Source organism: Phoenix dactylifera, chromosome 1 (assembly GCF_051530095.1).
Source record: "Phoenix dactylifera cultivar Ajwa chromosome 1, Ajwa_hap1_PhDact_Kaust_v1.1, whole genome shotgun sequence".
Lineage (NCBI taxonomy): Eukaryota > Viridiplantae > Streptophyta > Magnoliopsida > Arecales > Arecaceae > Phoenix > Phoenix dactylifera.
The window spans coordinates 30,814,151-30,883,128 of NC_143190.1; the positions used below are offsets into that span (position 1 = coordinate 30,814,151).

The 68,978-nt window shown below is 38.7% G+C and overlaps 3 protein-coding genes across 10 annotated transcripts in view; 1 reads left to right on the top strand and 2 right to left on the bottom strand.

Moving 5' to 3' along the window:
* The first annotated feature begins 32,980 nt into the window (after positions 1-32,980).
* LOC148715145 (pre-mRNA-splicing factor ATP-dependent RNA helicase DEAH1-like) lies at positions 32,981-51,347 on the top strand. 5 transcript variants are annotated; one of them, XM_088721155.2, is made up of 28 exons: positions 32,981-33,139; positions 33,954-34,083; positions 34,182-34,312; positions 34,964-35,158; positions 35,267-35,344; positions 38,032-38,118; positions 38,706-38,739; positions 38,821-38,875; positions 39,559-39,618; positions 39,761-39,832; positions 41,541-41,604; positions 43,801-43,880; positions 44,047-44,114; positions 44,259-44,313; positions 44,755-44,812; positions 44,917-44,982; positions 45,248-45,316; positions 45,681-45,770; positions 47,357-47,443; positions 47,613-47,728; positions 47,829-47,895; positions 48,038-49,078; positions 49,211-49,273; positions 49,963-50,086; positions 50,169-50,269; positions 50,569-50,631; positions 50,723-50,795; positions 50,873-51,347. In XM_088721155.2, the coding sequence occupies exons 2-28, from the start codon at positions 33,984-33,986 to the stop codon at positions 50,917-50,919; spliced, it is 3,144 nt and encodes a 1,047-aa protein (XP_088577281.2). In that variant the 5' UTR covers positions 32,981-33,139; positions 33,954-33,983; the 3' UTR covers positions 50,920-51,347. The 5 variants fall into 5 exon arrangements, 4 of the variants coding, with proteins under 4 accessions (XP_088577281.2, XP_088577278.2, XP_088577279.2 ...); XM_088721152.2 differs by having other exon boundaries at positions 32,994-33,139; positions 33,958-34,083; XR_015986707.2 differs by having other exon boundaries at positions 33,000-33,139; positions 50,413-50,631.
* A 4,593-nt stretch (positions 51,348-55,940) lies between these two features.
* LOC103695952 (UDP-glucose 6-dehydrogenase 5) lies at positions 55,941-60,289 on the bottom strand. Of its 2 annotated transcripts, none has more exons than XM_026800718.4 (2): positions 59,985-60,289; positions 55,941-57,737 (listed from the first exon to the last, which is right to left on the bottom strand). In XM_026800718.4, exon 2 carries the CDS (start codon positions 57,713-57,715, stop codon positions 56,273-56,275), a length of 1,443 nt encoding a protein of 480 aa, XP_026656519.2. In that variant the 5' UTR covers positions 57,716-57,737; positions 59,985-60,289; the 3' UTR covers positions 55,941-56,272. The 2 variants fall into 2 exon arrangements, with proteins under 2 accessions (XP_026656519.2, XP_008775633.2); XM_008777411.5 differs by lacking the exon at positions 59,985-60,289 and adding an exon at positions 58,934-59,372.
* A 3,101-nt stretch (positions 60,290-63,390) lies between these two features.
* LOC103695656 (diacylglycerol kinase 1-like) overlaps positions 63,391-68,978 on the bottom strand; it is a 16,874-nt gene continuing 11,286 nt past the window's right edge. For 2 of the 3 annotated variants that reach the window (XM_039121130.3, XM_039121131.3), the window contains exons 5-8: positions 64,754-64,873; positions 64,220-64,384; positions 63,907-64,044; positions 63,391-63,748 (exon numbers count right to left, since the gene is read on the bottom strand). In XM_039121130.3, the coding sequence (XP_038977058.2) occupies positions 63,599-63,748; positions 63,907-64,044; positions 64,220-64,384; positions 64,754-64,873 (573 nt within the window). In that variant the 3' untranslated portion in view covers positions 63,391-63,598. Of the gene's footprint in view, positions 63,749-63,906; positions 64,092-64,219; positions 64,385-64,753; positions 64,874-68,978 lie in introns of all 3 variants that reach the window. The other variant, XM_088721156.2, reaches the window with a different exon arrangement.

The following is a 68,978-nucleotide window of genomic DNA, read 5'->3' on the forward strand; positions in this document are numbered from 1 at the left end:
CCATTTAATTTAATTAAATCCTAACAATTAGAATGATCCAATTACCATGGGTTGAACCTAATCCAATTAGGTCAATCCCTAATTAAGCACAAATTTAATCTAATTTAATTTGGTCAACCTAAGTCCTCTTGATTCAGACCTAATCCAATCAGGTCAAAAACCCTGATTGAGCCCAGAATTGAATCTAATTCAATTTGGCTCATCCTTAGTCTAATTACTCAATCCAATTGAGTTCATTAGCAATCTAATTACTAATTAATCCTTCGATAATTACTTTAATTATTTTATAAGATATTTGCCAATCGAATTGACCAAATTACCCCTGAATGATTCTTAATCATTCATCAGCCTTCTTGATCAATCAGGAATCTTCTATGCGTGTGACCTCATAGGTTCGAACCTAAGCCGGTAGTATAGGAACGACTTCCTACACTAATCGATGTGACCATCTAGCAATGGTACCCGACGTCCGAATAGGCCGAATATATGCGAAGCAAATATTCTGGAACCCTGAACTATGGTTACTGTATAATTCAATCCCTTTGACTTTTAATGCCAGGATGACTTAGAGCTCACTGTCAATCCTATAATTAGTACATCCATTATGTGATTAACTTTAGATATCCCGTGACTCCTCACTGGGATTACCCTGGCCAAGGTTTTGCTAAATTAATCACAAGACATTATTCCTGTTTCCAGGAGGGGTCAATTCCATCTTGACTCACAACTGACTACGCAAGTACTTGACTGCACCCAGTGACCTTCCGTCACTGAATTAGAAATTCAGATAGTCCGGTACCAAAGTACAGTGAGTTGCTTGCTAGTCACAGGTTGCGGTCTCAGGTCAGAGGGCCAAACTTATACCCATATCCACTCGGAACATCTCTCGACAGTAGAGCGTTCCGGAATTGGTCACGTTCAGTGAAATGTACTCCTACACTTCACCTGTATGGCATACCAGTGTCTCCACACTCCTTGGTTAAGAGGACAACCAACGTATATGTCACACAACGACCTAATCTCGATAATGTTGTCGTCCTAGTAACAACATATTATTTGGTCGCGAACAAGTTTAAGGACTCAAAGATAAATCCTTCTTTATCATAACATAAGTCCTAAGGACTTCATCATATAAGAGTTCATTTGAAGATGAAATGATGAATAATGCCAAATAATACTTTATTAATTTGTCAATTTATTTACAAAATTTAATCATCAATATGCTGACGATTGACATTTAGGATACAATTCCCAACAACTCCCACTTAGCCTAAAGCCAATCGGCACAGTATCTAATACCCATCTTCGACTTGTGTTCGTTGAACTCTTTGATGCCGAGGACTTTGGTAAATGGGTCAGCCAGATTTTCTTTTGTGTCAATCTTCTGAAGATCAATATCACCTCGTTCTATAATCTCTCGAACCAGGTGATAGCGTCGCAGAATATGCTTGGTCCGCTGATGTGCTTTAGGTTCCTTTGCCTGAGCTATGGCTCCAGTGTTATAACAAAATATAGGAACTGGACCATCAATGGAAGGTGCCACTCCCAGCTCGGTGATGAACTTGCGCAACCATACGGCTTCCTTGGCTGCATCAGATGCTGTAATGTATTCTGCTTCACATGTAGAATCTGCCACTGTATGCTGCTTGGAACTCTTCCAGCAGATGGCCCCACCCTTAAGAGTGAAGATATATCCCGACACACTCTTGCTATCATCTTGATCTGACTGAAAATTTGAATCGGTATATCCCTCAAGTTTTAAGTCAGAATCACCGTAGACAAGCCACTGATCTTTAGTATTTCTCAAATACTTAAGGATGGTTTTTACAACCTTCCAGTGGTTGCTACCTGGATCAGACTGGTATCTACTCACTACTCCTAGTGAGTATGCCACGTCTGGTCTAGTACATGTCATGGCATATATTATAGATCTCACTGCCGAAGCATATGGAATTCTATCCATACTTTCTCTTTCTTGAGAGGTTGTCGGACAATCCCTTTTAGAGAGGTTAATTCCATGGCCCATTGGAAGATAGCCTTTCTTGGAATTAATCATACTGAACCTTTTCAGTATAGTATCAATGTATGTGGATTGGGATAATCCAAGCAATCTTCTAGATCTATCTCTATAGATCTTCATCCCTAGGATGTAAGATGCTTCTCCCAAATCCTTCATGGCAAATTAAGATGATAGCCAAATCTTTATTCCTTGTAATGCAGGAATGTCATTCTCGATTAAAAGAATGTCATCCACATACAAAACAAGAAATATAATAACTGAACCATTAGCCCATTTATAAATGCAAGGTTCCTCTTCATTCTTAATGAAGCCATATGATTTGATCACCTTATCAAATCGTATGTTCCAACTCCGTGAAGCTTGCTTTAATCCATAAATGGATTTTTGAAGCTTGCACACCTTAGACTCATCTGCAGATATAAAACCTTCAAGTTGCATCATATACACCTCCTCTTCTAAATCTTCATTTAGAAAAGCGGTTTTAACATTCATCTGCCAGATCTCATAATCTAAGTGTGCTGCTATCGCAAGCATAATCCGAATGGATTTGAGCATTGCCACAGGAGAAAACGTCTCGTCATAGTCAATACCATAACGTTGACGATATCCCTTGGCAACCAGACGGGCTTTATAGGTCTCTACTTTTCCGTCTGCGCCCCGTTTTCTTTTGAAAATCCACTTACACCCTATGGGTTTAATTCTTTCGGGTGGGTCAACTAATGTCCAAACATCATTGACCTTCATGGATTCCATTTCGGATTGCATGGCTCCAAGCCATTTATCAGAGTCATACCTCTGCATTGCATCCATATATGTGATCGGATCCTCATCGTTTTCATCAAGTTCGATAGGATCCCCATCCCGGACCAAGAAACCGTAGTATCTGTCCGGCTGACGTGGTACTCTACCCGATCGCCTTAATGGTGCATCTAATATGGGTTCTGGATCTGATCTAATCAAATCCGACTCAACTGGTTCAGTAGATGGTGTCGGATCTTCTACATGTTGAACTTCTCTAAGCTCAACATTAGAGCTATTTGTTCCTTCACCAAGGAATTCCTTTTCTAAGAAAATTGCTCTATTGCTTACGAACAATTTTTGTTCTTCAGCAAAGTAGAAGTAATATCCTTTAGTTTCTTTAGGGTAACCAATAAAGAAACATTTGTCAGACTTGGGTTCAAGTTTGTCTGTCTTCAAACGTTTGACGTACGCCGGACACCCCCAAATCCTAAAGTGAGAGAGCATCGGCTTGCGTCCAGTCCACATCTCATGTGGTGTTTTATTTACAGACTTACTTAGAACCTTATTTAGAATATAGCAGGCTGACTCAAGAGCATATCTCCAAAAGGATATGGGCAGATTAGCAAACCCCATCATGGATCGAACCATGTCTAACAGAGTTCGATTTCTCCTTTCTGACACGCCATTATATTGTGGTGTACCAGGAGGAGTCCATTGAGAGAGAATTCCATTTTCTCCTAGATATGTCAAAAATTCACTGGAGAGGTATTCACCTCCTCGATCTGATCGAAGAGTTTTAATACTCTTTCCAGTTTGTTTTTCTACTTCATTACGATATAATTTGAACATTTCAAATGATTCAGATTTATGTCTCATTAAATAGATATAACCATACCTTGAAAGGTCGTCTGTAAACGTAATGAAATATGAATACCCACCTCTAGCATCTGTGCTCATTGGCCCACATACATCAGAATGTACAAGGGTCAATAAATCACTGGCTCGTTCACCTTTTCCGGTAAAAGGTGATTTGGTCATTTTACCAAGAAGACATGATTCACAGGTTGTCAATGATTCACAATCATTAACATCAAGGATTCCTTCTTTACTTAACCTGTTCATCCTGTTCTTGTTAATATGACCTAGCCTATGATGCCAAAGGTAGACATCCGTGACATTATCTATTCTAGGGCGCTTATTGGATTTATACATTACATGAACAGGCTGTGACAAAATGTAAATGTCATTACTCAGAATTCCATTCATTACAACAACACCATTCCAAATGACATTGCAATAATCCTTTTTTATTGATATTTCATAACTATTTTTGGCCAAAAGGCCTACAGAAATGATATTCAATAGAAAACTTGGACAATAGTGACAATCACTAAGGACATTTACATGAGAGCTGAATTTAAGTTTAAGAATTCCTAAAGCTAGAACTGGAACTGGTCTTCCATCTCCAACATTCAGGAACCTTTCTCCTTCTTCAAATCTCTTACTGACTTGTAGCCCCTGCAACAAATTGCAAATATTAAAAGGACTACCGGTATCCAATACCCAGGTCGAATTATCACAAATAGAAAAAATGCAAGGTGTTATCATATAAGTACCTTGATTGGCAACTGATTGCCCACTTTTCTTAGGCCGGTTCGGATCGAGAGATGCAATGTAAAGAGGACAGTTCCTCTTCCAATATCCTTGCTTCTTGTAGAAGAAGCACTCCGCCTTGCTCTGATCAGCCTTTTTATTCTTTTTCTGACTAGGCTGAGCATGGTGCACTTGTTTCTTTTGGATTTTATTTTTCTTTTTCCCTTTCTTAAAGGGGCGACCCTTGGATGAACCTCCCATAAAGTTCACCGTCTTCTTAAGAAGTTGGTGATCATTCTCAAACATCTGTAGTAACCCCAACAATTGATGATAATTCACTACAGGTTTCGTCATACGAAAATGAGTGAGAAAAGGACGGTATGATCCAGGCAATGAGTTTAGTATGGCATCCTTCCCCAATTGATCATGAAGGGGAAAACCAAGAGAGCTTAGACGCTCGATCAACTCAATCATGTACAGTACATGATCAGTTACCGAGGTCCCATCTTTCATTCGGGCGCTGAAGATGACACAACTAGTTTTGTGCCTCTCAACGTCGTCAGGAACACCAAATGATTCATTCAACACTTGAATAATATCTTTTGGCTGCGTATTCTCAAAATACCTACTAAACTCATCACTCATTGCTGCCAACATGATGCATCGAACAGTGATCCGGTCACTAAGCCACTTCTGATAAGTGTCTCTGGCCGATCTTGATGCATTAGCAGCGGGCTGCTCAGGTGCTGGATCCGTTATCACATAAAAGATCCTTTTATGCTCTAGCACTATTTTCAGTTTCCTATGCCAATTATTAAAATTGGGACCAGTCAACTTGTCATTGTCCAACAATGAGCGAAGTGACAAATTAGTGGCCATTTCTGCATAAAAAAAAAAAAAATTGGCTATTAGTATATGAATTGACTAAACATATTAGACTTGGACTTTAGTCTAAAGGTACTCCCACTATTTTATACAAATTGGTAGCCTCTACCTCCAATTCGAAAAATTACTCCTAATTCTTTAGTGGGCACTAGAATCCAATAGATCGCATATAGGCCCGAGTGTGGCTCGGCTAACCCATATGCACCTATTGGTAGGTTCTAAACCAGTTGCTTCACCAAGCAACTTATAGTGATAATTTTGCCCTAGGTTCTTCGGCAGGCGTGTGGCGCCTCCACCGAATTCCCTAGTCAGGTCCAACCATTAAATGATAGGGTTAAGTCTAATCAACTAATAGACGACCAAGCCCGAGTGTGGCTCAGCTCACCTGACCGCCTATTGAAGGTACACTTAACTCATCATATATTGAATGACAATTCCAATGCTTGATAAGTACCAGGCGTGTGGCGCCTCCAATAATTATCAAAACATTGGACCCATTATCACCCAACTTAATGGGAGGCTATGACCTAGTTATCACCATAACCATTTCATTTTAAGGACCTAATAATTTTAGAGAATTTCATAATTAGGATAGATGAGAAGATCCAGTTAGTCTAATTTCTCCCACTGACTTCACCAAATCAGATTAGACTCAAACCGGTTAAGGAGGCACCTAAATCAGTCAAACTGATTTTCCTTATAGGCATGGGCTAACTCGAATCATTAAGTGATCCAATCAAAATGTGATTGACCATGTCGGCCAGGTAAGTGAGATCGGTGGAAGGGATATGCCATTAACTCGGCAAAGACGAATCAGTGCGAGTAGCTCCCAATTAAAAACCACCGGTCAAAACTGCCAAACTTACCTTAGACACCGACTTGTTAATCAATTTCGATTTGATTACTCAAATGACTCGGGCTACACCTCTGAGCCTAAATCAAGTTCCATCTTGGTCTAATCAAAGACACGAACTTGATCCATCTACAACTATTGTAAATTGACCTAGAATTTCCTTGACCTAATCTAGTTACTACTTAATTAGATTTGATCAATTAATTCTATTTGTCCATGTATGATTCTAACCTTAGGTCTAACCCAGTCCTAAGAACTTGATTCAAGCTAACCCATATGCCCAAATAATTATGCAATGTCAATTAATTGTGTTACAATTCTATTTCATAACACTTAATTCTCAATTAAGTTTAGACTTATGAAAGTTTTGATCATTGCATATTTCTTTTTAATTACATATTAATTATAATCTTTCAGTTCTTAAAACATATTTTCAGATCTGAGTTTTTGTAATTAATTACATGTAATCAGATTTAATTCATGTTTAAGTCATTATGTTTTATGTTCATGCATCACATATACACAACAACATGAATCAATTCAAACAACATACATCTTATGTATTTATTTTTTCACTTTTATTTTCAGATCTGATTTGTTCATTAAAATTAGAGATCATATAAATCATAAACTTTATTTAGATCTAATCTAAATAATATTATAATTTCAGATTTATTCATGTTACTAATCCTAACACAAACATGCATCATATGCATCCAAAATTTCAGATCTACTTAATCATGCATAATCAGCAATTAAATCAATCATAAAAAATACTTTAGATCTAATCTAAATATGTTAATGATTTTAGATTTAATTACAGAATTAAAACATAAAAGTTTAAACATGAACCTGGCTCTGATACCACTGAAAGTGAATCCTAGGTTCTTCGGTGTTAAGCATGCTGATTTTTTTTTTTTTTAAAAACCATGGCTGAACCTGATCGGGTTGCCTACGTACCCCTTCATAAGGGGGATCAAGCCATACGTAGTTCTTTTTAAGTTTTAAAACGCAGTGGAAAAATCGAATCAAACAATTTAATTCATGCATGCTTACAAGATCAAATCTAGAAATCAGCACCTTAAGAACACATAGGATTATGCCGGAATCGTTTAAACAATTATGCTAAAACTTTCATGCATGATTAACTATCAGATCTGAAACTTAAGAACTCTATTCCGATTAATCTCCGAATATCCATTAAATGGATTTTGGAGATATCTCCGTGAGGAGCCCCAAAAGAGGGTAAAACCTCGGGGAATCAGACCTAGATCTTGACACCATAATAAAAGATTAATGTAGGATTAATACCTTTTATGATGGATGAAACTTGTGGATCTGATCCTCGACTTTGCAGCCACGCACACGAATGGCCTCTACGAGAAGTCCACGCGAAGTTCCTGAAGAGATCCAATCCTACGGAAGTGCTAGCTTGCGCAGAATTTCTTGAGGCTGAAATTTGATCTTCCAAACTCTACCAACTTTTGATCCGCCTTCTTGGAAGAACTTGGAAGAAAGGTTTAAAGGGATTGAAGAGGACTTAGATCTGATCTAAAGACTCTTATCAGGGACCCCTAACACTAATGGCGCGATGGACTTAGAGGAGGAAGAAGTCAGCTAGATTGAATGCAGAATTTTTCCATGCATGAACTAGGGTTCCTCTCTTTTCTTTTCCCTTTTTTCTTCTTCTTTTTCTCTCTTTTTTCCTTGAATTCGACCACCAGATGATGGAGGTCCTTTTAATGTTGCTCTCCTACCTAACTTCATGCCAACCATCCCATATTTGTGGAGGATTTTGTGGGGTTTTGAATTTTGAATTCAAAATTCAAGTTCATGTGCCATTACATGATGAAGCTTGATCTAATCTAAACCATTCATCATGTTGCCACTTTCCTCTTTCAATTTCGAAATTTTCATGCCCCCAAATAGATTAGAGGGTCACGTGGTGATTTTGTGATGATTAAATTCAAAATTCAACCTTAATTAGAAGTGAGATAAAGATAAGGATGACATATGTCATGAAGAGAGAGAATTTGATCTTATCCAATTCTTTTCATGAAATTATCTCTTCATTTCGACCCATCTAATGATGAAAGAGGTCCCTGATGTTGCCAAGTATCCTATGGAACCATTAAATAAATTAAATTAATTTTTAATCATATTAAAAATCAATTTATGGCGCCATGTATGGATATGTGACAAGTGGATTTCAAGATTCGAACAGTTTCAGATCAAACCCATTTAATTTAATTAAATCCTAACAATTAGAATGATCCAATTACCATGGGTTGAACCTAATCCAATTAGGTCAATCCCTAATTAAGCAAAAATTTAATCTAATTTAAATTGTTCAACCTAAGTCCTCTTGATTCAGACCTAATCCAATCAGGTCAAAAACCCTGATTGAGCCCAGAATTGAATCTAATTCAATTTGGCTCATCCTTAGTCTAATTACTCAATCCAATTGAGTTCATTAGCAATCTAATTACTAATTAATCCTTCGATAATTACTTTAATTATTTTATAAGATATTTGCCAATCGAATTGACCAAATTACCCCTGAATGATTCTTAATCATTCATCAGCCTTCTTGATCAATCAGGAATCTTTTATGCGTGTGACCTCATAGGTTCGAACCTAAGCCGGTAGTATAGGAACGACTTCCTACACTAATCGATGTGACCATCTAGCAATGGTACCCGACGTCCGAATAGGCCGAATATATGCGAAGCAAATATTCTGGAACCCTGAACTATGGTTACTGTATAATTCAATCCCTTTGACTTTTAATGCTAGGATGACTTAGAGCTCACTGTCAATCCTATAATTAGTACATCCATTATGTGATTAACTTTAGATATCCCGTGACTCCTCACTGGGATTACCCTGGCCAAGGTTTTGCTAAATTAATCACAAGACATTATTCCTGTTTCCAGGAGGGGTCAATTCCATCTTGACTCACAACTGACTACGCAAGTACTTGACTGCACCCAGTGACCTTCCGTCACTGAATTAGAAATTCAGATAGTCCGGTACCAAAGTACAGTGAGTTGCTTGCTAGTCACAGGTTGCGGTCTCAGGTCAGAGGGCCAAACTTATACCCATATCCACTCGGAACATCTCTCGACAGTAGAGCGTTCCGGAATTGGTCACGTTCAGTGAAATGTACTCCTACACTTCACCTGTATGGCATACCAGTGTCTCCACACTCCTTGGTTAAGAGGACAACCAACGTATATGTCACACAACGACCTAATCTCGATAATGTTGTCGTCCTAGTAGCAACATATTATTTGGTCGCGAACAAGTTTAAGGACTCAAAGATAAATCCTTCTTTATCATAACATAAGTCCTAAGGACTTCATCATATAAGAGTTCATTTGAAGATGAAATGATGAATAATGCCAAATAATACTTTATTAATTTGTCAATTTATTTACAAAATTTAATCATCAATATGCTGACAATTGACATTTAGGATACAATTCCCAACATAACCAATATTAAGTCAATAGGTCTTCCACTGTAGTAGAGCTGCTAAGGCCTTTCTGATGTTGATTTGTCTCGGCTGGACACAGTGGTCAAGTTGCATCGGGGGGCTGGACCTCTCTATAGACATGAGATGTTGTAGGGTAAAGGTGGGGTTGGGCACCAATAACTGTTAGGTGAGGACCCAATGACGACTTTATTCCTACGGTTATACGGTGGGTCTGACTTAACTAAGAAATAGAACCAATAACTGTTAGGTGAGGTCTTCATGGCTTAGAGACCAAGTTACACTGCAACATGCTTGAGAAGCATTGTACAAGAGTTGTACATTCATCAATCTATGTGTCACCAATAACTGTTAGGTGAGGTGGCATGTAAATTGGTGGGACCGCAGTACCTACTAGAAACCCTAGTCGTGTGGGATTTTCGTTTCCCTACCAGAGGAGTGTGAGGGATTCGAGAAAATAGTGGGAGTTACATTTGTTCTAAAAGACCTTAGAACAGATTAGGATCAAGTACAAAAGTCTAACTAGAATCTTTACTTTCTGCAGATACAATGTCAGCTTCAAACCCTTTGACCCGTATTCTTGAGACCAACCGACTGACCGGGACCAATTACAAAGACTGGCTTAGAAACCTCAAAATTATTTTGGACTGTGAGAAAATAGGCTACATACTCGATTCAGATATCTCCACACTACCAACACGTCCTACCGATGTTCAGCGTGAGATGCATAAAAAGTGGCTGGATGATGACATTAGAGTCAAGTGCTATATGATGGCATCCATGTCCAATGAACTCCAATGCCAGCATGAGAATCTCAAGACTGCTAGGGACATACTAGCACACCTGCAAGAGTTGTATGGTGAGCAGAGTCGCACAGCTCGTTTTGAAGTGTCCAAGAGGCTCTTCAAGACAAAGATGCGCGAAGGGCAGTCTGTCCATGATCACGGTCTGACCATGATCAAGGACCTTGAGGAGCTTGAGAAGCTCGGGATGAACATGCACAAGGAATTACAAGTGGATTTGATCCTACAGTCACTTCCTGATTCATTTGGTCAGTTTATAGTAAACTACCACATTGTGGAGTGATTGATTAAAACCCTATTTGATTTTGATGAGATCAAAGCAATTGAGTATATTTCTTGTTTACTAATGAATTCAATTAAGTGTTTCAGTGAAAATCTTGTCTAAGTGTCTCAAGACTTGGTTCATAATTTTTGGATAAGTTAAGAAGACAGCTTGAACCAAAGTCTGAGACTCGAGTCGACTCCAGAGTATCACGAGTCGACTCCAAGCGTATCAAGTTCACTGGCACGGGCTCGAGTCGACTCCAGATCTGTACGAGTCGACTCCGACTGAGAACAGACAGAAGAACAGAAAGCTTCAACTCAGAACCTGTCAACGAGTCGACTCCCAAAGTGCGCGAGTTGACTCCGATGTTCACCGAGTCGACTCCAGGATAGTAAGAGTCGACTCCAAGAGGAACACAAAGAAAAAGTCAGAGAGCAGTTTTCGGGTCTGAGATTCGAGTCGACTCCAGTGAAACGCGAGTCGACTCCGATGGATGGCAAGTCGACTCCAAAGAAGGTGAGAATCGACTCTCAGAGGAACACAAGAAAAAGTCTGAGAGCAATTTTCGGACTCTGAGATTCGAGTCGACTCCCGCAATATGCGAGTCGACTCCAAGACTCCGCGACCATCAACAGACAGAAGACCAAGTTACTGCCTCTGAGATTCGAGTCGACTCCCAGACAGCTCGAGTCGACTCCAAGACAGCTTCACATCAAAAAGGCAGAAGACCAAGTTTCGGAAACTGAGAGCCGAGTCGACTCCGAGGAAGTTCGAGTCGACTCCAAGACTGGACGAGCCAAAAGACAGAGAATCGGGAGTTCGGGCTCTGAGATTCGAGTCGACTCCCAGGACAGTCGAGTCGACTCGAGTGGATCAAATTCAAAATTGGATCCACGGACTTCAGTGGATGAGCCGACTCCGAAATTGCTAAGTCAGCTCCAGAAGTTGGCGAGTCGACTCCAGGTCAAGACGAGTCAACTCCCAGTCGTGAAGGCAACTTTAATTCAAATCTGGAACAGTTGCCGAGTCGACTCCGGAAAAGCTTGAGTCGACTCCCGCTACAGCCGAGTCGACTCCTGATCGCGCGAGTCGACTCTAACCCACCAACGGACACATTGTCAGGCTGCGCAGAGTGTGTAGAACGGGCAGAAAAAGCTCTCTAACGGCTAGTTTCCGTGGAGGTTGGTTTAAATAGCCACAGAAGACTGTAGCAAGGCAGAGAAGAACCATTCCACTCCAACTAATCAAGCATTCAAGCTCTGCAACGTGTTCTTCAACGAAAAAGAGGAAGATCTGCATTTACTGCATCCACCTACATCTTCCCAGCAATTAAAGCCTTCTCCTCCTGCATTCAAGTCGACTACTCACTCAAGAGGAGACCAGAAGTTTAAGAAGCCATTCCTCTTCTCCAACCTAAAAGCATTTGAGGCTTCTTAACTTCATTTATTGTTCATATTGTCTTTTATCTGCTTTTGAGAAGCTGTATTTTTCTGTTTCTTCTTTTTATTTACACATTGTATTTGCTTGGTTCAATCGGAGGATTGAATCAAGGGGATTGAGGTTGGTTGGTGAGCCGAGTGTAAAACCAACGTGTGTAAGGGTTCGATTGTGATCCCGAGAAAACAATCGGGGTGGTTCTAGTCGGTGAGCCTGGGAAAACCGACCGAGTTCGTTGTGAGCTCGTAAAACAACAAGTTTGGTTGTGAGCTTGGAAAACAACCGGCTGTAATCCAAGGGGGTTATAGTGAATTCCCAAGTGAGACTTGGGGAGTGGACGTAGGAGCAAGGGTTAGCTCCGAACCACTATAAAACTTGGTGTTTGTGATTGCGTGTCTCTATTCTTCTTCCTTCCATATCACTCACAGCACATAGTAATTAATTAAATAACTTACACTAGTTTTAATTACTTATCCACATCATTTTAAATACCCAAATTATTTTAAAACCCAATTCACCCCCCCCCCCTCTTGGGTTGTCTATCTGGGCAACAAGTGGTATCAGAGCCTAAACTCTTCCACCCAAGAGTTAAAAGATCAAAATGACAACCCCATTTGGATCTTCCCACATTGAGGGTCAGTCCACCCAAAGACCCCCTTTCTTTAATGGATCCGACTACTCATACTGGAAGGCTAGGATGAGAATATTCATCCAAGCCCAAGACTATGAGATGTGGACCATTGTAGTAAATGGCCCATACATCCCATCCACATATGTAGAGGGTATCTCGGTACCCAAATTAGAAAAGGATTGGGATGAACATGACATGAGAAAGGCACAACTAAATTCTAAAGCTATGAATGTGTTTTACTGTGCCTTAGACATAAATGAATTCAATAGGGTCTCTACTTGCAACTCTGCAAAAGAGATCTGGGATAGACTTGAAGTGACCCATGAGGGCACAAATCAAGTTAAAGAATCCAAAATTAATATATTGGTTCATAAGTATGAACTATTTAAAATGAATTCTAATGAGACAATCACTAGCATGTTCACTAGGTTTACTGACATTGTCAATGGCCTAAAAAGCCTTGGCAAGAACTATACTAACAGTGAGCTTGTCAGGAAAATCCTTCGGTGTCTACCAAGGTCGTGGGAAGCTAAAGTGACGGCAATCCAAGAAGCCAAGGACTTGAACAAATTACCACTCGAGGAGCTTCTTGGATTCTTAATGACGCACGAGCTAACCATGAAGCAACACAACGAGGAAGAGTCCTCCCACAAGAAAAAGGTAATAGCTCTGAAATCTACTTCATCTAACAAGGAATTATCTTGCAGTAGCAGCAGTGAAGGAGAAGAACATGAGGAAGATGATGGTGAGGCACTTCTTGTGCACAAGTTCAAAAAATTTATCAACCACAAGAAGACTTATCATCAAAGGAGAGGCCCCTCAAATTCCTACCGCAAGGACAAAGGTAAGGAAAGGGAAAATGAGGGGATTGGGTGCTATGAGTGCAAAAAGCCGGGACACATCAGAGCTGAGTGTCCCTTACTAAAGAAGGGCAGCAAGTACAAGAAGAAGAAAGCCCTTGTCACCACCCTATCGGACTCCGACACATCATCTTCATCATCGGATGAAGAACAAGAAGAGAAGGCCAATTTCTGCTTCATGGCCAATGAAAATGAGGTAACTTCCGAAACACAGCTTGATTTTACATTTGATGAACTTTATGATGCTTTTAATGAATTAATGATAGAATATAAGGCAATAAATCTTAAGAATAAAGAACTAAAAATAACTAATCAATCATACCTACATAAATACGATAAATTAGTTAAGGATAAGGATTTAATCACCAAAGAAAATATAGAACTTAAGACAAGCAACCAGCTTTTAACTCAAAAGACTAATACCTTAACTAAAGATAATGAAAAACTAACTAAGGAATTTTCAGAATTTAAAAACCATAAATAAATCTTAAACAAGGATCTAACAAACAAACTAAATGATCTAAAAACAGAAAATCAAACACTAACTAAAGAACTTAACAAATATAAACCCTTAGTTGAAAAATTTACATATAGTTCTGAAAAGTTAAATATGATACTCAATAGTCAACGAGCAGTATTTAATAAAGCGGGTTTAGGATATAAACCAAGAAATAAACAAAAACTTCTTAGTAACTTCTTTGTTAAAGCTGGGAAAACTAAAACTAAGAAAATAACCTGCTTTTGTTGTGGAACTATAGGTCATAAAGCAAATGTGTGTAATTTTAGGAAAGGTAAATCAAGAAGAAAAATTAAAAGGGTATGGGTTCCAAAAGGAACCAACTTGACTAACCATGAAGGACCCAAGAAAACTTGGATACCTAAGTTGACATGATTTGCTTGTGTAGGAGTGTCCTGCAGCCAAGGTCAACAAAAACTGCTGGTATTTGGATAGTGGCTGCTCAAGGCACATGACGGGTGATAAGGATCAATTTTTCACCCTTGAAGCTAAGAAGGGAGGTGCTGTGACTTTTGGAGACAACAACCAAGGTCACATCATTGGTATTGGTAAAGTTCAAATCACCCCTTCAACTTTTATAGATAATGTTAGATATGTTGATGGTCTTAAGCATAACTTGTTAAGCATTAGTCAATTATGTGATAAAGGATATGATGTTATGTTTAAACCATCACTATGCATTATAACAAACCCTAATGACAATAGTTTAGTTTTTAAAGGGATTAGACGTGGAAATGTATATGTTGTTGACCTAGAAGATCTTGCAAAACATAACCAATGTTTAGTTGTTAATGAAACTAAAGATAATGATGCCAGTTGGTTATGGCACCGTAAGTTAGGTCATGCAAGCATGGACACAATAACTAAACTAGTTAAAAGAGATTCCGTGATAGGTTTGCCAAAATTAAAATTTGAAAAGAACAAAATATGTGAAGCATGTCAATTTAGCAAACAATCTAGGAACTCATTTAAATCCATAAAATGTGTCTCTACCTCTAGGCCTCTAGAATTATTACACATGGACCTATTCGGACCAACTAGAACAACAAGCCTAGATGGAAATAAATATGGTCTAGTTATTGTAGATGATTACTCTAGGTACACATGGGTCATGTTCCTAGCACATAAGGATCAAGCATTTTCTGTTTTTAAGAAGTTCCATAAGGAAGTAACAAATGCTAGAGAATCTTCAGTCATAGCCATTAGAAGTGACCATGGAACTGAATTCGAAAATCAGTCATTTGAGAAATTTTGTAGTAAAAAGGGGATAACCCATAATTTTTCTGCACCTAGGACACCACAACAAAATGGAGTTGTGGAAAGGAAAAATAGGACTCTAGAGGAAATGGCTAGAACTATGTTATGTGAAAGTAACCTCCCTAGGTACTTTTGGGGAGAAGCCATTAATACTTCTTGCCATATATTAAATAGAGTTTTATTAAGACCCATCATAAAGAAAACACCTTATGAACTTTGGAAAAACAGAAAACCAAAGGTTAATTACTTTCATATTTTTGGATGTAGGTGTTTTGTTCATAATAATGAGAAAGATAATCTAGGTAAATTTGACTCTAAATCGGATGAAGGAATATTCTTAGGTTACTCTACAACTAGTAAAGCCTATAGAGTCTTTAATAAAAGAACCTTAGTTATAGAAGAATCTATACATGTTGTATTTGATGACTCTAGTGACATCTCCTCTAGTAAGAAAGTTAATTTTGATGATGATGTTGAAATTCTTGAAGAAAAGATAGATGAGATGGCATTACAAGATGATAATCAAAAGTTGAGTGAAGGAGTATCATCAAGCCAAGAGGCTATTGTGGATCATGGGCTAACTAAAGCTTGGAGGTATGCTCACGGGCATCCTAAGGAACTAATTCTAGATGATCCATCTCAACCGGTTAGGACTAGAGCATCCCTTAGAAATTTAAATAACCATCTAGCTTTTGTCTCACACTTTGAGCCCAAACACATAGAAGAGGCCGAAAATGATGTAAATTGGATAAATGCAATGCAAGAAGAATTAAACCAATTTACTAGAAATAAGGTATGGAATCTAATAGAGAGACCTTCTGAATATCCTATTATAGGCACGAAATGGATTTATAAAAATAAACTTGATGAAAATGGAATTGTTATAAGGAATAAGGCTAGACTAGTAGCAAAGGGTTATAATCAAGAAGAAGGTATAGATTTTGATGAAACCTTTGCTTCTGTAGCTAGACTTGAGGCTATTAGACTATTATTAGCATATGCATGCTCTAAGGACTTCAAACTTTTTCAAATAGATGTAAAAAGTGCATTTTTAAATGGGTATATTAATGAGGAGGTATATGTAGAACAACCTCCTGGTTTTGAAAATCATCAATATCCTAATCATGTATATAAACTGAACAAAGCACTTTATGGTTTAAAACAAGCACCTAGAGCATGGTATGAGAGACTTAGCAAATTCCTATTAGAACATGAATTCTCTAGGGGAAATGTAGATAAAACCCTATTTCTGAAAAAGCAAAACAAAGATATGTTATTAGTACAGATTTATGTTGATGATATCATTTTCGGTGCTACTAACAATCGCCTCTGCGAAGAATTTGCTGATTTGATGCAGAGTGAGTTTGAGATGAGCATGATGGGAGAGCTGAACTACTTCCTCGGGCTTCAAATCAAACAGTCTGAAGGAGGCATCTTCATCAATCAAGCCAAGTATATCAAGGAGATGCTCAAGAAGTTTGATATGGAGGGAAACAAGTCAATCAGCACCCCCATGAGCTCATCATGCAAATTAGATCAAGATGAATCAGGTAAATCTGTAGATCAAAAACTTTATAGAGATATGATAGGATCCTTATTGTATCTTACTGCAAGTAGACCTGATATTATGTTTAGTGTTTGCATGTGTGCTAGATATCAGGCTAATCCTAAAGAATCACATCTAGCTGCAGTTAAGAGAATTTTTAAATACTTAATAGGAACTAAGAACATAGGGCTATGGTACTCTAAAGAATCTAGCCTAAACTTAATAGGATACACAGATTCAGACTTCGCTGGATGTAATCTTGATAGAAAAAGTACCAGTGGTCGTGTCAATTTCTAGGAAAAAATCTTATCTCATGGTTTAGCAAGAAACAAAACTCGGTTGCATTATCTACTGCTGAAGCTGAATATGTTGCAGCCGGGAGTTGTTGTGCTCAAATCTTGTGGATTAAACAACAATTAGAAGATTATGGCATTAAACAAGATAAAATTCTCATTAATTGTGATAATACAAGTGCCATTAATCTAACTAAAAATCCAATTCAACATTCAAGAACTAAACACATTGAGATAAGACATCACTTCATAAGAGATCATGTATTGAATGGTGATGTGACACTCCAATTTGTTTGTACTGATAATCAATTAGCAGACATTTTTACAAAATCCCTAAGTGAAGAGAGGTTTAGTGTGCTTAGGAGGGGATTAGGAGTGATTGATCCATCCTAGTGGTGGTTTCCACTAGATTCATTGATTTTGATGACTAGATTGTGGTTAAAATAGAGTTTCTTTTCAATAATCATCAAATCAGATCATACTTTAGTGTTTTTCCCTCATTTGGCACGATTATAGCATGATTTTTAGGTGCGTGCCAAGGTTAGAGACGACTCAAGTAAGTTTCAGAGTCGGCTCCTAAGGGGGAGTCGACTCGCGCATTTGCGGGAGTCGACTCGCAAAGATGGCAGCAGAGGGGGAGTCGACTCGCATATAGTCGGGAGTCGACTCGAAGTCTACAGGCGCATAAGGAGAGTCGACTCGCGCATATCCTGGAGTCGACTCGAGGTTGAGTCGACTCGCGACTCAGTGGAGTCGACTCGCAGTCGGGATCCGACTTTTTAACCCTAGATTTGTCGTTTCGAAAACACTTTTCTCTCAAGCCGCCACTGTTCAAAAGCCCTAGAGCCGACTCCTAGGTCGTCCCCGATCGTCTCCAACCCCTTTTCCGTCGATCTTTCACCGGTTCTTAGGTTTTTCATCCCTTCCTAGGTCGCCCCCGATCGGTCCCAAGCCTCCTCCGTCGACCTTTCTCCGTCCTTTAGGTTTTTCATTCCGTCTAGGTCATAATGCCGCGTAAGACCGTTGTCCGGAAGAGGTCCCGACCTGAGGCCGGTCCCGAGCGGCGCTCCAAGGCGCGGCACGATCCCGCGAGGCAACCACCTCCGGCTCGTTCCCCGCCTAGGGCGGTTCCCGCGAGGCCATTGGCCGGGAAGGCCGTCACCACCGGGAGATATGTCGATTTCGACTATCTCTCCCGGGAAGGGTTCACCATAGGTGATAGGCTTAGGGCACAGGGATTAGAGTACTTCCTCACTTTAGATCTCCCCACTTACCCTGGCCTTGTTAGAGAGTTCTATGGTACCGTCCATCGGGGAGATGGGGGTATCGAGGGCACAGTAGCCGGTGTCCCTCTGTTTGTTACGGAGGATCTTATTGCCCACATCCTCCACCTTCCATTAGTAGGAGTGGCTCCCACACACCCTGAGGACAGGGTTGAGGCCCTTACGGCCGTTCTAGGGCATCCACCCCAGTCACCTCTAGACGAGGTTTCTGCTAGCTCACTTCCGATTGAGGTGAGAATCCTTTTGAGTATACTGTCTAGGTCCATCTTCCCTAAGACAGGGAGATTTGATTTTGTAAATGAGAGAGACCTAGCTCTTATGTTTTATATTCTTCAGGACACCCCGATCAACTTCCCCAAACTTATCTATAGGTATATGTGTGAGCCCCTAGATAGACCTAGGCTCACCCTCCCATACGGCATGATATTCACCCTTCTGTTTAGGGAGTACGAGATTCCCATTCCTGAGGGGGAGCCCTTTCGCGCATTGCGATGGACTGATCGCATGCGTGCAGGGACCCTACACAGGATGGGGTTTCGGAAGAGAGAGGGGATCTGGGTTAGGAAGTCATCCCTCACCTCACAGACCACCAGACCTTCCCCCAGTCCTGAGCCCGATTCAGACTACCCAGACCTTCCAGACCATCCAGATCTTCCATCCACTCCTGCTCCTACCACCTCCGCCGGACCCTCCTCCTCAGCTCCACCCACTCAGCCTATGGAGGTCCGGATCTCGTCTGAGCAGCTCCGGGAGCTGCGGCAGGAGATAGTCCGAGATCTGCTCCAGGAGCTCCGGGGTGCGGTGCCTACTCCCTCTCCTGCGCCCACATCTTCCGCATTGGTCCCTTCCCTGACAGCCGTGACAGACATGACGGCTGAGGTGCGGCAAGAGATATACAACATGAGGACCTTGATACAGGCCCAGTTCCACAGCATGAGTGAGGTCACGTGCACCACTCGACAGATGCGGGATGACATCGGCCGTGACATGTCCACCACCACCGCAGGGGCCGAGCGCTTGTCGAATGTGCTCATCGACAAGCTGGACGGACTGCAGAAGTCAGTACTCGAGCTGGATACGACACAGAGCAGGGCCATCCAGGCCATCATTCGCCAGCTAGAGAACGTGACCAATGCGGTCCAATCACTCGTGGAGCGCATGCCTCGAGGAGATACATCCTCGAGAGGAGGAGTCACATCCTCGAGAGGAGGAGATACATCCTCGAGAGGAGGACCTACATCCTCGAGGAGACCGTAGCTACTTTTTGTATTTTGCTTTGACATGTATTGCTTTACGTTACTTATTGTATTCTGAAATGTACTTACATACAAATTAATACAATGAGTAGCCGCATTTTTCTTCAATAATGTGCCTTTTGATCTATGTTTGATTGTGTGTTCTGTTTACCTTCTTTTTGATATGATGACAAAAAGGGGGAGAAATATGTAAAAGGAAGAAAAATATGCATAAAATATGTAAAAGGAATCAATGAAAATCAATAAAAAGATAAACTCTTAAAACACACAAATTTGTTCTAAGTGGATTCGGTACCCCGAGGCTCATTATCTCTCTTTTGGGGCTCCTAATGGAGTAATCTCCAGAATCTATTCAAGGGATATTCGGAGATTAGCTGAATCCTACTCAAGAACAAATTGATAGATTTTCCCTCTAAAAACCAAAATTTCAGTTCAAAAACTTCAAAGCATTAAAAAGGAAATTCAAAGAATCAAAACAAAGTAGAATGCATATCTTGAGGGGGAGAATCTGAATTTTAATCAAGCAAAATCATTAATGACATATAAGCCAAACAATTGATTGTATAATATGAAGGCTTATATAATTCCAAATGAAAAGGGGGAGCTTTAACTCCGAAATTTATTGTTTCACTCCTTTCAAGCTTGGATAAATTGAATTACCAGACATTTGAATTCATTTATGGATTTTATTTCATTGTTTATTGTGCAATTCACTTTACATATACTCAGTGTTTTGTCATCATCAAAAAGGGGGAGATTGTGGAGTGATTGATTAAAACCCTATTTGATTTTGATGAGATCAAAGCAATTGAGTATATTTCTTGTTTACTAATGAATTCAATTAAGTGTTTCAGTGAAAATCTTGTCTAAGTGTCTCAAGACTTGGTTCATAATTTTTGGATAAGTTAAGAAGACAGCTTGAACCAAAGTCTAAGACTCGAGTCGACTCCAGAGTATCACGAGTCGACTCCAAGCGTATCAAGTTCACTGGCACGGGCTCGAGTCGACTCCAAATCTGTACGAGTCGACTCCGACTGAGAGCAGATAGAAGAACAGAAAGCTTCAACTCAGAACCTGTCAACGAGTCGACTCCCAAAGTGCGCGAGTCGACTCCGATGTTCACCGAGTCGACTCCAGGATAGTAAGAGTCGACTCCAAGAGGAACACAAAGAAAAAGTCAGAGAGCAGTTTTCGGGTCTGAGATTCGAGTCGACTCCAGTGAAACGCGAGTCGACTCCGATGGATGGCAAGTCGACTCCAAAGAAGGTGAGAATCGACTCTCAGAGGAACACAAGAAAAAGTCAGAGAGCAATTTTCGGACTCTGAGATTCGAGTCGACTCCCGCATATGCGAGTCGACTCCAAGACTCCGCGACCATCAACAGACAGAAGACCAAGTTACTGCCTCTGAGATTCGAGTCGACTCCCAGACAGCTCGAGTCGACTCCAAGACAGCTTCACATCAAAAAGGCAGAAGACCAAGTTTCGGAAACTGAGAGCCGAGTCGACTCCGAGGAAGTTCGAGTCGACTCCAAGACTGGACGAGCCAAAAGACAGAGAATCGGGAGTTCGGGCTCTGAGATTCGAGTCGACTCCCAGGACAGTCGAGTCGACTCGAGTGGATCAAATTCAAAATTGGATCCACGGACTTCAGTGGATGAGCCGACTCCGAAATTGCTAAGTCAGCTCCAGAAGTTGGCGAGTCGACTCCAGGTCAAGACGAGTCGACTCCCAGTCGTGAAGGCAACTTTAATTCAAATCTGGAACAGTTGCCGAGTCGACTCCAGAAAAGCTTGAGTCGACTCCCGCTACAGCCGAGTCGACTCCTGATCGCGCAAGTCGACTCTAACCCACCAACGGACACATTGTCAGGCTGCGCAGAGTGTGCAGAACGGGCAGAAAAAGCTCTCTAACGGCTAGTTTCCGTGGGGGTTGGTTTAAATAGCCACAGAAGACTGTAGCAAGGCAGAGAAGAACCATTCCACTCCAACTAATCAAGCATTCAAGCTCTGCAACGTGTTCTTCAACGAAAAAGAGGAAGATCTGCATTTACTGCATCCACCTACATCTTCCCAGCAATTAAAGCCTTCTCCTCCTGCATTCAAGTCGACTACTCACTCAAGAGGAGACCAGAAGTTTAAGAAGCCATTCCTCTTCTCCAACCTAAAAGCGTTTGAGGCTTCTTAACTTCATTTATTGTTCATATTGTCTTTTATCTGCTTTTGAGAAGCTGTATTTTTCTGTTTCTTCTTTTTATTTACACATTGTATTTGCTTGGTTCAATCGGAGGATTGAATCAAGGGGATTGAGGTTGGTTGGTGAGCCGAGTGTAAAACCAACGTGTGTAAGGGTTCGATTGTGATCCCGAGAAAACAATCGGGGTGGTTCTAGTCGGTGAGCCTGGAAAAACTGACCGAGTTCGTTGTGAGCTCGTAAAACAACAAGTTTGGTTGTGAGCTTGGAAAACAACCGGCTGTAATCCAAGGGGGTTATAGTGAATTCCCAAGTGAGACTTGGGGAGTGGACGTAGGAGCAAGGGTTAGCTCCGAACCACTATAAAACTTGGTGTTTGTGATTGCGTGTCTCTATTCTTCTTCCTTTCATATCACTCACAGCATATAGTAATTAATTAAATAACTTACACTAGTTTTAATTACTTATCCACATCGTTTTAAATACCCAAATTATTTTAAAACCCAATTCACCCCCCCCCCCCCCTCTTGGGTTGTCTATCTGGGCAACACACATGAATAAGATTGAATGCACTAAGACTGAACTGATCAACATGTTGGTAACTGCTGAGGGAGCCTTAAAAGTTCAAGGGGCAATGTCCTTGCTGCTGAGTTGACTTCTGGTTCCAAGAGAAAGTCTACTTGGAAGAAAAAGAAGCTTGCTAAGAAGCAGAAGAAAGACAAAAAGCCGAAGAAGGAAGTTCAAAAGAAAAAGGCTAATGACAAAGAAAAATGTTTCCACTGCAATGTCGACGGCCACTGGAAGAGAAACTGTCCTTCATACCTCGAGAGCCTGAAGAACAAGAAAGGTGACACACCTTCAGAAGGTATAGACTTGCTCATAATTGAAACTAATCTAACGGTTTCTTCTACTTCTAGTTGGGTTATAGATTCTGGTTCTAGTGCTCATCTATGCACTACCATGCAGGGTCTAAAGGAAAGTAGAAGGCTGGCGGAAGGTGCGGTAACCCTTCGGGTTGGCAACGGGGCAAAAGTTGCTGCTGTGGCTGTGGGCACCTACCATCTGCGACTACCGTCTGGTTTTAGTTTATTACTTAGAGACTGTTATTATGTACCTGTTGCTAGCAGAAATTTGATTTCTGTTTCATGTCTAGCACAGGAAGGTCATGTTTTTACATTTGACAAAGACTGCTGTTCTATTTATTTAAGAAATAAAATAGTTGCACGTGGTTTTATGATTGACAGTCTCTATCATTTACATATGGATGTATCTGTGAATGTTACCGAGCAAGAAGTGAGTGCCAAAGGGTCCAAGAGATCCAGAGATGAGATAAACCAAAGATATTTGTGGCACCTCAGACTTGGCCATATTGGAGAAGATAGGATGAACAAAATGGATAAAGATGAGCTTCTCGGCTCATTGACTTCCGAGTCATATCCAGTTTGCGAGTCCTGTCTTCAAGGAAAAATGGCTAAATTGCCCTTTGTAGGACATGGGGAGAGGACCACTGAAATACTTACCCTAGTACATATAGATGTATGTGGCCCATTCGATGTGCTAGCCAGGGGACGTTATTCGTACTTCATTACCTTTACCGATGATTATTCACGGTATGGGTATGTGTATCTTATGAGACACAAGTCTGAATCTTTTGAAAAGTTCAAAGAGTTCAAGAATGAAGTAGAAAAACAAACTGGAAAACCTCTTAAGGCTCTTCGATCAGATCGAGGAGGAGAATACCTTAGTGAAGAATTCCGGGACTATCTCAAGAAAAATGGCATAGTCTCACAGTGGACACCTCCGGGTACACCTCAACTCAACGGGGTGTCAGAAAGGAGGAATCGGACCCTATTGGATATGGTCAGGTCCATGATGAGCTTCACTGATTTACCTATGTTCCTTTGGGGAGATGCCTTACTCACAGCGATTTATTTATTGAATAAAGTTCCCTCTAAATCCGTTCCTACCACACCGTATGAGATATGGCATGGTAAGAAACCAAGTCTTGGTCATCTCAAGATTTGGAGATGTCCGGCCCACGTCAAGAGACTACAGGCGGACAAACTAGAGGCTAGGACCATAAGTGCTCGTTTTATAGGATATCCTAAAGAGTCATTAGGATACAATTTTTACGTCTCAGAGGATCACAATGTGTTTGTGAGCCGTCATGCCATATTCTTGGAAAATCAGTTTATCCTTGATAGAGGCAGTGGGAGGAAAATTGAGCTTGAAGAGAAAGTCTCTGAAAAGCAACGAGTCATGGATCCTATTAAACCCATTCATACAGAGCCAGTACACGATGTCCCTCGACCACCTCGTAGATCTAGTAGGGTCTCCCATCCTCCCGATAGATACTTAGGTATACTAGAAGAGGATACCGAGAAAATGTTCCTAGTGGGAGATAGGGATCACATACAGGATCCCAAAACCTACAACGAGGCGATATCTGATATCGATTCCGAGAAATGGCTGGAAGCCATGAAGTCAGAGTTAGACTCCATGCATTCCAACCAAGTCTGGACCTTAGTAGATCCACCAGAAGGTATTGTACCTATTGGATGCAAATGGATCTACAAAAGGAAAATAGGTTTGGATGGAGAGGTAGAGACCTATAAGGCAAGACTTGTGGCGAAAGGGTATAGTCAGCGCGAAGGCATTGACTATCAGGAGACCTTTTCACCTGTAGCCATGTTAAAATCCATCCGAACATTGCTTGCCATTGCGGCATTTCATAATTATGAAATCTGGCAGATGGATGTGAAAACTGCATTTCTGAATGGACATCTTGATGAAGATATCTATATGGAACGGCCTTTGGGTTTCACTTCCAGTGATGGAGATCACAAGGTCTGCAAGCTGCAAAGGTCCATCTATGGACTAAAGCAAGCATCTCGGAGTTGGAACACTCGTTTCGATGACGCAATCAAAACGTTTGATTTCATCAAAAACGAAGAGGAACCGTGTGTTTACAAAAAGGTTAGTGGGAGCGCTGTCGTATTTCTCGTACTGTACGTGGACGACATCCTCCTAATAGGGAATGATATTCCCATGCTAACCTCGGTTAAGGTCTGGTTGTCAAAAGAATTCTCCATGAAAGACCTTGGGGAAGCATTCTATATTTTGGGAATAAAGGTCTATAGAGATAGATCTAAAAGGATGCTTGGCCTTTCACAGAAGATGTACATAGAGGAGGTGCTGAAGAGGTTCAGCATGGAAAACTCCAAGAGGGGTCTCTTACCCCTAAGGCATGGAATTCATCTCTCCAAGAAGATGTGCCCCAACACATCTGAAGAGATTCAACGCATGAGCAAGATACCCTATGCATCGGCAATAGGGAGCCTCATGTATGCCATGCTATGTACACGACCTGATATAGCCCTTGCTGTGAGTGTCACAAGCAGATATCAGTCGAATCCAGGTGAAGAACACTGGACAGCTGTGAAGAATATTCTTAAGTACTTGAGAAGAACTAAAGATTTATTCTTGGTCTTTGGAGGATCATCAGAGTTAAAGGTAGAAGGGTACACAGATTCAGACTTCATGACTGATGTCGATGATAGGAAATCAACATCTGGATATGTGTTCTTGTGCAATGGTGGTACGGTGAATTGGAAGAGTTCTAAACAACCGATCATTGCTGATTCTACTATGGAAGCTGAATACATCGCCGCCTCTGAAGCTGCTAAGGAAGGCTTCTGGTTCAAAAAATTCATTGCAGAGTTAGACGTGATGACATCAGATGCCATAACACTCTACTGCGATAATAATGGCACCATAGCTCTTGCTAAGGAGCCAAGGTCTCATCAGAAGTCCAAGCATATAGAGCGGCGCTTCCACCTCATACGCGACTATGTTGAGAAGAAATATGTAGAAGTGTAGAGAGTAGACTCCGCGGATAACGTGGCAGACCCGTTCACTAAGCAGCTAAGTCAGCAAAAGACTGAAGCCCACCTTGAGAAGATGGGGCTTAGATATATGACTGATTGGCTTTAGTGCAAGTGGGAGATTGTTAGATGTATGCCCTAGAAGCCAATCTGGCTGACACATTGTTAATTCTAGGGACATAATTTTGTACTTGACTATTTATTATTGAATAAATAAAAGGCATCTTTTCATTTATATTATTTATGTGTCTATGAATCGTCCAAGAAATTAATAAGATGATGATACATATTCTCAAGAGTTGAGAATTTGAGCCATGTATCATTGGTGATTAATTTCTAAATGCTCCTGATCAATGGATCATCACGAGGACGGTGATTGATCCGATCAGTGCACAGATCACTTTCCTTCTGGATGGACGAGACTTGAGTCCACAGTGTAGGGACATTGAAGTGATAGTGCAGGTGCTTGTTAGAGAACAAGGATACTGAGCGTGACCAAGACAAGAAGTCACTTGGATGTCTATCCACTCGTCAGTGACTTGCTTGATGTTGCAGTAGTGTGACTGGTCCTTTGACCTGCGGTGCTTCGGCTACTCACAGGGAGGTTATTGTAGTTTGACTGCACACATACATGGTCCCTAGCCATATGGGTCCATGCAGTGTAGATTGGCTGCAGTAAGTTCACTGTAGGAGTAGGGTATGCACCTATAAGGAATCTATCGACCTTGATAGATAAGGAGAGATCCTATGTGATTTATAAGACTAAGTTCGTAAGACCTCGGCTGGGGCAATATGCATAGTGGAGAAAGAGTTTTCCACTCTCGAACTTAAGTCGAATAAATCTTCACATATGACAGACGATGGGGTTTGACGAGTTGTCCATGACCTCCGTCCTGTAGGGATCCACGATAGTAGGACTGTATCACATATTAACTGCACCTAGAGGTTCACCATTCTATTCTGCTGGGTAGCCACTACATGCTGCTAGGTGTCACTGGTGGATGGTGGGACTCATAGGGATTATCTTGATGATCGATAAACCCTAATGAGTTGAGTTGGAATTGTTCCAACCCATTGAAAGGAGTCTTCAATGATATTATGATAGAGATCACAATATATCTCACTACCAGTCAGAGTAGAACCTATGGGGTCACACACACTAGAAGTATTGACCGATCTGATGGTTGAATAGTGATTAGGAATCACAAATAATCAATTCGATTGATATTCAGTTGAAGAAGGAACAAAGGGAATTAATTAATTGGACTTGAAACAAGAGTCCTACTTCGAGTAGGATTCCTAGAGTCCTAATTGGATTAGGACTGGGAATCCTAGTTGGAGTAGGACTGGGATTCCTACTTGGATTAGGATTCCCACAATCCTACTTAGAATAGGATTTTGAATTCAATATGAATTCCTACTTAGAATAGGATTCCTAGAAGTCCCAATTGGATTAGGACTTCGGATTCAAATTGAGTCCTAATTGGATTAGGACTAAAATTAAATACATCCTAATATGGATTAGGGTTTCTTAAGTCACAATTAATTATTAATCTAATGAATCAATAAGACTCCTAATTGGATTAGGATTGAAGAGTTCAATTGAGTCAAAATTGATTCAAGTACTAATTGGATTAGGACTTACCTAGATTGGATCCATTGGTTCACCCTTGGGCTAAGCCCTAATAGGATTAGGGCTTGACCACATTAAGGCAATGCAAACCCTAATGTGGACTAGGGTTTACCAAGAGGGAGGGGCGCAAGCCCCTCCCCTTGATCACTTGGTGCGGCACAAGAGAGGGGGCCAGCGCCCCCTCTTTGGAAAGTCATCTAGGGCTCCTACTTTGGAGGAGCCCTTGATGGCTATAAAAGGGCTTATGAGGCCGGCGCCCTAGAAGCATTGAAGCCTCTCCCTCTTGTGCCGTGGCCACCCTCTCCCTCTCCTTGTTTCAGCCACAAGCAAGGGAAGAAGAAGATCCAAGTGTTGGCGGCCTCCTCCCCTTCCCTTCCTTCATCCAACGCAAGGAAAAAAAGAAGGCTGCGTGGGGATTCTTCTTCATCCTCTTCTTCATCCTTCTTCTTCCTCCTCTCAAGCATATTCAAGAGTTGAAAGAAAGAGAGGAGATCAGCCATCAAAAGAAGTCTTTGCAAGGGAGCTAGCATCCCGGAAAGACAAGAGATCTTTGATCAGGTCCTCTGCTTCGTGTGGATACCCGTAGAGGCCGGACGTTTGAACGGCTTCAAACGAACCCTCAACCTAAAACCACGAGCTTCAGTTTGCGGTGATCATCTACCCGCACAAGGTGAAGATTTGATCTCCCTAAAGGTTTTAAAAGTATTAATTCTTATCTAACTACGAACGGTCTAGAAACAGCGTTCATGCGATGAACGTCGATCCCGCTTATGTCGATTCCGCTGCAATCTGATTTTTATTTTGAAATATCAGCGGCATAGGCGGGTTCCCAACAGCTGGGTGCAGTCAAGTACTCGCGAAGTCTGTGTATGAGTCAAGATGGGATTGACCGCTCCAGATTTTAGGAGTTGATGTCTCACTGTATTTCAATTCAGTAAAACCTTGGCCAGGGTAAACCAAGTGATAGATCACTTGATTTGATTATTTGAAATACACTATGGATGACCGGACCCAGAGGTCGACAGTCCACTCTGAGGTCATCTTGAGCATCGATGGTCATAGGGATGAATTATGCAACAACCATACATCTAGGTTCTTGAATGTTGCTTTGCATATTCGACCTATCCGGACATCAGGTATCATTGCTAGATGGTCACCTCGATTAGTGCATGGAGTGGTTCATGTACTACCGGCTTAGTGTTCGAACCTATCGAAGTCACGCACATAAGTCAAGTTAAGTAGGAAGGACTTGATCCAATTTAATTGAGAATTAAATTGTGGGTCATTTGAGATTTGGTTTTGTCTATGTTCAGCTAGCACTGAACATGAGGTACATACTGAATTTCATGGATGTGTATTTAATTATGTCTGTATTCTGGCTTAATCAAGTTTCAATTAATGTAATTGAAATTGATTTGGACTCATTTGTTGAGTTTGGTTTTGAATTGGATGAATTGGGCTTAATGATGATTTTATTAGAATTTATTCCATATTTATTCTAGTCCAAGTGTGATTTGGATTGATCTGAAAATTGAACTAATTGGAGTTCACATGAATCAGATTCATGTGGAATTTTTCCGGATCCAAAATCTTTCAAATTGGTCTTCAATTTGGTTTAGAATCAATAATGGACCCAAGCCCATTTGATTCAGCCCATTTGAATTAACCCATTTAAGAAAAGTCAAATTTGATTTGAAAATTTACTTGTTTGCCCCTCTAATTGAATGACACGTTTTTTTTGTTGGTTCTGGTTTCTTCCTCGGTCCAGTGGACCAATTTTTTCTGCAAGTAATTTTCCCGTGGACCGCGTTACTTCTTCTTCTTCCGAACACATCGAAGGCCGCTTGATCTTCCCTCTTTCGGCTACCATTTGAAGATCCGAAGAGACGTGTCTCTTCGGTTTTGAAACCTCTTTAATATAGTACTGATTTAATTGAAATCAAACGGTTCAAAAAATTCAATAAAATCATGAAATGTTTGGCGTTCACTCTTCCCTTTTGGCGTTTTCTCTTCCCTGGTTCAGCCTTGTCTTTGCCTATAAATAGGCTAGCTTTCTCTTCATTCATAGCTAGAAATTTTATTTGGGGAGAGGGGAGATTCATGATCTTTTGAGTAGCCTGTAAAAGAGAGAAAAAGGAAACGGGAAGAAAGAGGAAAAAAAAAAAGGGAAGAAAGAATTTTTGAAATTCTTTTCTTCCAGGGGCTTATTTGCAAAAGGATTTTTGCACTATACAGACATCATCCTATCTTCCTGCATTTCTTGGCGTGCGTGTGAAGTAGAGGGTCCGTACATCCGGGTCTCGCATAGCACCAGATCCACCAGTACCAGATCCGGCACCAGATCCAGTTCCAGATCTAGCATCCGATCCAGTACCAGATCTAGCATCCGATCCAGTATCTGATCCAGCACTTGGCCCTGTATCAGATTTTGTTCCAGAGTACCTCGACCATCTTCCGCTGCGGGATCGAAGTATGTTAAACATAATATAGTTATGTTATTTATTTATACCTGTTATAAATAAATAAATAAAATTTTAAAACTGATTTTCTGACCTGGCATCCGATTTTATCGGATTTTGCGGGATATTTTTCCTTCAGCCTGCTTCCTGCTTTCATAACACTCGGCAGCTATTTTCAGAAGACTTTGCAATCGATTTCCTGAACTCTTTATTTTTCCTCTGTTTTGTTCAAAGGTCTCTCTTGGAGCTGGATTTCTTGTACATTCTGTTCCTCTCTTTTCATCTTAATAAATTTGAGAGGGCATCTGCCTCCCTCATCATTTCACACACAAAAAAAAAGAAAGAAAGAAGAAAATGGTATGAAGTACAAGCCAAAGCCAATATGATGTGGACGACCGCATCCAAAGTTTCGTTCCACATTAAATAATTAGTAGGAGATAGATGCATTAATATATGATTGGGCTCAAAATTTCACAATTTAAGCTCTTAAGCTGAATTGGGTTTTGATATATATATATATATATATATATATATATATATATATATATATATATCATATATCATATATATATATATATCATATATCATATATATATATATATATATATATATATATCATATATCATATATATATATATATATATATATATATATATCATATATATCAAAATCTTTTGATTGAAATCAGACCCACTGTTTCTCTCCAACAAGAGGTATATTAGAGCAAATGCTTAACAATCCTTAGAAGAGCAGACACTTGTAAAGACAATGTGGAATGTGGCTCTTGAAGAGCGAGATTCTTAGATCGGAGACACATTGGATGAAAAGTAGTGCCACTCTTAAAACTAGGAACTTGGGTTGGGGCTGTGACAAATAATGCATACAAAAGAAATTAGGTACCAAGCTCGATGGAATAGTAGCAGTGGATTGCACCTGAGAGTGAGTTAAATTAGCAAACATGTGAAAGGAGAGAATCTTGAGGATGACCCGTTAAGGTTTGGTCTAAAATGGAATACTTAATAGAAAGTAGATGGAATAACATAGATAATTAGAATATAGAAGGATTAATATAGATAATTGGATTCAAAACTTAACGGTATCCTTTTAAGTTGAATTGGGTTCCAACATGTATAACAAAGCTTTGTAATTTAAAGAATTGTCTCGATAATCGACTATCAGTTTTGATGCCACTTGTTGAGGAACTAGAAATTTTGGTACCAGAAGGGCTTGATATATATGTAAAAATCTAATTTAACCAAAAAGTTCAAGCTTGTTATGTTTGGGCATAATCATTGATTTCAATTATTATCTTTCCTGGTCATTATTCCATGTGGGAACAAATTTCATACTTGAACCTAAACGCAATATATTTTGAGGATGAAGATACCTATACAAATGGTTCTAACTCATCATCTTCTTCACTTGTGTGGCTGGTACTAGCAACAAAGTTAAATTTTTAGCTTGAGCAATCAAGATCCTAAGAACTATGAGGGCCCGTGCATGCGTATATATTTAGTCCCACATTGGCCATACACGGATAGATCTTGGGTACTTGTACAGGGTCAGGAAGCTCAGATAATACTTTTTGACTACTCAAACTATTTTGGGTGAGGCATTAGATTATTGCAAATGGTATCAGGACAGAGCTAGTTCATGGTCTACGTGGACTAGGAAATATTACAATACAAACTTATTTGGATTGACTATGGCTGATCATGGTAATTGTGATTGTATTTGAATAAATGCAGACCCTTAGCCTGGTAAGGATGTTAGAGCCTAAATGAGGGAGTATATGAGGACTTGTGCATGCGTGTGTTTAGTTTCACATCGACTATATACTAGGATAGATCTTGGATACTTATATAGGACCAAAGAGCTCCAACAATGCCTTCCAAGTAGCTTCTTTGGGTAAGGTCCTGAGTTGTTACAAGAACAAAACAATATAGCAACAACAGAACTACAATATAAGCTAGTTATTAGCCTCTCTTTTCTCAAGAAAAACATTTGAATCTTACTTTTATTGTAAGTAATTGAATAACTTAATTTTCAAGAACAAGGATTCCCATGATCATCTAAGGATGTGGTGGTCTCCTCAAGGTGCCATTGCAAGGACTTCTAAGAATGAAGAAAGCTGACTAGTTGGGTCTTGCTGGCATCGTGTTAAGGGCAACACAAGAATATAAAAGTCAGGCTTCGGTTCATTTTTCTACCGAGTATAGGTCAATTCTTGGTCATGCAGGGACTCGAAACCTAAATTTGAAACTCAGCTTGAACTGGCTCAGCTTACCAATTTCTATTGATTTTTGCATAATTTGTATGAAACATTCCAGTTTTATATCATGATGTATTATTGTTTCTATCAAATTGAGTTTCATGTCACATGTTTATTTAATGAATTAGCTGTTTTCTTTGAACATGTACTGATTATTAGGTCATCTCAAAGAGGTTTTGTTAACCCAGAATACAAAGATTTTGTTCATGCTAGGCCAAGCAATTTGGGCCAACTGGGCTATAGCAAATTTAGTTCGAGTCTAGATCGGCCTTTAAGCCGGTGGGTTCGGGCTTGTTCTTGATCAAGCTAGTGCCAAAATTCTCTTTTGGGCTTCAGACCAACCTCCAGCTAAGGAAATATTTTTTCGAATAGAAGTGTGGCCTAGCTCCCTTACTCGAGCCAAATGTTGTGCTTACTCTTAAAAGCTCGGTAAGCTTAATCATTACCACTAAAGGCTATTTGTATCATGGCAAATAACACTATTATTTTTGTATTAAAAACTCTAAAGATAACTTTAAATTTGATCCACTTTTCATTAGCCTTAGGGATCAAAAATCTAATTAGAAGGACAACGTTGCACAACTAAGGTAAAATGAAAGATGATTACATAGTTACTGTTTTAAAAGGATAAATAATAATAAATAGCCATTTATATTTATAAGGGTATATGTATGACACAAATTAAAAAACAAAAAAAAAACTACCGACCAATCAATTCCGGGCCTCGGTCGGGTTCAACCTGGTGTGATCTTTCCCCATATAATGTCTGGTCCGACGGGCAGCCCAAGTCAAGTAAATTATATCAGACATAGTTGCCGACTTGATCCAAAGCCTTCATTTATTCAGAGGAAGAAAAGAACACCCCCGTCTTCGATCCTTCTTTCCTCCCTTCCTCGCCGAACCCCGCCCGCCGTCGTCGTCCTCCACCGCCGGCTGTCTTCTTCGCTGAATCCAACGCCCCAGGTGACGCTCTCTTCCCCCGCTCGCTCTATTTGTCTCTCACCTCCTCTTACCTCTCGTCTTCCGCACCCACCCCTTTTCTCCCTCCTCCGTTTCGTTCTCTCTCTGCCGTCCTTCGCCGTCTTTTCCTTCCCGATGGCGGCGCTGTGTACCACGGTTCTTGGTCCTCCTCCGCCCACACATCCTTCTCCTCGCTCCCTTCTCCCTCCCCGTCTTTCTGCGCCGCGCCCACTCTTTTTATTTCATTATAGCCGTTTTCTCTCGACCCGTAGTTCTTTTAGTACCTGATTGATGCATTGGTAGGTTATAACTGGTCTTGATTGACTTCCAAGTAAGTTCTTTCTTGGTTAAATTAACTCATATTGGTCAGATTTGTTTCCTCAAGACCGTTGCTTTATGTGATTGCATGCATTTTCTGGTTCCTATTTAGCTAATTTACCGAGAATCCGCTTTACAAAAAAATCTTGATTTTTCAAAGAATTCTTCTCTGAGAGGGTATTTGCTTGCACATTCTTTTTTCCCCATTCTTCATAGGAGTCATATATGAATTTTTTTTTAAGCACGTAAGAGTGTCATATAACCCACTTTAAGCGCCATCAACGATAATTGTTTCTGGATTTATTTTTGTTGTTCCTTTTTCTGAGGTTTGGAGATATTTCTGTGATAGTTATATCTTGATATTTGTGAATTGCACATTTACCTTTCCAGTTTCAATTATTTCTTGATATGTTATTTTCTTAGAAACTCTGATGACTACACATCGATTTATGTTAGTTACATCACCTATTTATTCCCCAATTTTTTTTGTGGTGATTAGTCAGATTGCATTCAGAGAAGTACTTCAAAGATGTCAATTGAAAGCCACTTGAAGACATGGGTTGAGGACAAGTTGATGTCATTGATGGGCTATTCCAAGAGTGTAGTTGTTCAATATGTCATTCGTTTAGGTAATCATCAATTTCCAGATTACTTACGTGAATTTTCTTCTATATTGTGATATATTAATTTATATTTCTTTAACAAAAAAACTTCACTTCATATGCAGCCAAGGAATCTTCTTCACCCGACACTCTTATGAGTAAGCTTGTAGAGTTTGGGTTCTCTTCGTCAGTAGATACACGCTCATTTGCTGCGGAGATATTTGCTAAAGTCCCGCATAAGCAGTCTGGGTTGAGTGTAAGTTTTCACTTAATTCTCATGGAATAGAGGGAAGACCTGACTCTTTTTGTCATGTTATTGTTACTGCTTTTTGTGTTCCCACCCCAAGAGATACACAAAGAAGACTATTAAGCTTCGAGAATATAAGTTGACAGTGTACTTATTTAGAAAAAAACAACTTAAACTCTCAATCTTTTGGACATATATGTCTTGTAATGAATGCTAGATTGCTCGTAGAACATGAATAGTCAAATTGAAAAAAAAAAGTTTGTTTCAGTACCACATTCTAAAGCAAGGTGCTTTGCACTACTCTTGCACTGTTTGCATCATCCAGTTACTGATTCCTTCCACACAATTTCATAGAATCAATGTCTTTTTGGCAGCTTGATTTTCTCAAGTGAATTATTTTTCTCCTGCAGCCTTGCTTGTCTTCAAATCGTATCCTATGTTTGTCTTGAAGGACATTATGCCTGTTATCATATTAACTTCATTCTTGTGTTGGCACTTATCTAGATTCCCCATACTGGTATTTGCAATTATTAATTTTTAAGTTATTTTTTTCATTTTATCATTTTCACTTATAGTGACAAGTGATAACAAAATGCTCTTGTTGAGAATGGCCTATAATCTGAAATATTTATATTCACTGCTCATCTCTATTTGTTCCAGAATTACCTGAAAGAGGAAAAAGAAGCAGCTCAGTTTGCAAAGAAGCAGAGGAGTTACAAGCTGCTGGATGCTGATGATGAAGAAGGGGACGACCGAGTACCAAGTACCAGTGCAACTTCTCAGCCAGGAAAAATGGGTTCTCGTCAAAAGCATTTTAGGAAGAAGAGCGAAACTCAAGAGAGTGAAGATGATGAGGCATATTTGCTACACCTTTTTTCACTTTTTATTTCATATGGTAAGCTGTCAGGCTGACACTTCTCCTAATGGTTCCTTACATTGTTTTGACTGTGTGCTGTATTGCAGCCAACCACAATTGGAGGAAATGGTCGACATGTTCGAAGGCGTATGTCAGGGATGGATGATGATGATGATGATACTGAGGTATGCTTTTTCAGTAGGAGGCTTGAACTGGTACCTGTCAGTAACATTAGATTATGCAACTTTATTTAGGGAAAGAGTTTATTATTATTATTATTATTATTACTATTATTATATATCATCTGGATCAAGAAGTTAATCCCTTTGTCAGATGCTTATGTTATGGTTTAAAAATACCCTGTCCTTGGGCTAAGTATCAGAAGATGATACATCATCCAAGAAACTTGCAAGCAGAATATGTTCATTAAGTAGCACTCTCAAAACATTTTTTTTAAAAGAGAAATTCTACGGGAGATGATAGAAGCTTGAAATGCAGATTGATCATATACTTCATCGCATTTTATGGATAGATTATAAAATCTGACAATACGGAAAATCATTTATATAAAATTTGGATCAGTTGCATAATTGGAGTTGAATGGCTTGACTAATACTGTGTATGTGTTGTTAATGTATCAGGATCCAAGGGAGGGACTATGTATGATTTAAGATGAGGAGAGAGGGGTTACAATTAAGGACAATGATAGAGGGAGAAAGGATTTGCTTCATTGCTGTAATGCCATTGAGAAAGAAAATAATTTAGTTGGGGGTTAGGTTCTTTGATGAATAAATTCAGTCATTATATATGAGTACTAAGAGTGTTTGTTGAAGAGTTATGACCATTCATGAGGAAGGATGTTCTTTGAATTATCGTGATTAAATATGAGAGAAGAGAGGCTGAGGCATATACTGTCAAAAGTTGTTTTAAATATCTTTATTAAGTTCTTGAAAGGGATGCTATGAAGTTGCATCTCTGGAGAGAGAAGGGAGGAAGGGTGTTGTTTTCTACTTTATTAAGTTAGTAAACATAGTTGATCTGATTTCTTTGGACTTGAATTTAAGGATTGTCAGTAAATAGAGGATACTGTGTTCATATATCTTTGCATTATATGTGGTCGAAAAACTGCTGCATGTCCAAGGACCAGGTGATCTCATGGATCACTAAGGAAAAATCCATGAGATTGATGCCTCATGGATCACTAAGTGTCTCTCCTGTCATCATTGTTTGTATAAATTCTTGCTCATAGTTGACTTCGCCTAGTCACATGAGCTTTTATGAACTTTAATGAGTCATATGTGCAACCTTTCTCTCTAGAGGTAGCCAAAGCCCTTAAGAAGTTGGCCCAATAATTTCACAGTGCCAACAAGTATCTAGGTAGATGAAATGATCCTTCCTGGATTCTATTGCAAATGGATTCCAAATCATGCTTGTGGGGCTGTTGTATGAACTTAAATTATAGTCTAGATTTTGATCTTAATACGCAAGATTCTTGATCATTGATAAATTGGAATACTGAAATTGGTTTTGGTTAGAAAAGGGGAAAATTTTCATGCAAGAAATCTACAAGAAAATTTGACTTTTGGTAACTCTTTTTTTTCAGTTAATGTACTTCCATGATTTTCGATTAATGATGGATCTATTTGGGGAACTTGCGATCTCCTTATGTTCTCATCTATCTCGATATAATTTAGCTTTTATAACATACCTTTTCCAAAAGAAATCCTTAGATAGTACTCCTCTGTTTTCCTATAATTCATGTCCCTTCAGCGTTAGGTTTATTACCAATATGTAGATATCTAAAGGTACACTTGTCTTCAACCTTGTTCGAACATTGCTTGGCTTGAATTAGGTTAATCTGTTTGCCACGTGCTTTCTTTTTTTATTTCTTTTTATTTCTATTTTTTTGTTTTTTCTCACGTCCTTTATTTTTTGGTGGGGGTTGCCACACCCAGGGTTTCTAAATGCTGATCAATCAGCTAACTTGATGGGTGACAAATATTGAGTTGAATCGAGATACTGTTTTAACTATGCCATGATGGAAGGCTAGAGAAAGTTTAAAATGGAAGGCATATCCCAATACCTTACCTGTTATTGAATGACCATGTTACCGAAATATCAACTTATAGGTAGGAAAAAAAAAATTAATTACCGTTTAGGGCATTGACTTTAAAAATTAATGATTGAAAAAAGATCCACTTTATCTTAAGAGAGAGAGAGAGAGAGAGAGATCAAAGGAATGTCAGCCATTTTTTGATATTGTCCTAGTTGATGTCTTGGGATATGTTGCTTCATGCTGGGTGAGATGTAAGGGCTTCTATTTTTTATATCTTGCATTGGTGAATGTGGATACAAATACAAATTGATATCTCAGTTGAGATTTCAGCTAAGATGAAAACCATGGTTGCACCTTTGTTTCATAGTGTCTTAACTCATATAATACTAGTTGACTACCATCGTTCATTTCAGTGCAGACTCTCCTATATGTTGCTTTTAGGGGCATGTTATAACCCATGAAATGTGATCTCAAAATGTGGCTATTTTGAAGGTTGTCATATTGGTTATGAGCAATCTCATTTCTAGAAGTTAGATAAGCGATTGATTTCATAGGATAAACTTTTTATGAGGTTCATCTAGCACCTCAGATGCCTGCAACGCTTGTACACATTTCGGGATTGAGCCGTCAGGGCTATCTTGGAGTTGGTATTATGTGATAGTTAATACCACATTAGGTTCGTAACTTGTCAGATGTCTTCTTGTTAAATTTACCAAAACTTCTATTAAATCTTGGTCAATTGTTGTGTTAGAAGTACTTCATAATCTTTGTCATTTTTCCAATGTAACGATGGGTTATCACCTTGTTTTTCTGCAGTCAGAAGAAGCCAGGATACGTGACCAAGAAGAACGAGAACAGCTGGAGAGGAATATCAGAGAAAGAGATGCAGCTGCTACTCGAAAGGTAAGAAATTTAATTACATGATAATCATCATGCTTCCATTTATCCGTTTGATGAAATTGATATGTTTAGTATTTATGGAAAGGGTTTTCTCGTCATACACAAACATTTCTTGCACTAATGAGTAATGCTATGAAAAAGAGTGGTTTCTTACAGAATAAAGAAAATGCAGGATCCATTGATCTTCACTTTTCCTGATTATCGTGTTGAGGAAGTGAAGAGATGGCTCTTCTAGTGCTTTTCATAAATAAACTTAACAGGAAGAAGAGATGGCTGTATCACTTAATATGACCTTGAATGTACTTTAGAATTTTTATTTGCAAAATGTATGTAAAAGAAATTGATCATCAAAGCAACCTGTTTTCTGGATTCATTCGTCCTATCACAGTTGTTATTCTTTTGATACCTGTTTTAATAACAATGAATAACCACTTTGACATCCCTCTACTTTGGACTCTCTTTCAATTATAGAAGTCTGCCCTTTCCAGCTGCATACTGTTTGCTCAACTTGAATTATCTGTTAGTTCCTATTTTACTTTTAAAAAGCTTCTACTGAAATTATGTTTCTTGTTATTTTTTCTTTGTAATAGTTGATGGAGCCGAAGTTAACAAAGGATGAAGAAGGTATAATTCGTGCAGTTGTGTTTGTTATTATGTTTCTTTTTTAGCAGGTACTTCTTATTTATTTGTTATTTTCTTTAATAGAGGAGATTATTCGGAGGTCTCAAGCATTTGAGCAAGATGACACTTCAGAATTAAGGTTCGTATCTTCAAATCCATTTTTTGATCTTTATTTTATTTTTCTTTTGTAGTACAAAATGCTTGATATTCTGATTCATACGAATGAATTCTAGTTTGGTAAGGCTAATGTAATTATAAATTATAAATTGTCAATGTTGGGTTTGTAATAGATGAGGTTGTGTGTATTCTGTTGTAACATATATAATCATCTGGGAAAGTCTTGGGTGGATGGAGGGCTCAACAGATCATTTAAGTTTTTTATTTCATTTCATAGTAGGAAAGTTTGATCCATGAAATACCAAATGAAGAAAAAGAAGAAGAAAAGCGCCACAAAAAAAGTTTATCGACCTGTAGTATGTTTTGAGGACCTAGAGGATGGCCAAATAGTATCTTGACATTTTCACTACATGCATACTGACTTGGATGAGTATTGGAGGACTGCTTGAAATTTTTAGGGGCACCTATGTCGCAAATTTAGAAATTAGAATTAAAAGTCTTATGTCAAATATTGTAGATTCACAAACTTTACTCCATTCTACTTCTCCAAGTAATGCCCTTCACATCGGCAATACCTATGGTATCGGCTGGATGTTTCATTTTGATTTTGCAGTGCCATCAATTTTACATTTTGGTCTGCACAATTCTGATTTAGAAAATTGTCTCATAATTGTTCTTTTTTTGTTTGCTGTCCTTGTGTACCAGAAAGTTTTCAAGGCAAGCATATCTGCAGAAGAGGAGAGACCAGAAGCTCCTGGAGTTACGGTATGCTGGAAAATGCCTTTATGATTGCCCATTTAATTCCACTTAGTTTCATGAACAATCATGTTCACGTATATCTTTTAGTATGGATGCTGATTCAACTAATTCTGACGCTGTATAATGTGTTGATACTTGCCAATCTTAGGGATGATATTATCGATCATGAATATCTCTTTGAGGGTGTAAAGTTAACAGATGCAGAAGAACGTGAACTAAGGTAAATCATATGTACAGTTTGTCTTTCTTATTTGAACTAAGACATTATTATAATTTTATTTCTTTTAGATGATTCTACCATTTTTTTGTTAAAATATAATTCAATATCTTTTTAATGTTTTTGTCATGACAGCTAGGTGGCATGTACTACGAATACAATTCTAGTAGTTTATAAGTTGCTGCAATTTGCTTTATTAGTTCCTCGCCCTTCCCTTCCTGAATCCTCCAGACAGCTCAAGCACTAAGCAGAAGTATACAGCTAAAGAGAACAAACTATGAGAACCTCTAATACCTAGTAGATGCAAGCACATAAGATCCAAAATCAAAGTAAAACCATTAGATAGTTCTTTAATTTGTTTCTACAAATTTCAAATTTGTCAGTATTGAATTCCAGAAAGGAGATGAATGGAAACTACCAGTGGTTTCCATATGGCTGAAAGTTGCATTCGGACTAGCATTGCTAGAAGTGGAACTAGAGGTTTAAATACAAAACTGTTTTCTTTGTTATTCATATCTTATATGACTTTTGTTTGCTAAGAACCCTTCGTTAGATTTAACAGTGGCACAACTGTAGTTGGCATAACCATGTTATAAGCAATAGCCATGTGCTACATATTCTTGCAAAATTTCTCTTCACTGCTCTTGATTACATCAACTGTCATGTTCATGGAGGAGGAACATGAATGTAATGCATACCTGGACAAATGTGATTCTAGGTATTTACTTGTTGGTAAAGGCATAGGTTGTGGTACCCTTGATATAGGCTTCAACATGCACCACATAAATATTAAAAAAATTTGCTTTCTTGGCATAGCCATAGGCTTCAAAATGCACTACATTTTTCAAATGTTTTCAACTCATTGCTTTAGAAATTTTTTGATTTAAATCTCTCTTTTCAGTTTCATGCCAAAACAATGATAAATATATATAAAGATGCTTCTGAAGTCAACTTAGTTTGCTTAAAGGACATTTCTATTTTATTAAAATCCATGAGCACTAGTTTATATTGCTCTGTTATAACATTTCATTGGTTACCAGCCTTTATGGACACAGACTTGCTGCATTTTATGACCATGTAATGATGAATTCATTAAAGGAAATTTTGTTGTCAAACAACTTAAGAAAAGTATGTTATATGGTTTAAAATTGTCAATGGTGCTTATTTCCAAAAAGCTAAACATAATATACTATTGGTAGCAAGGTTCGCAATCTCGATACCGGATTCCGTATCGTTACTTTATTGATATAGTACGGTATGGTATGGTACGGTATTCCCAGTACCAAATAGCTCTCTGGCTATTTTTGTCAATTTTTATCTTGGTATGCCTCGATATAGGTCGGTATGTCTCAGTACGGGCCGATACGCAAGGTACACCTCGGTACGAGATGGTACAAGGCTTGTACTAACTTGAAGTTAAGTTTTGTACCGGTTTTCTCTCATTATGGTACGGTATGCCCCGTACCCGACAGTACGGTATGCCCCGTATCCGACGGTACAACAGTCCATAATTGGTAGTGTTAATTGAGTTCTTGAGGTTTGCCTTTGTTATGGCCATATCAAGAAAAAGATGTATTGTGGCTTTTACAGTTTAGATAGAAAAGCCTTACATAGAGTTGTATATCTATTTTCACATATGGTTACTTTGTTAGCACAACATTTACAAAATCATCTGAGTCTTTGATAATGCATAATCAAATTCTATTTGCAGGTACAAAAAGAAAATTTATGAGCTTGCAAAGGAGCATTTGGAGGATTTTGACGATATTAGTGAGGTAGTTAATCATTCCTTTTTGATTATAAGCCACTGAACATGTACATCCTTTCATCATCATCGTCGTCATCATCATCATCATCATCATCATCATCATCTTCTTCTTCATCTTCTTCTTCTTCTTTCTTCTGTATCTTTCTTCGATTTCTTTATCTAAATGAGAACTCCATACATAGGAAAGCCTTCATCTATTGTTACTATTCATTGTCACTTTGGTTCGTGGGCGATTGCTTATGCAGCAGCTGGAAATCATATTGCATAGGCAATGACCACATAGATGCTAGACCACCATGATGTGAGTGGCCGCCTATGTTTTGGTTGCTGGCTAAGGTGTTTATTGATGCCTGGGTACCAATTATTTACCAGGAAGTTGTCCTTTTTACCATACAAATATATACATTGTAATACACATCCATATAAATAATAGTAACATGTATACATGCATATATATGGACATCTTTAATGCAATCTGGTTTTATGTAGGGTTTAATCTTTCACATAGAATTCATATGCAATACTAATATATAATAATTTTCTTTCTGTTTTTTTTAATTAAAAGGACACATGAATGCAAATGTGAAGTTAGGTATATCAGTTAAGGGCCCAAAGAAATTAAGGAAGAAAATCCTTTCTCAGAGCTAAATAGGTAGGCTCAAAAGATATTTCAAAACCTAAGTTGGAGTTCAATAACTAGCGAATTGGAGAACCAAGGAACCTCAAGGATCTCTAAAATTTTAGCTACGACAACTATTTCACAATATCTATATCAGTTTCAAATATGTACATATATAAGTTAGATATAACAGATATGACATAATAACTAAAAATATTGAGTCAATATAGTCAGCCTTTAAAATGAACAATATAATATAATCATTATTAAAGAATAAACTTTTTTGATATGCTAGCATCCATATTGGTTACTTAATATCTGTATATGAATCTAGATATTCAGATATCTGAAATTTGATACATCAGGACCATATCTGTGTCCTACTATTTGTATATGTATGAAGGTATCTGGGTATTCGTATCCATGTCTGAATGATGCAACAACATCATGTCAGTAAATCTCACCTTCCCCGCTAAAATCAAAAGTAGAAGGGGGAGAGTAATTAAAACATAGCTATGTGGCTATGCCCATATTATATGTCAGGCAGACGTGTGTGTGTTTTTGCAGTGCATGTCTACATGAATTTAGGCACACTTACATACAACAGCTGATTCCATATGCAGAATAGGATATGGTTGGATTACACGGTTTGCTTCTAGCCTTCGACTTGCTCAGTTATGTCAGACATTATCCTTCAACTGAGTACAATAATCATAAGATGAAGTTAAATTTCTTGCCATTAGGAAGTCATTATCTGGTCAAGTAATCAACTGGTTATGATTTTAATTTGAAAAGTTGGTGGTATATGATATTCAAAATTAAGTGTGTCTGGTTACTCTTATCTTGTTTCATGATGTTATATTATTATCATATTCTTAGCATGGTTTGGCTACTACAGTCTATGATGATGGCTGCTTTGCACAATACAGTCCTTTGAAGACAATTCTAGTTCCTTGCATATTTTTCTCATCATCTCAAATCGAATATTTCATACTCAATTGTGACATTCAATGTTTTAGTGCATTGTTTTTTTTAAAAATGGTAATGAGTATATCCAAGTAACTAGTTATTTACGGGAAACAACCTAAATTTGTTCCATAGTAAGAAATACTTTCAGGAACTTAAAAAGTGCTATTTATTACTTCTGCTGTGAGATTTCACTTCCTACTAGCTTTCACTTCCAGTGAATTTTTTTGGACATTGAGTGGGTTGAGATTATGTTGTTTGTACTTGCATGATTCACCAAGTGCACCAAGCATGTACAAACAATGACTTGACTATTTACCTTACCAGTGTTAAGGTTGCACATTTTGAATTCCATTTAAGCCTTGATGGTTCATTAGAGGCAACATTCTAGTGTCCTTTGGTATATGATCTCTAGTTCTGAGTTGCAAAATATCTTCAGTTTTCTGCTTTACATGTTAATACTGTCAGTCAAGCCATCAATAAGTTTATGCATGTTAATCCGCTAAATTTTGTTTCCATGAGCTGCTATTGTGAGCTGTAAATACCCTGTTTCCTTTTTTCTTGTAAATATTTATAATCATCAACTGTCTCAAAAGCGCTAAATCCTCTCAACTGCAGTATCGGATGCCTGAGGCATATGATCAAGTAGGGGGTGTAAATCAGGAGAAAAGGTTTGCTGCAGCTATGCAGCGTTACCGGTTAGTTCACTTACAGCAATTAATTCAGTTGCCATCATCACTGACAAGAAATGTCGTGTTTTCTATGTCGTCATTGGAGATGCTAGACTTTGGCATGCACGTTATGTTGAAAAATTCTGGTCCATTTGCATGCGCATGATTTTTGAACTTTTTTTTGTCTTCCTAGGGATCCTGATGCCGGAGATAAAATGAACCCATTTGCAGAGCAAGAAGCATGGGAAGAACATCAAATTGGTACTACTTTTTTCTTTTTGGGATTAAATGCTTTTAATCTTTATATCTGGTAGCTAATGCGAATGATAAAACGTAAACTCCAAATGAACATGATATTTAAGCTTCATAGAATGGAATACAAATTTGATTATGCACACATCGCAGGAAAGGCAACTCTAAAGTTTGGCTCAAAGGATAAGCAAGGAGCTGATGATTATCAGTAAGCTATTTTATCTTTTTTTTTTCTATTTTCTTTATCTTTTTTCTTCTCTTTAGGTTCTTTTGATCTTTAGATTGGTGTGTTACTTGAATTTGCTATGCATCTACATTATTTCTTTGATGTATGTTTTAACCAAAGTTCGCCGTACTGGTACTGGACCCCATACCGGTGCCACACTATCATAGTGTCGGTACGGTACGGTATGCGGTACGTATGGCATACCGAGTGTTGGTACGCCACTGATACTAGACCATTACGGTACAGTACGCCCAGTACCATCCGGTACAGTACGGTACAACAACCATGGTTTCAACTAGTGATGAAAATACCATATTGAACTATTATGGATATTAGCTTTGGAGTAGTTATCATATTATTGTCTTTCTGACATCAGAGTCATCCTTCTATGTTGATTAGATATACTAATCACTTTTATCTTAGATATGTTTTTGAAGATGGGATTGATTTCATCAAGGCGTCTGTTATGGATGGCGTCCAGGCATGTCAAGAAAAATAACGTTCAGCTTTATGTCATATAAAATTTGCTTATGGTGACACGTTGTGAGGATTTTTCTAACTGGGGATATGTTTTTACTTGGACAGTATGAGGATGAGTTTCCTTCTGAGGAACCTGATTCATCTGCAAAATCTAAGTCAGAGAAACTGCAAGTAAGATATTTTAGTTCACTTGTGACAAGTATGATTATTTTAATTGTTAGTTCAGAAAGTATTTCAGATAATTTTTTCCCAGATGGAAAAATATGTCTTACATTTCATGGTTGTGCTTTTGATACTGTAGAGCACATTCCTTAGCTTTTAATTGTCAAACTTAAGCATTATATGTTAAAATTCACATCAAATTTATGCCTTACATATCAAATTTCATCAAATGCAAAGTGTGATATGTTAACGTTTTTTCCTTTCCATTTGTTAGGAAGAGAGGAAAACTCTGCCTATATACCCATATCGAGAGGAGCTACTACAGGCTGTTCATGATCATCAGGTTTGTGAGTATATTTTAGTAACTTGCATATACTTATTAATTTCTCAACATTTTCTGGATACAAAATAAAGTCAATAATTGCTTAGGAAAAGTCATGGATATGTTTGTTAAGAAATTATTCTAATTACCTTTTTATTTCTAAGAGCTTATGTTTATATGTATGGTATTTGTACACTGCTTTAGCATGTCAAACCAATTTTTTTGTACATCTTTTTTCTTTATTTGAAATAATATTTTCATTTTTTACTTTCTTGTACATGATATTTTTCTCGTAAAACTCATCATATAGTGTTTTGTAACTAAACTGCCTGATCATCAACTCCTGTGGTAAGAATGTTGTTTTATGTGTCTTTATTCTTAGTAGGTCCTTGTTATTGTTGGAGAGACTGGCTCTGGGAAGACTACTCAGATACCGCAGTACCTTCATGAAGCAGGATATACAAAACATGGGAAGGTACATCAATGAATAAGCTTAAAATGTTATAATACACTTGTTTTAGTCTTAAAAGAGAACTGCCCAATTTTTGTCTGCCGGTGTCTTTTTACCAGTTAAATGTCCTTACAATTGGTTCCGATTATACAGATTTTTTTTTTTTGTTGTGAAGAAGATGATTTCCTTGTCCTATTAAGAGCAGCTCTTCTTCCACATATGAAACAGCACCTTATAAATACAGCATTAGGCATTGTCAACAATTTATCACAATGTTTATTTTTCTTTTTTTTTTGTGGGAAAAGTGGTCCATGTTGAGCACAAATTGTTCCTGATCCTTGTGTACTCTTAGAAGGTTGATTGTTCTAAGTTGTTAGAAATTAAAGGTCCTCGGGGCCCCTCATAACTTGTTGCCCTGTGGCTGATGCTACTTGATGTATGCTGCTAATGCTGTTCACCACTCACCACTTGCTGCTGATGTAGCTGCTATGTTACCCTGTCCCTAGTTTTGCATAGAGCACCAGTACTGGACGCTTAAACACTGATATGCTTCTATAAGAAATTCTGAGATATTAGCAGGATCCGCCACATGAATTGGAGTCTGTGTAGCATAGCACAGCCTTCTTTAATGAAAAAACGGAAATCCATTTTTTACTTATCACTGGTTCAAGAAAAAGGAGTCCTTTTCTTATTTTACCTGATGGTTGATTACTGAAACACTTGCAGATTATCGGCATAGAGTGACTCTTTGAGCAAAACAAACACAGAAGGATATACCTAATCCCTGTGTTACCTGGACACTCACACCAGCATTTGGAATCCGTTGGATGCGTATCTGAGTTAGATATGTGTTAGACTCTTGGATATCTATCAGATTTTCGTATTTGTACCCACCTAGTATCCTATACGAACACACCCCTCAAGTGCCAATACCAACCAGAATCGAATCCCCACCCCCTTGCCCAAGTTGCAAGCATCGATGCCATTTGAGCAAGTGCTCGGTCAGATGTACTTTTTAAAAGATTGGAAAGTTTGAATGAGAAACATACATTATCGGAAGACCTTAACAAATTATCTTTTAGCCATCTATTTTATACGATATAAACACATATTTTAGTTAACATAAACTTTTCTATGTATTCCTGTTTTTCCCCTTTTTTTCCTTCCTAGCTGAGGCAGACACTTGGACATGTCTCTTAATCTGATTCTAGTGTGTGCAACAACGCATAATCCCAGTCTGGTTATCTTTAAGTCATGTAGACTCAACCAGTACTTGGTCTACTGTTCCCTGATTTTGGTGGATACTTCAATATTGGAAACTGCCACCCAGATGTGTGAGATACCATATGCTTTACAGACCATGGCTTATGCTGTACATTTGAATGTAGGTTTCATGTATTGTAATATGCTCATATCAATTGTTTTCCACATTAAACACATATCAATTGTAAAATTATGATGTGATGTTGGCTTATTTTCACATTTGCAGTCCTCGGCTTCATAAGATCCAATACTCTCGATTCATAGGAACATGTTCATATGCTTGTAGAGTTACCTTGATAGCATTATCTGATTAATGATATTTTAGTGACCTTTTGTATTTGTTATAGATTGGATGCACACAGCCACGCCGTGTTGCAGCAATGAGTGTTGCTGCACGGGTGTCTGAAGAGATGGGTGTTAAGCTTGGTCATGAGGTTTGTCCCCTGGTACCTGTTTCCTTGTTGAACTTTCAAACTTGCAATTTAGACCTGCTATTGTATCAAAAAACTTCTAACCTTGCAATGAACTGCCCTACTGTTTGTTCAAACAGCTTTCTGATTGTTCGCTCCTAATTCTTGTTTATTGTTCGATCAAAATGTGCAGGTTGGTTACTCCATTCGTTTTGAAGATTGTACTTCAGACAAAACTGTTCTTAAATACATGACAGATGGTATGCTTTTGCGTGAGTTTCTTGGTGAACCTGACTTAGCAGGCTACAGGTAGGTTATGAGGAGGAAGGTCCTATTTAAGTGTATATCGTCATATTTTGTTTGATTGATGATGTCCTTTTTTTTGTCTTTTTCTTGTCGAATATGTTAGTGTTGTGATGGTGGACGAAGCACATGAGAGAACACTTTCAACAGATATCTTATTTGGTTTGGTGAAGGTAAACTGGTCACTCTTGAAATTCTTTTATTATTTGGCAGAGTCTGTAGCAGATGCTTGTTCACCATATATTTTTCTTGGGAGTCTGGGACTCTAATTGATGCTAGAAGATATTTTTCACTTTGTAATGCATTATCTTGAAGGATATTGCTCGCTTCCGGAAAGATCTCAAGTTGCTTATCTCAAGTGCCACACTAGATGCTGAGAAGTTTAGTGATTACTTTGACTCTGCCCCAATTTTCAAAATACCGGGGAGGCGATATCCTGTTGAAATACATTTTACCACAGCACCTGAAGCAGATTATATTGATGCTGCCATTGTCACTGTTCTTCAAATACATGTGACCCAACCACCTGGTGATATTCTTGTGTTCCTTACAGGGCAGGAAGAAATTGAAACAATTGATGAGATCCTTAAGCACCGGACACGTGGTTTAGGAACAAAGATAGCAGAACTCATAATATGCCCTATTTATGCTAACCTTCCAACTGAGCTTCAAGCCAAGATCTTTGAACCTACCCCGGAAGGTGCTCGCAAGGTTGTTTTGGCAACAAACATAGCAGAAACTTCACTGACAATTGATGGGATTAAATATGTTGTTGATCCTGGATTTTGTAAGATTAAGTCATATAATCCCAGGACAGGTATGGAGTCTTTGCTAATTAATCCAATCTCAAAAGCATCTGCAATGCAAAGGGCTGGAAGGTCTGGACGTACTGGACCTGGAAAATGCTTCCGTCTGTATACCGCGTATAATTATCATCATGATCTTGAAGATAATGCTGTACCGGAGATTCAAAGGACTAATCTTGCAAATGTCGTGCTTACTCTTAAAAGCTTGGGTATTCATGACTTGGTGAATTTTGATTTCATGGACCCACCACCCTCAGAGGCATTACTTAAGGCCCTTGAACAACTTTTTGCTCTTAATGCATTGAACAGCCGTGGAGAGTTGACCAAGACTGGAAGAAGGATGGCAGAATTTCCACTTGATCCCATGCTTTCCAAGATGATAGTTGCTTCAGACAAATATAAGTGTTCTGATGAGATTATCTCTATTGCTGCAATGCTGTCTGTTGGTAATTCAATATTTTATCGTCCAAAGGATAAGCAAGTTCATGCAGACAATGCAAGATTGAATTTTCACACTGGAAATGTTGGAGACCATATCGCACTGCTCAATGTATTTTATTAATTCTTATCTGTTTTTATTGTATAAATTCTCATTATCCAGAACACGTCTTAGCTTCATGTCCTTCTAGTTTGTGTTTGGAGTGGTTGGTTGGCATTCACATGCTTGCTTATGTTGTTTCAGGTATACAATTCCTGGAAAGAAACTAACTACTCAACTCAGTGGTGCTATGAAAATTTTATTCAGGTTTGCTCAAAGGAACTCAATTGGTTTTGCTTCTTGTTATAAAATAAATTTATGACATGAATATGCCTTATTCACTTACTATATGATACTATGGACATAGTTCACAAACAGATCAAAATACTGTTAAATATAGACCCACCAAATGATCATATAGATTGCTGATCTAGTCAAACTTGAGATAGTTTCTCACTGATATTGAACCCATTGGTATCAGTTCTAACCGTGGGGTAATCTAGGACTATATTCCATAATTGCTTATCTATGGTTGGATTAGAGTCGAATTGGCTGAAACATAAACTAACACTGCCAGGTTTTCTTGTCATTATCTCAGTCTGTTTCCTGGATAAGGGCCAATGGCGATATAGGACAATTTTTTTATAACAAAATATTTATGTAGAGTTGTGATTTCTGTTTGTATGTTTATTCTAGGTAATAAGATCTTACATGTTACAAATGTCTAACAAGTTTCATTCAATATTTTATTTTCATGGTATTTTTGTATAACTAGTCCTTAGATACAGTACCCACAGCATACTGATGGCACCAAAGTATATAAAAGTGTTCTGAAGGCATAATTATTTTATGTTTACTCGCTTTCTTGGTTAAATTTTCATTTTCTTATTGTTGTTTGCATATCAGTCCATTTCAGAAGAGCTTGTTCTTTTAACAGTTGCCATTATACCATGCAGGTCCGGAGTATGAAACGTGCTAGGGATATTAGAGACCAGTTGGAGGGGCTCTTGGAAAGAGTTGAGATTGAACTTACCTCAAATGTGAATGACTTGGATGCAACAAAAAAGGCTATAACATCAGGTCTAGGGCAGTTTCTTGTTTTTTATCACTGTTTTTGATGGTTGCAAGTGGATTTTCTCTCTGATCTAAAGTTCTCTTTCAGGTTTTTTCCACCATTCTGCAAAGCTGCAAAAGACTGGTGCATACAGAACTGTTAAAAATCCTCAAACTGTCTATATACACCCAAGTTCTGGTCTAGCACAGGTAAATCATCTTTGTACTCCTGATTAATAAATTTCAGCTATCGCATTGGGTTGTAAATAGTGGCCAAAATGCAACGTAACTCAATACCATTTTTAACTACTTGTCATGGTAGCTATAATGACATTTGGTACTCCATACTGTAGTTATATTATCTTTATGTAACATACAAGCATTGCTATGGGTGAGAGGGAGGAAATCATCTACTATGAATGCCAAAAATATGCATGCAAAAAGACAGCTTGCATGCTTTGTGTGATCGGTCGTATTGACCGGTTCTCTTGCTTGTCTCTCCAATCTAGGTGCTTCCTCGATGGGTTATATACCATGAGCTTGTGCTTACCACGAAAGAATATATGAGACAGGTAATCCATGCTTATGTGATGATTGGTTGTTTTCATGTGTTTTGAGTTTATAGGGAAATAATCATGAACTCGTATCTTGTAATTAATGCAGGTTACAGAATTAAAGCCTGAATGGCTGGTAGAAATTGCACCTCACTATTACCAATTGAAGGATGTTGAAGAATGTAAGCATACTCTGGTTTTCTTAATCCTTTTTTCTCTTAAGTTTTCTAGACAATTTGCTAACCCAAACTGCTGGCAGCTGGATCAAAGAAATTACCTCGTGGGAAAGGGCGGGCTGCATTGTAATAGCTAGTTCTTGCAGCTGGATCAAAGAAACGAGCTTGCTGGAAAGGGTGTGCTGCAATGGAATATCTAGCTGTGGCAGCTGGATCAAGGAAATTATCTCATGAGGGACCGCAGGCTGCATTACAGTAGCTGACCGACCTTTAGAGGAATCCTTGGCTGGTGGAGTATGCTGTTGGCATGTTTCTGATTGATGAAGATGAAGAAACTGTATAGATTAACTTTCCTGTAATATTAGAGAGAATTTTGCCTCTTTTCCTGTCAAGTTTTACTTGATTTACCCTGTAACGTTCATTGTAATAGAAGATATACAGTTGCTCTCAATCTTAAGCAGAGTGATAGCTGACAGGCCACCAGCTTTTTGATGGCTGTTTTGATAGCTTAAGATTGGAGCTCAGGAATTAAATCAAAATAATTGTCTGTTGTGATTTCTTGGCTTTGCAAGTTTCAACAACCAAATTGTCATATGATGTCACTCAAGGTCTAAACCAGATCAGATAAGGAGACCCAAGGGTCCTTTTAGAAATAGTGAATGTTGATTGCAATGCACTCCCATGACTCCATTTGTGGAGTCTGGGTAGGATGCACTCCAGTACATTTGATCATAAATATTTCTTAGTGGAAATCCGTGACATATCTCTCAAAATAAAAATCAACATTGGTGATCATGAATTATGGTGTATAGGATATCTAAAAATCTTATAATTATATATTTTAGAAGTCTCTTATTTATGCATAAAATAAGTAGAAATAAATCTTAGCAATATAGTTAGTGAACTGAAGTATGTCACACACTATATAATATGTAAATTAAATATGTTGATTTTAATATATGCTTTAAAATATACACTGATCAATTTTTGTTTAATTTGGATGTTAGACTACAGCTGTAGACAACATAATATCACAAAAATTGTTCATTTCTCATCGATTTGATTTTTAGGTAGAATTTCTCAAAATCAGGAGATCTTTTGTTTTAGGACATTCCATGCACCGTATATCATGTTTAATGACATTGATTTTCATTTTGAAAGATCTATTATTAATTTCTATTTAGCCTTATTCCTCCATTGAGTCTTCATTTCACTGATCGTTTTAGATAATTTTTCAAACTGTGTTGAAGTTGTTTCTAGTGCTAATTACTTGCAAGTATAACAAAAACATGGGAGATCAAGGGAGTCTGGGCTCGGTGTTAGAAGTATGTCCTAGAAGTCAATGTGGTTGATACATATTTGTAATTTGGGGCATAAATTTGTAATTTGACTCTTATTGATTAATAAGATTGGGCAATTTATTATTCATTCATATTTGTATGTGTCCATGAATCGTCCAAGAAATTAATAAGATGATGATACATATTCTCAAGAAGTTGAGAATTTGAGTCATGTGTCATTAGGAATTAATTTCTAAATGCTCCTGATTGATGGATCCATCACGAGGATGGTGATCGATCTGCTGAGATTAGTGCACAAATCATTTAGTTAAATGGATGAGTTTCGAGTCCACAGTATAGAGACACTGGAGTGATTGTACAAGTACTTGTTAGAAAATAAATATACTGAGCGTGACCAAAGAAAGTAGTCACATGGATGTCTATCCACTCGTCAATGATTATTTATGCAACAGTTGTATGATCGGTCCTTTGACCTGCGATGCTTCAGTTATTCACTATGAGGTCACTATAGTTTGACGAGCATGTAAACTTGGGCCCTAGCCATTTGGATCTTTGTTGTGCGGATTGGCTGCAGTAGGTTCATTTTGGAATAGGGTTGCATCTAGATGGGATCTATCGATCTTGATAGATTAGAAGTGATCCTATGTGATTTATGAGACTGAGTTCGATAAATTTTTGGCAAGATATTTTGAAAAAAGAGTTTTCCACATCTCGAACTGGAAGTCGAATAAATTTGACATATGACAGATGATGGGGTTTGATGAGTTATCCATAACCTTCATCATGTCGGGATCCATAATAGAAGGACCGTATCATATATTAACTGCATCTAGAGGTTCAGATATTCTATTCTGCTGGGTTGCCACCACATACTGCTAGGTGTCACTAGTGGATGTGAGACTCGAAAGTATTCACTTGGTGATCAGTGAACCCTAAGAGTAGAGCTGAAATTGTTTCAGTCCATTGAAAAGAGTTTCAATGATATTGAGATGGAGATTTCAATATGTCTCACTACCAGACAGAATAGAACCTATGGGGTCACACACATAGAGGATTTGATTAGTCAGACTATCGTAATTGTGATTTAGAATCACAATTGATGTCAATTATCAATATGCTTGGTGATTGAATTAACCCTCTAGGTATTAGTGAGTTAATGAGAGAAGAATTAAGTGAAATTGATTGCAATTGGATTCCAATTGGGCCGATTTGATGAGCCAAATCAAATTGGGTTTGACCTAAATTGAGTTGGGCTCATGATTGGGTCAACCTTGATTAGATCAGAGTATATGCCTTAAGTCGTGCTCACACTACGAGGATTTTAAAGTCCACATTTCATCGTAGGATGAAAAATGCATTAAGTCATGTTCACACCATACGACTCTAAAATCTCATGGCGACGTAGGATGCATAGTGCCCCATCTAATTGTACTAATATGGTTAGGAGTTAGCCTAAGTCCTAATGTGATTATAAATTGGGCTCATAATCTAGGGATAAGTCCTAATGTGATTAGGACCCAACCTAGGCGCCATGAAAGAAGTCTAAGCCCAATGTGATTAGGCTCCAATCTCTAGATCCATGGACACATGTCATGCATTCATTTGAGGCGCCACCTAAGAGGATTCTAATCCTCTCATCATGGCGCCATGGACACTTGGCACTGATCCAGGGTGTAGAGGTTATGAAGAGTTTATCTCTTGTCATGATAAACCTTAGAAAAATCCTAGGCTTATCATCTATAAAAGGAGATGCATTGGGGCATGTGAAAGGTATTCATTGGGTTCTTTTTTACGCCTCCTCCCTCTTCCTTTCTTCCTTCTCCACGGCAGCAAGAGGTTTCTCCTCTTCTCCCATGGCAGCAAGGAGCAATCTCTCTTCTTCTTCCAAGGTGTTGGAAACGTGAAGAAGAGAAACAAAGTGAAGAAGAGCCAAGGCGCCAAGGAAAGAAGAGTTCTTTCCTCTCCAACGCCCAAGCATCCTTCCTCCTTCTCCACGACAGCAAGAGGGCCTCTTCTTCCTCTTCTTCTACGGCAGCAAGGCAAGAAAGATCCACATGCAAAGCTTTCTCCTTCCTTCTCGTCCATCATAGGCAAGGTTGAAGAAGAAAGAGTTCTTCTTCAAGGAGATATGTTGCTGACTTTCTTCCAATCTCTTTGATAGTCATAAGAGGTCTTTGCAAGGAGCTAGCACTCTGGTAAGATCTGATCTCAGATGATTGAGTCCTCGTGTGGATACCTGTAGAGACCGAACACTTCTACGGCTCTAACAGGAACCTCTATAGATCATCAGACAGTGGTGTTCATCCACCTGCACAAAGTTTGAAGATAGGATCTTTAAATCTTTGTTTCTGATTTTTGTTTCAATTTATATGATATTTAATCAACTTTCTTCAGATCCTAATCTCTCTTCCTTCATGACTTCAAAGATTTTCTAGATTTGGATCCAGAAAAAATTTTGAACTATACGATCCGTGGCACGTTCATATGATGAACGAAGTCTCGTGCGAGATTCCGCTGCGATCATCGCATCGCGCTGGGCGTAACTCCACACTTGGTGTAAGGTACTCCTTAGTTGATTCAATTTTGTAGTGTTTCTGCTGATTCGCCATTGACCATTGTGATCCATTCGAGGGTGTGCTTCAGCAGGCATCATGATGATTTATGTTCTATCGTTGTTTAGCTCCAGATTTTCACTGAGCTTTCTGTATGCTGAGATTGCATCAAAAAATTCACCATTGCTACATCGCAAGTGAAGAAGTTTTTGACGTGAAAGGTTGATGTCGATATGGAAACATCAGTTTCTTATTGGTTTGGTTGAAAAGATTTAAAAGGTCGACAGTTCTTTATAATCCTCTTACATGTTTTTTAATGACTGCATATATCCAGCTAACCCGATTCTCCTACTTTGAATCCTTAAAAGGTCTTTCCTAATACAAACAAAGATGATAGACCCATCCTGCCCCTTCATATTAGATAATGTCCAAATAAAAGGGAATTTAATATGTACTTTTAAAATGAGCAGGCTGGATAACTCCGTGGACACAATACGTGGCGGCATGCATTCAAGGAAGAAGACTGTCAGAACCTACGAAGTTATCCCGCCTCAACAGCTCAACTACATGGTATTGGCTTCCATATTGTCAGAGAAGAATACAGTGGCTTTATGCAATAAACTCTTTCACAACAAACCCTAAACATTAAGGTCCTCTCTTACCTCTTTTGCTGAGTTACAACAACCTTTTGATAGATGCTAACCCGCCTACTGATGAAAGTGTCCCAAATCAAGCTAGGCAAACCGCTCATCTCCTACTGTCTGATAAAAGAAATTGGATCGAATCTAACCTTACCATGGTGAAATCTCTGCCTATCCAGATGGCCCAGACCACTCAAACTGCCCTTTTTTTTTCCATAGAAGAAGCACCACCCGTAACCAACTGGTACGCCATACCTACCTTCATAATCGCCTGAGGACCCCTTGCGGACAGGAAGAGAGGAGTTCAAAAGAATGAGAAAGATAATGTGGAAAACAAAGGAGGATTCCCAAAAGAGGAGCAGAAAAAAGATGAAAGCGAAAGCTTGTGATGGATTTCCATTTCAGCTTTTCTCTTTTGGTGGAAAAACGAACATGCATGGAAAACTCCAGTTTCTAAACGATTTTCTGAGTGTGCGCCTGTCAAATGGCATCATGGAATTCATAAACCATTGAAAACTCACTTCATAGAGCAGTCCCAACCTTTTTCCATTGCTAGAGGTTGCTGCCTATAAATGCTACTCTAGCTGAAATAAAACTTGAAGCTTGCATTCAGAAATGCTTGCCAAGACATAAAACTCGGGTTAAAGATGCCATAAATGATATAACACTGAGCCCTTGCAATTATATTTCTTGAATAATAGGAGCAATAGAGGAAGGAAAGATGTATAACAACAGACAAAATTTCTAACTTTTAAGTTCTTTAAAAGTAACGATCATGCACAATAAGTATAAAAGCTGCAGATATAACATAAGAATGACCACCACATCCTAGTTAACCATAACCCAGAAACAATAAACCATAAAAATACCATCTCTGCCCTGCAAACAATAAGCTAGAAAGAATCATCAATTCGATCTGTGACCGCTAGGCACCAATTGCGTTCGATGAGATCTCATTACTTCCTATCCCCTTCTACAGCAGTCCTCCATTAGGCAACAGCAGGCATATCCTTGAGCCATGGGTCCAGTGGCTTCCCAATTGAGTACACAATGAATCCAATCTCCCTAAGCTTCTCCGGATCCACCACATTGCGCCCATCAAATATGAAGGCTGGCTTCTGCATGTTCTCATAGATCCGCTGATAATCCAGAGCCTTAAACTCATCCCACTCGGTCAGGATGCAGACACCATGTGCTCCCTTAGTAGCCTCATAAGCATCCCATGTCACCGACACCTGCTTGATAGCTGTTGGGCTCATTGGCTGCAGGTGGATCGGGTGGTCCCAGTCGAACTTGTTCATCGCAAGGTCACGCTGGATCTGGTCCTCGGTCACCTGAGGATCATAGATGCTGATTGTGGCCTTGTCCCCTAAGAGACCCTTGCAGACATCAATCGCAGGAGTCTCCCTTGTGTCGCCGGTGTCTTTCTTAAAAGCAAACCCGAGCACAGCAATCCTTTTGCCAGAAACAGTATTGAACATGGAGGCCACAACCCGGTTCACAAACCGGCTCTTCTGGTAGTCATTGATCTTGATGACCTGCTTCCAGTAGTTGGCCACCTCAGGCAGACCATTGCATTCACAGATGTAGACCAGATTAAGGATGTCTTTCTGGAAGCAGGACCCTCCAAACCCAACACTGGCATTTAAGAATTTGGGACCAATCCTCGAGTCCTTCCCCACGGCATAGGCCACCTCAGACACATTGGCCCCTGTGGCCTCGCAGAGTGCGGAAATGGCATTGACAGAGGAGATCCTCTGTGCCAAGAAGGCATTGGCTGCGAGCTTGGACAGCTCTGCAGACCACAGGTTGGCTGTTATGATCCGATCCTCAGGCACCCAATGGGCATAGACATCTTTTAGTGCCCGAACAGCCTTGCAGCCCTCTGGAGTCTCCCGGCCACCAATAAGCACACGATCAGGGTTCAACAAGTCCTGGATTGCAGTACCCTCTGCAAGGAACTCTGGGTTGGAGAGGATCTGATAGTTGATTCCTTTGCTGTTGTGGGTTAAGATCTTCTCAATGGCCTCAGCAGTCTTGACTGGGACAGTGGATTTCTCAACCACAATCTTGTCAGACTTGGAGACGTCGGCAATCATGCGAGCAGCACTTTCCCAGTAGGTGAGGTCGGCAGCCTTGCCTGCCCCAAGGCCACGGGTTTTGGTAGGTGTGTTCACCGAGACGAAGATGATGTCAGCCTCGTAGACATGTTTCTCAACGTCGGTGCTGAAGAAGAGGTTTCTTCCCCTGCACTGCTTGACCACATCCTCAAGGCCTGGCTCGTAAATTGGAAGTTGATCGCTGTTCCACGCATTGATTCGGGCAACAGAGATATCAACAACAACTACCTCAATGGATGGACACTTGTGGGCAATGATGGCCATGGTTGGGCCGCCAACATAGCCAGCTCCAATGCAGCAAATCTTCACCATTTTTTTCTGCTAATTCTGCGACCTGCGAGTTTGCAAAAAGTTCAGGTAAGAGTGGGAAAAGAGCATCAATCTGCAGTTCACTGAGGAAATACCAACAAATTTCACTGATCTACAATCCTCATATATTAATCAGGGATGGGATAATAATATAAAGTCAGCATATCATGAACTTCAAAAAGAAGAATAATTTCAAGATCGACCTTTTATTTTATCACCAAAGAGCAAAACTTTCTAAGCCATCATGACAGAATTGGCACACACATCAGGACTTCTTTTTTCTCAGTAAAAAAACCTCGACAGTTCAGAACAAAATAATGCAATAATCTTAAATTATTTTCGGAACTCAACCGATCATTTCCAAGTATTTTTCATCCCAGTTGCTAAATATAATTAGAGAACGCAAAGAAAATCATAACAAAAAAAATCAGGAAAAAAAGCATAAAAGCCTGGTAGAAAACAGAGACAAAATGCATAAGAAATATTTATTATACTAGCCAACCTCATATACAATCAAATCAAAAGCAGTATAACTGGGAAATACATCTAATATTAAGTACTGAAAATCTTAAGGAAGAAAAAGGAAGGGGAAAGTAACACACATCTCGTATCCCAACATGTTGAGAGCAACAAATTAGTAGAAAGATCTGCACACTCGTGAGAGCATCACAGAAATCAGCATACATTTAAAGCTGAAAACATAATCAAGAAGGTAAAAGTTGAAAAGAAAGAAAGAATTTCCACATTTTTCAGATCAACTTATCATCGGACATAGGAAAAAAAAGGGGAAAAGGCTATGCATCTCAGATATACAGCATTGAACTTGCATTGTAACCCATACCCTTCAGCAAAAAAATTTAGCAACATCTTTCCAAAATAACTCATGCAATCAGATCTAAAACAAATTACTTGAAACCAACAAATCTATGCATTTCTGGGTTCATTTCTTCAACCACAATTCTGAGCCAAACCAAACAAGCAACAAAAAAGAGAGATCTACTGCATGAAAGAAACATGGACAAGTTCATCAAAGATAGATCCTGAACAACAAAGGCCAAAGAGACAAAACAAAGATCAGATTTTGGATGGCCTCCAGATTAGGAGATACCAAAACAAAACCTTATAATCCAAAGTAAACAAACGGTAACTGCCAAATATCAAATTCTACAAACAACAGATCAGATCACAAGGCTAATTTCAGAGACCAGATAAGAAAACTACCTTCTAAACTGCTCCCACTCTAATTGCACGGAAGGGAGAAGGGAAGAGAAGGAGCTGTGGATCTTTGGTACAGGGAAGAAGTGTGACCTTCCCCTTCCTTAAATACCCAAAGTCATACAAGATCTACCCCCTCCCCCCTCAAGAACTAACCATGCAAAAAGTCAGATGCAAGAACTCAGCTGGACTATTCAACGCGTTTTTCTCAGCATGCTGGGAGTTACCAAACAGATGTTAAAAAAGGTGGGCACTGTATCTCTATCCTCCTCATAGCCAACTGTATCTCTAATATATCCCCATCATACCCAACTAAATCAAAAAAAAAAAATCCAGGAGGAGGATATACTGTTATTCCACATTCCAACAATACCTAGTATAATGGCATAAAATTTTTATTAAAATATAAGCTGGGTTGCTTTAAGTCTAACACATCTGTCCTCAAAATCCAGTAACATGGTTTGCTATAATAGCAAGGAATGGGGCCTTCCATTCTAAACCACAGTCAAAGCAGTGCGCTAATCATAAGAAATCATGAGATAACAATTCATATGATTAAATTTTGTTTAAAAAACAAAGATCAGCTGTTGCAATTATATGCAGTCCAAAGGTAAATTTTTTTGAAGGATTCAGTATTCACAATACCCAAAAATTCACTGCATCAATAAAAATATATTTTGTTCCCATAGTATTCACACCAACCAAGACCAGGGGCATAAAAGAAAACCCACCAGAGACACCAAACCGTGTACAGAGATTTCCCAGGCCGTCCATGTGAAAGGTATTCCAAGATACCCACTTTGTCCATGGAAAAAATTCAATGAGGACAAGAAAACGAAAGACTAAATGCAATAAAAATGCGACCTTTAAGGCATAAAACAAAGAGAAAACCCCATGGACCATCACAAAAATCTTAACCACTAGGACACGGGTACCAAAATCCTTCCAAAGGAGACCAACTCCCAGAAATCAAAATCCAACAAACAAACCAAAAAGCCTAGAACGCGTTTTCCATGTGAATTAGGGTTTTTTTTTTACAGGAAGATGAGATTTTTACCACGTCCGTTAGAAGAAACGAGAGGAAGCTTCAGATCTCAGGAACGAGAGCGAGCGAGGGATTAAGAAAAGGGACGGCTTTGAGTGAGATCGAAGGGAGAAATGGGGCGAGCTGTCGGAAAACCTAACGCCAATATTATTAAAGAAAAGGGAGTAAAGGAGGCGAAATTAAGCGTGGGCGGAGTGGCGGTGGGGAACTGCCACCAAATCGGCTCCTTTTTTATCGAAACGTGAACAACACTGCAAGATGAAATCTAGAAAAGATCGAATCAAAAAGCGAAAAAGGGTGAGAGAGAGAGAGAAGAGGGTCATACCTTTTTTTAGCTTCGTTCTAATGGTCGTGGGGCCGGGGTTAGCGCTCGGGTTCAGACCTCGAGAAAGCGAGTTTAATCTCCATGGTAAAAATAATTCCGCAATGAGTGAGATTACACGCGTATATCGAGAAAACGAATTTTTCCAGGATATACTTAAATGGATTAAATATATTGTAGATATTCTTTGGTGAGCTCAGTGTTTGTGGGTCGCCATTTGGGTACCCCATGCTTTAACCGTAGGATGTTGCACAAATGAGGTGGTGGACATGCCATGAACAACATTGGCCATACCGATCTCCACCCAGCTTCTCACAAAGACATGGCAACATTAAGGATTCCTATGCTTAGGATTGCACAAGGATATGCATTGATATGATAGTCTGCCATTGATCATACATGTCTAAAATCAGTCATTTACGACATGCAATTAATCATGGAATGGCCTCATGGGCATGTAACTTTATATAAAATGTCTTATTATGCATGGTGACATTTTAATTAATCAGAGTTTTAAAGTATTGTTCTACCTTTCTAATTTCCATTAATTTAGACTAATTATTTAGTTAGGCTTATTTTGAGTTCTGCTCAGGTCCTACAGTAACATATTACTCACACAATTGATATATGATTTTCTCATCCAACTGCCCGATGATGTTTGCTGTCAATAAAACTACTGGATTGAGGAGCAATGTGAAATTTTTCACATATAAATTCCAAGTTTGCATCTTAAATCAATTCAGATACTTTGGAGTGGTACTTCCTCCAAATCTAAGATTACTAGCGCTACATTCTCATGTGAAGTTTATATATATCATAAATTAGCAAAAGAAAGAAATCATTTCTTATAAAACCGTATTTAGCTCCTTGCTGAGTGGTGAAATTTATGTATTTACTAACTAGCAAAAAGAAAGAAATGCATGTATTACTGGCGTCTTTTATTTTACTGTATTTGCTTCTCTTTGGTTCATCTTTTCCATCCGGTCAATAAAATTAAGTCAAGCTCCATCATGCATCCACTGATCGGTGATTAGTTGATTAAAATAATGATGTTATTCGCTCATTTCATGTGTTCGTTGTTTTTAGTCACCTACCTTTGATTGATGGGGCCCAGCTGAACGAACATATGCCCAATTTGACAAGTAATCAATTCATTATTTGGTCAAAATTTAACCAGGAATTTAATTGGAAGGAATTGATAAAAAAAAAATACAAAGGAGGATGGGGGCGCCCATAGGTTCCTTGACAAACCAGCAAATGTGCACCTAATCCCATGTGCGACAACCGAACATTGGACCAAACCGAACCCAGTCTTCGTGCAAAGATACCAGCCTGCCTCCCAGTGGATTCACCCAAATGGACTTATAAACCAGAGCTGTCACATCTATTCTTCTTCCAAATTGAAGGGCCATTGGAGGGCCATGGCCTAAAAGCAAGCTCGCTCCAGGTTGGGTGTCGGCGGTTCTTAGGTCAACGTCGTGCGTAATTTGGAATCTCGTTCTATTGTTATTATTTTGCTCCTTTCATTGTCTTCGTTCATCTAGTTCTATTATACAGCCTAACTATGTCCAAAGTCTTATGCAACTAGTGTTCCAGCATGAGGCCTCTAATTTTTTTCGTTTCTTCATTCATGTAGTTTTTATTATACAGCCTACCTGACTATGTCCAAGGTCTTATACAATTAGAGCTCCAGCATGAGGGCCTTTGTGGCTACTATTTTTTAGATAAATAATTTGTGTTGCTCGAGATTCTATTTGGCGACTGAAAACGGAACCAGAATTATAATCGGAATGACCATATTTTCTAATGTGTCTGGTTTATGTCTTGTATCGGAATCAGAACTAGAATGGAAAGAGCCAGGATTGGGTTTTGGAAGATTGGGATATTTTCATTCCCTCTCTTCTTAGAATCGAAATGAAAATGAGATTTTCTCTAATTAAACAGCCAGAATGGATGCCACTTATTTCCATTTCTATTCCAGAACCCATGATTGATTCCAACGTGATTGCGGAGGCCCGTCATTCCACTAAATTGGTGTCTTTGACAATAGGTTTTGGTGACCCATGTTAATTTCCACTTCAATTTTGTTTAGATTGACCAAATGGGGCTAGGCTTAGCTTTTCCAAAACGTAATTGACCCTTACCAACTCTAGAGTCCTGGTCTAAGCTGGCTTAGAAGTATGGTGATTCTTAATCCAAGAGACCAATTTACACCGTACAATTGGCAACTAGCCACCCAATTAGAACCGAGCGGAAAGGTTCTCTTAAAAAAGTGACAAAGGGACTCAGTTGGAAGTCATGGTCCGAGAGTACAGAAGTCCATGTTTTGCCTTCGAGTAGCTGGACCGCGGCAACATGATTGCTTTCTTGCTCAAAATGAAGTGCATCGCATTCCCATTACGCAACTTATTAAACATTGAATAAATAATCATTGGTAGATATTTTGCCTTTCCATCTACCGAAATAATGTGTATAGAAAGCTTCTATTTGCTTATGGCAATATATTTCTGTCCAGCTGACTAGTTAGTGCTTGTATCTTTTTATAAATTTGAAGCTGTGAGTAGTAAGGAGAGAACATACAAAAACACTGTGCGTATTCAGCAAAACAAGGAGGAGAAGTTGACAAGTGTTTCCTGGATAGAAGAATGCTACAGTGCTTCAAATTTACTCAAGGTCATCAAATCTCCTAAGGGAGAAGCACCTTTTAAGTACACCTAGGGAAAACTATCACGCATGACTTCAGCAGCACTTACCTAACAGTCTTGCCCAACATACTAAATGATGTATTAACTCAAAGAAATGAAAACCCAAGCAATCAGGCCTAGGTGAAGGACAAAAGCACTAAAGCCTTAATCAGGAATGAGAGCCTTTAACAACCACAAAGCACAGTTCCCACCAAATCTCTTGAACGCTAGAGAAAGATTTAGGAGTGCCAAGTTTCTTGGCTAGAGTGAGAAAATTTTGAGGATCCAGACAATTTAAAACATAGCCAGCTTTTGTTTTGGTCTTTCCAAGGCTCAAGATGCAGAGACATGCTGGAAGTGTAGCTCCAAAATTCGCTAGTATCAGGCCAGAAGATGCATTATACCGATCACAGATACAAACGGTAAAATCTTGTAAGCTGTATTTTTTTCCCAGTATTTTACATAAGAGTACTGCAGTATTTACAAAATACCTGCAAAAGTTTGTATTTTGACCTTTCTGACATCAAGGAAGTAAATGCTTACTAGAAAGAAAATGAACAAACCTCAGAAGACTAATATACAAAATTTGGGAACATAAACCTGATTCTATGGGGAGGATCCTAGGAAAGCCTCACCGCCATATCTTGAAGGAGTGCCCTCTTCTGTGCGGTGGTGATGACACCACTAGATTCAGCATTTTCAAGAACATCAGTGATTACAGAAACTGCATGACCTAAAGGCTCCTCAGCCACTCTCTTCAACATAAAGGCCTGTATTATTATCAAATTTTTGCTAGTGAAAAAATTTAGTTGGCATCATGGATAAGCTCAAGCAGCATATTCGCAATGTTGAACATGCATATGCACGCAATCTCAGAGAGAGAGAGAACCTGGCTATGATGAAGAGAAGAGAAGAGAAGAGAGAGAACCTGGCTATGATGAGATATTTCTATTTTACATGGTTGCTGAAACCAAGGTTCTCCATCCACTTGAATAGGCATGGGAGAAAAGATTTGGACCTTGACGAAATGCCCTTGAGCCAGCTTCTGAGCTCGAGAAAGCCCGACCTATTTAAACCAAATATCACTCTCAATTTTAAATGTGAATAGTTAACCTGGAATTCAAATATCCTGATCACAAATTCGCAATCACCGCCAACCTCAAGAGTTCCCAACTGATCAAACATCAAAAAAGATACCGAACAATTTATCCAATAGATACATCAACAGCTTTATTAGTTACCTGAAGTTTCCCAAGATGCCAGGTTCCAGTAAAACTGACAATTTCGAGCATCTTGTCATGCATGGATTGTGGCTGAAAATCATCATAATTGTCATCCTCACTATGCCACAAATCAACCCCTCCCATGTAGCTTCCAATGTTGGCAACAAGTACACCTTCCACATCCTGGAAAGCCAAAACTTTTTAGAAGTTGAATATAGGGTACCTCTGGTTGAGGGAACATAGCAATTAAACACCAGTACTTAGCCGTAACGAAAGTGCCATATCTACATTGAGACTACTGAACAAGAGTCAAATAGGTCTATAAAGAAGTTGGTGGATCATAATAACATAGAAATGTTTAAGCACGGAAGAGAAAGGAAGAACATGATATGCAAACTGGCCTTTAATTGTAGACACCAGAAAATGAGAAGTAAAGCATTTGCAAACATATAGGACAAGGCTGCTCAAGAATAATAATGAGATTAATAATAAGAATAATGATAAAGATGATGGTCGCAGCGAATAACATGCTTAAAGACCACAAGGACACACCTCAGGAATTTCAATCTCGACTCCATCTACCTCTAATCTGATTTGCCAGGGAAAATCTGAAAATGTCCTATCCATAATACTCTTTGCCCCTTCTTTTGCATAAAGCACCTTATTCATAAACTGCACGGAAAAAACCACCTCTTTAGCTAGTGCGAATAATTCTAGCTAAGGGCAGGAGTACAAAGCTCATCTGAGAACAAGGTGGCTAAAAACCGAGAGTAATTAGTACAATGCAAAATTCAGAAAATAACAAGGAACCACATGATATGTATTTGAATGGTATGACTCGATATAAGCATAAGAAGCAAATTTAAAAATTTTACTATGTAAAAAAATATTCTCTACATAGTAAAATTTTTAAATTTTACTATGCAGACACATCAAAATAAAATAAAATAAAATAAACAGGGCTCACCAGAAAATAACAAATGGGATTCATTAGCAAACTTAACTGTTGTGGACACATCAAACAGTGGAAAGTCAAAGCTTGCTACGAATGTTTTTGTATTTCAAATGGTAAAGAAGGTTTAATACAAAGAGACATTTTGTTTTTAGAAAAACCTAAGAATAAACAAAGTTTGCTTGGAAATCAGCAAACCATCCAAAAACACAAAAAGGTTGTTGGCCTCCCAGACTACCAATATTCCAATCAGCAAACAAGACTAAGAATTCCTCAAAGACTCGTCAGTGTCCAGCTCCTCAAGTACATCTCGCACTAAAGCAATTGCAAGTTTAAATGGACAGGTGTAGAAAGATCAGAAAGCAACATGAACGATAATATATTTTTGAAAGCAAACCTTTGTATTAACTACCTTATCTAACTAGCATAATGCTAACTCTATGGGGCTTACGTCATAAGCCATATTCACCAGCCGTTCTTTTTAGTATAAGCAACAAGGTTTTAAGTTTTGCTTCAGTGTCGGTTTCTGTCAAAATTGATCAATTCTTTTAGAAAGAAAAGACAAGTCCATAGGTGGAATGTTTTCTTTGGTTCACTTTTTTTTTTGAAAAAAAATCTTCACCAATTTCCTATTGATATTATTCTCTTTTTCTTGCATAATTTTTTTTCTCTTTTTAGAAATAAATGAAATATTAAAATGAATTAATGAACTAAAATGGTTTCCTATTTAGATGGGTTTTCCTTGCATGGATAGGTTATAAAAATGAAATAGAAGGAAACATGCTTAAATTAGTTTTTCTTAACTAGATAGGTTATTTAAATGAAACAGAGTGGAATATGCTTAGATGAGATATCTGCCTAGATTGGTTTTTTCTTGCTTGGGAAGGTAACTAAATAAAACAGAATGGTAAATGCTTAGAAGAGTTTTTTCTTGTTTACATGGGTTATTAGTTTATACTTTTGTGGTATTGATATATGTAATTAATTCCATACTCTTAAGTACTTGTCTTCTTTTTTTATGCTTGATTGAGTGATGCATACACTTAAAATCAACACATTAGTGCACTACTGCAATCTGTTTAATGCATTAAACTTTGATACAATTCAATTTCAGCTTAAAACTGTTGGGCATACACAGATTATGATCCTAGTAACTCAAAACACAGATGAATCATCTAAAATGAATTTTACTGATTTCATTTTTCTTAATTTCTTATTTTTTGGATTTTTCTCACTGCTTTTGGCTGAAACTTTGAAACTCAGAGTAGAATCACTGAACCACCAAAACAAAAAATCTACTCAGGAGACCAAAACTGAAACTGAAACCAAGTTTCAGAACCTTGACTATCAAGCTTTTCTTTCTCCTGACAAGCATAACATTTGGTGCAGCAAAAGTTCTCTTATATGGGCTTCCTTTACTCTTCATTACGCATGCCCTTGGTATCTCAGAGTCTAACACTTTATCCTCTGTTGGTAGAAATGCCAAGCTTGCAAATTTGATTTCTTACTTCCCTACTTTTAGTTTCCGCCACCTTTAAGATTCTTGTCACCAGAAAAGACATCTTTGTATGCTACATATTGCGGAACATGTATGCTCACTGCAAGTTCTGTTATTTTTAAAGTCAAAATGTTGGATAAAATGAATCAGATCAGCAAGCTGTTGACATGTCCTAATCATAGTTCTCTTTGATATTTCATTACTATCACAACTACCATGCACGACAAGCTTTTTCAACATTTAGCATCAAAACCACATATCTCCCATATGGCTAATTATTCATTCAAGGAAGCGCTATCTACAAATGTCTAATATGTTATATGAAAAAACCTAAAACCACCAGAACCTAAAGAAGCAGGATATTGTGGTAAACCCTAGGGGACAAAAAGGGGTTTTGCCAGCTATGGTATAGATTGAAAATATTCCTTTAACTAGTTTCAGTTTCCAACAATCTTGAAAAGAGATTCTTACGTACATGTTACGGACCACAGCATGACTTACCCCCAGTTGCATTACAAGAACTGACATATCAATTACCACAACTTGTCACTTCAATCATGATATGCCTAGGCCAGATAGGCCTTTTTTGTGTGTAGCTCACACTTTTCCACCATGACTGTCCATGCTGTAAGATTCATCAATAGCAACAATTATCTAGTTGTAATGGCATGACACTCCTGAAATGACAACAGAATTATCATGCTATATGTTACTGATGACATTTCTATTGACATGTATGCTCAGGTGCGAGTAGTGATTCAAATCTCAAATGAATTCTGTTACTCTCTAACAGAATTCGGAAGCCTCAGGATCCTTCCAGCATCCTCTAGACCACTCTAGAATATATTTCTGTTAGCCACAGCTGTAATCTGGTAGAGCAAAGTCGGTTGTATGTGTCTATATATAGACTGTAATATTCCCTCAGTTTTATGAATGAATATATATAATATCAATGGCTTAAAGGTACTGTTCACGGTACCATGCCAGATAATGAACAGTAACTCTGTTCATTAAAAGTTCTCCAATCTTCTTTGGTTTTGTCATGGTATCAGAGCTGTGATCCATTTTTTTTTTTAACTTGCATCTCTATCTTCTCCGGCGGCAATGGCAACCCCCGAGTCAAACAACGATCTCAGATTCAGCAATGTCACCAAAGTCCCAGATGAATCCGGGATACCCTCAACTCTCAAGTTTCTTATTGGCTGAATACATTCGTTGGTTCCGAATCATCTCACTGTGGAAAATTACCTCATTTGGAGGTCTCAAATTGTTCGCATATTCAGCGCCAGCGGGTTCTACGGTTTTCTCGATGGGTCCATCAATGCATCATCCTTCATAAACTCTCATGGTGCTCCAGATTCTACAAATTGGTTTGTTGTAGATCAGTTCCTTGCTTCAGCGCTTAACTCTACTATTTCTGCTGGTATTCTCTCTTATGTTGCAAATCTGGAAAACTGCTCTCAGATCTGGATGACTCTTGAGAATAGGTTGAATTCCTCAACCAGATCCAGAGTTATGCAGTTAAAAAATGAACTGCACACTATTAAAAAGGCTGAACAATCCATGACACAATATCTAAATAGTGTTAGATTGAAAGTCGATGCATTACAAGCTGCTGGTTCTCAGGTAGAAAATGAAGATATCATACTATATATTTTGAATGGTCTTCCATCTGAGTTTGATTCATTCTCCACAGCTATTCGAACTCGATCCTCTTCACTTCCTTTGGATGAATTGTATGCGTTATTATGTAGTGAAGATCTCATACTGACCAACAGAAATTCTGCTCCAATTTCAGTTCCAGATTCTACACTTGCTCTATTTTCAACTCGCGGTAGAGGAAGAGGCAGATTTTCTTCCCCGTATCGTGGCAAAGGCCGTTTTAGAGGGTCGTCTTCAGTTTCACCTGGAAGATCTGGTCACTATACCTATATGATAGAATGCCAAATCTGTCATAAACATGGACATTCTGCAGTTACATGCTGGTACCGTTATTCTGCTCCACCTAACACAGTTCAGCGACAATCTGCATCACCTCAAGCATTTTTTACTCCAACTTCGGCAGCATCAACTTCTGGGAATAATTGGATTATTGACAGTGGAGCAACATCCCACATCACCAATAATCCATCCGTTCTTCATTCTTCAGCACCTTATCAAGGCATGGAGCAAGTGAATCTTGGCGACAGTTCTTCTATCCCAATTGCTCACACTGGATCTGGTAACATCTCTTCTTCTACACATTCCTTACATCTTTTTAACATTCTCCACGTTCCCAAAATGTCACATAATCTGCTTTCTGTTTACAAATTGGCCTCTGAAAATAA

What these genes read in the sequence shown, in the direction of transcription:
- LOC148715145 (XM_088721155.2), top strand. Translation starts at nt 33,984, where the DNA reads ATGTCAATTGAAAGCCACTTGAAGACATGGGTTGAGGACAAGTTGATG. An exon ending in CTGTTATGGATGGCGTCCAG is followed by an intron (nt 44,813 to 44,916) that starts GCATGTCAAGAA and finishes TTACTTGGACAG; the next exon opens with TATGAGGATGAGTTTCCTTC. An exon ending in AAAAAAGGCTATAACATCAG is followed by an intron (nt 50,087 to 50,168) that starts GTCTAGGGCAGT and finishes GTTCTCTTTCAG; the next exon opens with GTTTTTTCCACCATTCTGCA.
- LOC103695952 (XM_026800718.4), bottom strand. Translation starts at nt 57,715, where the DNA reads ATGGTGAAGATTTGCTGCATTGGAGCTGGCTATGTTGGCGGCCCAACC.